We start from the raw sequence: 72,089 nt of genomic DNA on the forward strand, positions 1-72,089 counted from the left end.
TAGACTGACCAGGGGCTGGTATATCTGAATTATGTTCTATGATCTTAAGCACAAGAATTCTGTCTGTAAATTATAGATGACATTCATATTGAAAGCTGCCTCCTTTATTTATGTGAGACGGAGTCATTTATACCTGCTGGCTAGGATATTTTCTTGGATATTAGGCTGACATTATCATTTTCCATGGAAATCTTGTTACTTTAAAAAGTAAAAGGAGTTCTATTAATAATTACGCTAGGACTGTAGGCATAAATACACACACACTATCACAGTCATATCAAGATTTGTCTTTATGGCAGTTATGTTTGCAAAACTTAATTGTAATGAAGCATTTGGTGGCTTTATTGTGGTTTCCTTCACACTTAAAATTATATAGTGTTAAAAATATGACAAATCTCTGAAACACCAGTTTTACATTGTGCTGCTTCTGTTCCCAAATCTTAACTCTACTATTGAACTGGTCACAAGTTATTGCTATTATTGGTTTATAGCTTCATCTCCTGGAACTAACACATTGTTTATGATTTTGAAAGGAATCAACATGTATATTTTCTGAATTGAAGTTATATGAATAAATTGAAAAGAACAAAATATTTTTTAAAATTTTCTTTTTAAGTGTGTTAATAATGTTAGGATTATCTGTGCAAAAGATATGGTGCATTATATATAATGTCCTTATATATTATTAAAATAGCTCTATGAAGGATACTAATACATCACTGTACAATTCATAAGAAAATTGGTATACCTGGATAGAAGGAGCAACATGGTACAAAGGTTAAGAGAATCGACTCTGGAAAGGCTGAATCCAGACTTTGACATTCAGTGGCTATGTGATCTTAGAAAACTAGTTCCCTGTATCTGTTTCTATCTGTAAAATGAGAAGGTAATAGTATTCTTCTCAGGTATTTTTAAAACATGAAGGGTTTTTTTCACATAAAGAGCTTAAAACAGTTCCCAGTTATTATAAACACACAAGAGTCAGCTATAATCTTGCTATAATAATAATTATAATAATAATTGCTATTATTATTAGAGATTAAACCTCACATGCACAGATCAATAGAGATACAACTGAACATGTTATACTCAAAGATTCAGACTACAACTGAGTTCTTTGCTAATTCATGTAATAAAAAAATCTAGGCCTGACCTGTAGTGGCGCAGTGGATAAAGCATCAACTTGGAAATGCTGAGGTCGCCGGTTCAAAACCCTGGGCTTGCCTGGTCAAGGCACATATGGAAGTTGATGCTTCCAGCTCCTCCCCCCTTCTCTCTCTCTATCTCTCTCTCCCTCTCTGTCTCTCTCTCTTCCTCTCTGTCTCTCTCTCTCCCACTCTGTCTCTCTCCCTATCTCTCCTCTCTAAAAATGAATAAATAAAATAAAATAAAAATTAAAAAAAAAAAATCTACATGTTGCACTTAAATTGAATACTAACTTAAGAGTGGAAATAAGATCATGTAGGTAAAAGAATTCACATGGAGGAAGACAACAGCCTTATACTGAAATCTATAGACCTGACCTATATCAAAAATATTAAATTTCAAATATTAAATTTTAAATATTAAAGACTGCAAAATAAGTATGGAGATTATTTATAACTTTTTACTTCTTTTTCCAATCAATTTTCAAAGAGTAGAAATGTATTTAAAATATTTTCACTTACATTTCTGAATGTAAGAATATATATTATCTTTTCTTTAATGCAGAACTGTTTCACTTAAATATGGGAAAGTTTATGTACATAATAAAAAATGACAGTTGCATTTTCCAAAGATTTATGAATTAATTGGGAAGATCACTTAAAGTTTAGAAACAAAATATCCATATCATTTTTAGAGTATATGTATTAAAATGATTTAAATGTGTAATATTTTCATAAATGCTTTATATTAAAAATATTTTATAAACTGAACACTGAAAGCCTCCTGCATAAAATTGTTAAAAGTAGATTATGGGTTATTTAAGTGTTTAAAAAGAGAATTTCTAACCTCTTATATTACTTTCTAAGCACCATCTCTCTGCTGTTTGATATTGTTTTATTGAGTGTGTCTTTAGAAAATTCTAAATGTTTCCACTCAGAGTGAAGTCAACCAATACAAGGTACTGATGAATTCTACAATATAGTGCACATGTATCTGACTTTTATTTAAGTCTTCAGAGACTAATTATTGATGGCTTTAAGTCATTATATGACATGTGACTACATTTCCAGGCCATATACTGCTTTCCTTTAGACTTTGGCTCAAAAATTGGCATATCTTTGCATTATTATTTTTTTTCTTTTTCTTTTTTTTTTTTTTTTTTTTGTATTTTTCTGAAGCTGGAAATGGGGAGAGACAGTCAGACAGACTCCCGCATGCGCCCGACCGGGATCCACCCGGCACGCCCACCAGGGGCGACGCTCTGCCCACCAGGGGGCGATGCTCTGCCCCTCTGGGGCGTCGCTCTGCCACAACCAGAGCCACTCTAGCACCTGGGGCAGAGGCCAAGGAGCCATCCCCAGCGCCCAGGCCATCTTTGCTCCAATGGAGCCTTGGCTGTGGGAGGGGAAGAGAGAGACAGAGAGGAAGGGGGAGGTGGAGAAGCAAATGGGCGCTTCTCCTATGTGCCCTGGCCGGGAATCGAACGCGGGTCCCCCGCGCGCCAGGCCAACGCTCTACCGCTGAGCCAACCCGCCAGGGCCTGCATTATTATTTTAATTTCATTTCTAAATATGATAAAATGAGTTTCTTTAAGAACAGTATAAACCTCTTGCATATTACATTCATCACTACACATTGTGTTAATTGACTATGTTAGCTGTCATACTGCCAGCAGATGTTGCAATATTATGTCTGCATGTATGTACATGTATGTATATGCCTATGTGTGTGTGTGTGTGTGTGTGTGTGTGTTTGTGGATATACGTACTCTCATATGTTAATAAAGCAGATAGTTTATTTTTACCTTTTTGATTTGTTTGTTTTATTTTGTACAAATGTTTTGTTTAAAAAAGCACTGACTATTTTTGTTAGTTGTTCTATTTGCTTACCTTAAAAGTTGACCTGTAGAACAGGTGTGAAATTGAGAGGTCAGCCATTTTCAAAGGGCATGGCAACAGTTGGGAAGATTGAGTTTCTTACACTTTATACCTTGTGATGTTTGTTGGTTTTTAAGCTACTGAGCTATTTTATCTGAAAACATGTCTTGTTTTATTAATTATCACATTAGCCAGTGAATAAAAATATGCATTATTATTTTAATGTATAATTTATATGTTACTTCCTATGAAATCAAATGAGGAAAATGTTTTATGTGCTAGGAAGAATTAATAAATATAGAAAATCAATTTGATTGTTAAGAAGAATGAAAGAAAGAATTGTTTCTCTCTTTTAACATCCCAAATCCACCATATTACTATGTTTTATCTCTATATTCTCTTTACCACTTTCTACCTTACCTTTGGTAGTTTACTAAAACATCCTAGCTTTGTTCTGATTAAATTTATTCATTTTAAAATCAGACCTCAGAGTATCTTGTGCACATTTCAAGAACAGAATAGGAAGGAGATAGTGTTGTGATTCAATTCTAGCCACACGTATCAACTGAGGATTCTTGCCAAACAAACTCAACTTTGTCCCTATCCTAAACACGCAGGCAATCCAGTTAAGATAGTCAAATGCCCAGTGCATGTAAGAAATAGTGTCCTAAGAGATCTGAAAACAGAGTGATCCCACCATCTGGAATGGTGGGAGACTTCAAAAGGATGAGCTATACACAGAAAACGTGCAGAGTAGGATAGGGAGAAACACGTAGACTACTGAAAGTGACTTGTAGACAGAGGGGTGTACATGAGCTGTCGCAGAAAATCCAGCTGAGCTGGACTGACAGAGGACTTGAATTAGAGAATAGTGGAAATAAGGATGCAATGGTGCAGGCATGATTGTGTGAAGGGCAAAGCAGATGCATTAATCTCAACCAAGACAGGTACTTAATTAAACATAGAACTATGTTGCAAAACTAGATCTTGGAGGCATCTCAAACAAATTAAAATAATTTGTCTGGAATCCATTATTGATTTGTCCATGTTCCTCTTTACTTTATTATGACTATAAAGAAACTTATGTGTTTCTTTTGTTTGTATGGACCAATGTCACTCCATTAAATTTAACTTCTAAAAAATGATTAAAAAAAAGATTAATTATATTAGTAAAAGACTTAGGAAATTTGCCTTTAAGTTTCCAGATAATATATGTTTTTATTTCTGAAAAATGAAGGTGATATGTGTGTATTTAAAAAAATACAGAAATGACACAAAATAAAAATGTTGAACTTTTTAAAGAGTTGTTTAATAAGGTTTTACCACACTACAATAATGACATTTCTTGTAAAACATGTGATCATTTAAAGTTAGGCTGAAAGTCTAGTGAAAACTTAATTTGCTGTTTTAAAAAGGTTTGGGTAAAGTTATAAAAACATTGGATTAATGAGAAGATCTATTTTTAAAAGATGAAAACTAAATCATGTTGCCATAAATTATTATAAATCACATCTGAGGAATAAAAAAATAACTGATTTAATCAAATAAATAAAAGGAACTTCAGGTATGGAAGAGTATGGCGTACCGTATTTCTTTCATACTTGGATGCAAAATCAGAGTAGATTCTATTCTTCAGTTCCACAGGAACTGGCTAAGACAGATTCAGATGACAAAAGATGAGTCTTATTTCATAGTTCAATTTCCATATTCATTCAATGAAAGCTTGAAAGGTCAGAGATCCTGATAACAAGTATCAGTAGATGAACTGAGCCTCTCCTGCCTGCATCTGTATTAGTTCTCCTGTTAGTTTTTGTTATGCTTTGCTACCAATTTTATTTATATGCAAAAAGTGAGGCTAACAAAGAAGAGAACAAGTCTGGTGACACAAAATGATATTCATGACTGAAAGAAATTAAGGACTTAATATGAATGCTGTTTGGGAAAAATAAAGTATTTTTTTTATTTCCTTAAATTTGGTATATATGTTTTAAAGCTATCGATTTAACCAGCAAACTGGTTTAAGATGACAAAAAAACCCCCAAAAAAACCCTGTTTCTTTCACAAATTTGTGGCATAATATGTATACTCTTGAAAGAATTCGAGATTAAAATATTGGAGCTGAGCAGGGAAACAGCTACATTAATCCAATGTTCCTGTATGTTGAAGGATGGAAGTTGTTTCAGTGACTCATTTCTTCCTACATTGAAAAATATATTTGACTTATACAGATGTGAATTTTTAAGATAATTTTACTACCTACATTTGTGAGACTTGCCAATTAATGTTTTAAATTTTGTTTCTAATAGTCAGAAGCCCTGCAAGATAAAAGGTGATGGTTAGTGTGTCACATTTCTTACCCCTTATGAGAATCAAGTGTGCAATGCATTTCCCTAGGCATCCTCGTGCCACACCCTCTTTGGCTTTTAAGTATTACTTGGGAGACATGGTGAAGGCAGCTATGCTTGCAGAAGTCATTCTTGCCATAGTGATTCACAATCAAATTTTTATTAACCAGACTTTGCCTATTCTTTCTGGATTTACTTTTCTTGTTTGACATAATAATGTGACAAAAATATGTTCCAAAACTCTACTTCTCCACCCAGTGATGGTTTTTATAAATTCTTATGACTATTTTAAATACTTCACAAGTAATGTTTGGAAAGTCAGTTAAATCACCATTTTTTTCTTCTTGCATGCTGAGAAATACACAATTGGGCATTTATATCCTTTGGTTGTCATATTATAAATATGCATGAGAATGTTTTATAAGTTAATGTTACCAAAAGTCAAATAAAAGAGATAAAAGAAGTTGCATATTTTTATGTAAAAAAGAATAATTACAGTTTGTGCACCTGTGTTCATGAAATTACGTAGTGTTCTTTACATTAATTAGATGTGGTATTTTGACTGAAACTTAAAGGTAGAATGAAAAAACCAAGCTATTAAGAACTAAAGAAGTGCTAACTTTAATGCCATTGTACTTTAGATCTGTCAACAAAGTTATCAGGATAGCAATTTTAGAGATAATATGCTAGGTATGTCCTACAGCAGTGGTCCTCAACCTTTTTTGGGCCACAAACCGGTTTAATGTCAGAAAATATTTTCACAGACTGGCCTTTAGGGTGGGACGGATAAATGTTTCACGTGACCAAGACAAGCGTCAAGAGTAAGTCTTAGATGGATGTAACAGAGGGAATCTGGTCATTTTTTAAAAATAAAACATCGTTCAGACTTAAATATAAATAAAACGAAAATAATGTAAGTTATTTATTCTTTCTCTGCCGACTGGTACCAAATGGCCCACAGACCGGTACCGGTCCGCGGCCCGGGGGTTGGGGACCACTGGCCTATAGTATCCTACTTGTATTTAATAAAATTGTGCTTTTACAATCAAATATTTGCCCTAAGTTCTACTTCAAGATGTTTGTATTTATTCAGCTAAAAAGTTAAAATCAAGCATTCAATTTCAGTGAGATTTGAGACAAGGGGATTTGGAAATAGTTGTGTACCTAATAAAATTTACAGAAATCACATACTACCATATGAAAGTCAGTTAAAACGCTCCACTCCAATTTTTTCTTCCCATAAATGCATGATTCTTAGAAGTGTGGAATGATATATGCAAGTTTTACTTATTGGATTTACCTTTACAGGTAAATAAATTACTGTTTCTCTCTAAAGAGCAATGCTACCCGCTCTTTGAAAGACGTTCTTATGAGAAAGAAATCACCCAAATAGGCCCCCTTGATGTAACTCTTTTACATTTTCCTGGCCAAGTCAAAAGTGCCAGACTACATACTAATGCCTTCTCCCTGAGGACTAGCCACTCAGGGTATCAAAGGGAGTGCTCTGTCATAAAACAGAGCACAGGGTTTTTCTTATAGTAGTCCTTCAGTAAAAGGTAATTTAAATCAATTGTGTAAGAATATTTGCATTACCCACATGTGAGTAAAATGACCAGTTGTTCCATTATTTCACAGACTTAGCCATAGATAATAAAAATAACCAAAGTCGTTGCTATACTGGATATTCATTTCTCCCTCAGTAGATTTCTACATTTACTTATTTGCCCAATTTAAAATTTGAGTTATCATCCAACAATCTGATAATTATATAATAAATATCACCAATGATTGGTTGGTTACCTAAATGCACCTTGAGGAATAATACATTGTCTTATAATGAAAAAATATTAAAACTTTATTTGAGGACAAAAAATACTATCCAGCAGAGTAGTTAGTTTGGAAGTGTTTTTAAAATTACTATTATTATTTGAAACTTTATAGGTACAAGTTCATTCTAAAGCAATGCTTGTAGAACTTTAAAATTTTTTATCTCTGAATGATAGTTGACATTGAAACTCTTCAACTATGTTACACAGTCTCCCTTTCTAAAAGAGAACCTACTTCAAAACAGGTCACCCACAAAATTTTGTAGAATTGAAAGGTCATCTCTTAATTGGTTTAGTCTTTGTCAGATTTGGCTTATATCAATAGATGCCCTAACTTTGTATGTATAAGGAAGGTGATGTTAAGTGTGTGCATAAAGTATTACTCAAGCAAGTAACATGTTTCTTCAATTTAAGTTTACATATTTTAATATACATGTGCATTGTTCTTAAAAATCTTAAATTGAAGTTGAAAGATTTGACCTATCAAACTGTGCTAATAAAAGATATAGTGGTAAGTGCAAATTTCATGGTCACTACTGAAAGACCAATAAAAAGCCTCTGCCATTGTCCATGTTTTATCTATTTTTAAAAACCATAGAGGGGAAAGTACTCTCAGGGAAAAAAAATGAAGCTTTACTGCAAAAGAAATGAATGCAAGAAATAGCACTTTAAGTAGTGAAGAGTTGTGAAGCATTGCAACTTCATCGCCTGCTAAGGAGCAACAGCTGTACCTAATTTCAACTTGACGTGCTTCAGATCTCATATTCATATAGGTATTTAATGATCCAAGCATAATGGTCCTATATAGAATAATTACTTATATGAAGGAGCAAACTTTATACGCATTCCTTTTTCAATGATCCTTTAAGAGGAAAAAATGCACTGGTTCTTTGAACAATGAATAGTCTTATTCACCAATCCAAATATTTGGGGCTAAACAGCTTATCTTTGAAAAGAGAATAGTCATGGTGCTGAGGTTATTTCTTTCTGACAGACTCTTTTTGTCTCCCCCCTTGCCAGGATAGACAGTACAATGAAAAAAGGTAGAATGCCAAGCCAGTCATTAAGTCATACTGGTAGATGGTTATAAGAAATACCAGAAACAAAATGAAGTAGGGTATTTTTGAGTGGGTATATTTCGAAAGTAGAGATTCACTGTTCTGAGCTTGACTTGGCTGGGTAGGAAGATCAGCAGAAGCAGAGCTCTCAGACTCCTCGTCCCCCGAGAAACACAGCGATTGTCCCAAGTTTAATAAGCCTTCATTTTTATGCCTTGCCTCTTCTATGTTTTCAGCAGCTTCAGTGATTAAAATTTGGGGCCCTAAATATTTTTTCACATTGCATTCTCCTTGTTGAAAAATCTGACCTTTAAATTTTTCTCTTCTACTAACTGATGTCACTGTTCCTGAACTTTTGGAAACTCCTTCAGGTGTATCTCCAGGATGTGGGTATTTCTCAATACTCTGGATTTCACATGTTGGATTATGATTATATTCTGATTTAGTAGGAATAGACTGGAGAGTCATGGTAGTAACTGTATTCTCTAACACAATCGCTTGTTTGTAAGATGATACTGAAGTTGCAGCGCAGCTATTGGAAATGTGAGAAGCGTTCTCAGAAGCTCTAATTGTGTCTGAGTTTAAAGCAGAATGAATAACGACATCCACATGCAATTCCTTTGATAATTCTTGGACCTGCCCATAATCTCTATTTTCTGGAAATATTTTTTTGTCTGTTGGTAAGATTCCGAAATTCAAATTCAGTTCTGAGGCTGATGCTGTCTGATCGCCTCTAATGACCTGTGAGGTTTCTTCTATAGATGTTACATTTCCAGTGCCCCGTTTCTCCCTGTCATGTGTCTTTGGAGGATTGTACGTAGACACGGTTTCATCACTCTCCATTTCATCTACATGTACATTACAAATACCTACATCTGATTTTTTTTCAAAATCATTGTCATAGATTACACCCACTGTGTCTCCTTGACAAAAGTTATAATGTGAATCATCATTTTTCCCTTCATGTGGATCAAACGCTGTTTCCTTTACCTCGATGGGCCTGTCACTTCGTGCTGTCTCTAGAGGTAGCTTAGCAATTATTGCTTTTTCTCTAGCAGACACGCTTTCTAGAGTACTTTCTGATGTTGTCTTAATTATATAAGCTGTACCTGCTTCTGCTTTCTCAGTAATATCATGATCAGCTAGAGAAGACAGTTCACAGCTCACTGTTTCTTGGCAGGTAAACAATTTTTCTGTAGGTGTAGCCGTCAAACTCCTTGTATTATCTCTTTTTTCCCACATGTCTTCACAATCCGCTTGTTTTTTGATCTGCTGTGTTGTATTTGTCTTACTCTCTCCCGCTTTTCCCTGACTTTCCAGAAAATTCCACCGTTGTTTATGCCGAGTGTTCTTATTCTGATCTTCAGGATTAATCCGTTCTGAATTTTCTTCTTCAACTTGGAAAAGATAATCATTCTCCAAAACATTTTCATTTCTTGGTGAACACACCTGACCGGGCATCTCTCCTAAAGTAGTGCCTTTATTAGTGAAGAAATCACACTCTGAGGTTGTTAACACACTTTCTTCCCAATTTAGGTTTCTTTTTGGGGATTGAAAGGAATCTGCTCTGATTGCCTGGTGAGGACTCGTGGTGTCTTGACTCTGCAGAGCAGTGAGTTCCCTGCTACCAGCCCCGCTCCCTTTTACACTCTGCTCCGAGCGGCTCGTCTTCTGCTCTTGGTCATGTGAGATTGATTGAAGAGTTTTGCTTTGTTTTTCATTAATGTCTAAATGTATTCTTTGCTTCTCCTTCTCCTTCTTACCATTCCCATAATCTTTCTTGGGAGATCCCTTTTCTACTGATTCTTCCAAATGGAAATCTCTTCTTAAACATTCCCAATCTTTTATTTTAACTTTCATATCTCCTCCTTCATATTTTTTATTAAGGTTGTCTGCCATTAGCTGTTCCGAGGAGGAACAAGGTATTTTCACTCTACCTCTCTTTTGAGCTGGGTTAGCATTATCATCCAATACTTCTTTGTTGCTGATATGTAATTGCATGAATTCATCACTGCCAGTATTTCCCAATGATGGCTTGATTTTTGTCATATCTGGAGTAATTTCTTCTGAAGGTTGATGACTACATTCATTTCCTGAGAAATAGTTTTCATCTCTCTTTAAGGAGCTTCCTGCTGATGAACTTGGAGACAAAGTCATTTTAAGCGAGTCAGTGTATACTTCATCATGAATATGCTTCTCCTCTAACCCTTCAGCTCTATTTGAAAAATTGACTGGAACTGTTGAAAATGTGTTCTTTTCATCTCTGGAAGCAGTGCTTCTTATTAAGCGTTGATTTATCTTAAGGAATAAAAAACAATAAGGAATAATGACTTAATGATTTTAAGTATACAAAATGAACTAGATAGGTTTCATCAACTTGGCTACTAATTATCTGGTAGATTTCCTCATTTCATTTGTGGATTTAGTGCAAATTCTGGAAGCTAGATGTTTGGGGGATCTTTGTAGGCTATGTCTTGGGAATGAGATTAATAAGAAAAGGGACCAAAATTAATCATTCTCCTTCCCAGCTTCCAAATATCACATTGTATTATTCAACTATTCTTGCTTGTCATTGCACTTTCTCCTCACTTGGGATATGCACACTGATAGCTCCATGCTAATCAATTAGAGAGCAGCTTCCTGGGTGCCCCTTGCTGCATTCACACTTGCTGTAGGTGCCCCTATTACAGTTTCTCTTATTAATATGTTTTCTGCAAAGCCCCTGCAAACTATTAATAGCAAAACGTCACTCAAAGAAAAGTGAGGGAGTTAATGTCTCTGCAAATTCTGTTTTAATGACCCTCTGCCAACTGGTACTCAAATGTATTTGAGCTCTTCAGTGATGCCAACTGTCAGGATTTAACAGTGAGATGCCTGTGTGTGTGTGTTTTTTTTTCCTCCTCATAACTGACATTTGCATGATCTCAATAATTATATGCAAATCTTACGTTTTCCCCTTCTTCTCACATAAGGCTCATGTTACTTGTCAACTGCACAGCTGTCTTGTAAGCCAATGCCTGTGGGTTCCACAGATTTGGTTGTATTTCCATCTATTATAGAGCTTCATTGTTTTATGCATTAATGTCAGCGTGGAGCAAATTAGCTTCTAAATTATAGGTCCCTGTTCATTTATTGGACATACAATCTCAGTAACTTCTAAACAAACTTTTATATTTGAGCCTGCTCATTGTAATGAGGTATATTGGTGAAGTATGTGATTTTTTCAGGGCCCTTTCATTATATTCTGTGGTTTGGGGAAAAAAATGGCAATGTTAACTTTCAGCTGCTGAGAATTCTCACAATGGTGACAACTTTGTACTTTCTTAAAGTTAGAGCAAAGTAAATTGCATACTTTAGTGATGCAGCTTCCATATCACCATAGAAAAGGGAGAATGTGTGGGGAAAGAGATGAGCTCTATTTCTTTTCTGTTTCAGTCCTGACACTTGAAGAGGCAAATGTCATTTTAATCTTAGATGATTATGAATCGATGTATTCTAATGAGAAGAGTTCCAACCAAATTCAGTAAAAGGTAAATTATATTATGTGACTCATTTACTCCTATTTCTTCTTTTGTAATAAATATGCTATCTAAACCATCCCTCTCTCCCAAATTCCAACAGATTGAATGTTCACCAAGTGTGAAATTTATAACAAATGTAATACTGTATTGCACAGTACAGCACTTGTTTCCTGTTAAAAAAAAATATGGTACAGGATATTTTCTCCTTATTTTTTAATGTAATACTTTCCAATGCTATAGAACTTAAGAGATTCTTACAAAGATGTAAGTTTAAAAAAAATGCTACCAGATGCAATACTTGTGGTGCTGGACAGAACCCTAACAATCATCTAATCCAGCCCCCTCATTTTACAGGTGACTTTATGCTGAGTGTACACTTGCCACAAATATTAGAAATGCACATCAGAATAGTGCTACCTCTTCTGTAATTCCTACAAACTACTAATCAGAGCTACTGGTAAAGAGATAAAAAAAATTAATGTTATTAATTTACCACTGCAGAGAGCAGAAGCAGCAGACTGAAATCAAAGTGCCTTGTTGATCAAGTTAGAGATGCAAGGGCAGACTAGGCTGTGCTTTCACATTTGCAAAATTACATTAGTTGAAGCTATTGAAAGGCCAGCATTACATCATCTTTGAAGCATAAATGGATTCATCTTCTTTAATACTGTGGCAACCAGAACACTTACCATCAGCTCTAATTCTTTCTCATCATGTTCATCGTGTCCCGTGTTTGCATCTTTTACATTTTGATTACCGGTGTCCAAGTCTTCCTTCTCCTCATGAGAACAAACAATTATTGGGACATAGGTATCTGAAAAATTAATATAATTGTACCTATGTAAGATTGTATAATTGTAGGCTTTAACAAAAAGCAACACATTTTGTTTAAAATTTAAAGAAGATTACCTGTAACCTTGGAATTCTCAAAGTTATTCTCATACGATGTTCCTGAAGATTCTTCTTTACTGCTAAATTTAAAACAAAATGTTACACATTTCTCTGGAACCATATCTTTTATGTATTTTTATACAGGGGGAATTTCAAAACAATAATGAACCAAATGAATATTATATAAACTTTCATATATTCTTGCATTACTTTGTATATTTTTGAATATGCCCGATCTCTTAGAATGATGCAAAGGTATATATTAGTTGTAAGAATTTTAAAAATAATTTACACAATGCCATATTTCTAAAGAAGATTATGTTGCTCACATAAAACTTATATAGCCAAAATACACATACTGTATATGCAAATGTCGATGATTCCATCATTCATGAATTTAATCTTCGCAAGTAGTAACATTCTTTTCTCTTAGTTTAAATGATCAAGTTTTATGAATTGACAGTGCCTCTGTGGCCATGGAAATTGTTTCTAACATCCTAATTATTAGTTTTTTTTGTGTTCCATTTTAACCAAATTTTATTTGGATTGATACATACAACATTAGCTCTCTCTCTCCAGAGAAGGACAGAAAAAAAAAAAAAACTTACAAAAAACTGAAAGGCAGCTAAATTTATACTCAGTTAAAAGACTTTATGTGTGTATTGCCACAGGCCAATTTTACAACCGAGACTTTAGATTGCACATACGAAAGCATAACTTTCCTTCTTTAAAATGATTTAAGTTACACTTTTCTATCATATTCAGCATAGTAGTTGAGAAAGATAAATACCTTTACTTTCAAATGTAATCTGTTTGTAGGTGTGTTTGTGGAATCATTAAATTTAGATTTGTCCATAACTCTTGACAAAATATGTTACTGAAAAAGACCATTCTGTGTATAGTTATGTCACAAGTCAATCTATCAGATTTGCTTGCTCTGTTTCAGCTGAATCTGCAATAAAAAAATATCTAAAAATTTGGCAATGACTGATAAGTTTCTGTAAAAGAGCTGATTTTTCCATAGACAATTTTGATCTAAATCTCAGGGAAGCTAATCTTATCTCAATAAAGCATGAGAAAATTACAAATTTCATATTGACTAAGAAAGCAATTCAGTATTATTTGAATTTATATACTTAATTTTATGTTAACCCAAAATATTTGGTATTTTCCAGGGAGCCATGAATGAAAATAATATTTCTATATAATTTCATCAGAAAATTAGTATTTACAGTGGTGGATTAAGGTTAGCTGAGGCCCAGGGCATAGAGAAAATTTTGGGGCCCTTAAGAAAAAGAGAGAGACAGGGAAAATAAAAATACATGTAAAGTTGAGGTTTTGAGGGGCCTTTCAGAAGCTGGGGCCCAGGGTACATGCCCTGTGTGCCTGCTGTTAAATCCACCTCTGAGTATTTACATAATTGACAATCTATATATCTATAATGTTTAATGACACCAATAGCCATAAAAAGACCCATTTTGTGAAATACTATTGCAAGCTGACACATTTGTCCTTCTCTGTGAATATACTATCTGTGAGCTTAAAAATATACGAATCACTTAACATCACTTATTGTTTCTACTGCCTTCTATTACCATAACAGTGAAGAAAATTCTCACTTGTAGGAGGAAAATAGTTATTTAAAAGCTTTCATTTTTGCCCAACCAAACCACTATCAAAAATTTTAATTCAATTATCTAAAATACCTCAATTTTTAAAATGATTGCATCAAAAAGAAAGGAACATGTTTTTAACTCATTTTGGGGAGAAATAATTAAGCACCAAACTATGTATTATTATATTGATATCTTATAAAAACATATCTTATAAAAACAGAAATATAAGGAGAAATATTAGATTTAGTGAAAAATACAAGAGAAGCCAAAATAGATGAAAATTAAATATATCAAACGATTATTTAAAAAACTAATGGAAGACATGTATGTAGTAAGACTCCTAAGGAATAAAATTGTATCAAGACCTAGAAAAACTAAGAAATATACCATGTTCATAGATGAGAAGAAAGTATTATAAAGATATTCATTCTTTCCCAAGTTGATCTGTTTTCAATTAGATTTTAATCAAAATTACAAGTTTTTCACAAATTTTGAAAATATAAATCTAAAGAAAGTAAGCCTAAGAACTAAAGATAGCTGAAATATTTCTGAGAAATAGCAGAAAGGAGAAAACTGCTATACATAATTTTAAGAGTTCTTGTGAAGATTTAGTTTAAAGCAATAACTTTGGCATGGAGACAGATGAGGCCTGAGGAATTTAGTAACAGATCTACATGAATTGAACTTTAGTAGATGACAAACATAGCACGTCAGACAACAAGGAAGTAAGAAGCTTTTAGTAAATGGAGACAGGGAATATGGCAGCTCTTATGGGAAAAGATGAAATTAGCAAAACATAAATTTAAAAATCAACTCCAAATTGATTGCAATCTTAACTGTCAAAAACCTTGAAAAGGTTAATAGAAAATATATACCTTATTTTATAAAATTTTTTAGATTTATTCATTTTTAGAGAGAAAGAGAAAGAGAGAGAAGGGAGGAAGCCCAGGAAGCATCAACTCCCATACGTGCCTTGACCAAGCAAATCCAGGGTTTCAAACCAGCAACCTCAGCATATCAGGTCCACATTTTATCCACTGTACCAACACAGGTCAGACATAAATATCTTTCAGATCTCAGAATAGAAAATGTTTTCTTAAATAAGGATAAAAAAACAGTAGCTATAAAAAAGATTGTCAGTTTACTTTATCAAAATTTAAGCTATTTATTAAAAGACATTATAATAAAAAATACAAATTATAAACTAAGATAAGATGCTTGCATTACACAAAATCAACACAAATAAGTATTAAAAATATAAAGAACTCCTATAAATCGTTAAGAAAACACAAAAATTTCAATGGAATCAGGGGAGAGAGTCAGACATTTCACAGAAAATAAGATACACTTAGCCAATAAGTACATAAAGGGATGGTTAACATTATTAAAAAACAGAGAGCTCTGGCTGGGTTGCTCAGTTGGTTAAGGTGTCATCCCAATAAACCAAGTTTTTGGGTTCAATTCCAGGTCAGGGCACACATAAGAATTAACCAGTAAAAGTATAAATAGGTGGAACAAAAAAAATTGATGTTTCTTCCTCTATCTATCCTGAAAAAATCATTAATAAAAAGAACATAGAAATATAAATCAAAACCATAAGGAGGGACTCTTTTATACCGCTTAATTGATGAAAGTTGTTATCATCTGCATAAACTTGGACCAACCCAGATGCTTATCAAGTGAGTAGAGGCAAAACTATGCCATATCACACACACATACACACACACACACACACACACACACACACACACACACACAAAACAACTGTATACTACTCAAAGATAATAAAGCACAAAGACAAAACAATATGAATAAATCTTATCAAAATAATATTAAATGAACATTTCCAAAGCATTATATCAGAGGACTTTTTATTAAACTAAAAATAACTAAGACAATTTAAATATATGCTCCAAGGAACACATAGAATATAATAAAAAGTTATATAAACAAGAAAACTTGATTTTTCAAGATATGGTTTCATCAGGTGGGGTAAGTTAAGGGACAGAAATGAGAAAAGAAAATGGTTAGTTATTGTTTTGAGTGGTAGTTTCAAAGGTGCTAATTACATTATTTATAATATCTGAATAATTAAATTCTAGTTTCCCACTCTGAAATTCAAAATACTCATTATATGATTAAGTTATATCTAAAGAGTATAATAAAACAACTTTAGAAAACTTGGAGCAAAAGATAGACTTGCTGGTTGATGATAATAAGGCCCAGACCTACATACAATTGTGATATAAATGAAACATTCTTAAGTGTTTTTAGTCTTCCCTGTATGTTTCGAGTCCTTTTTGAGTTTCTTACTTTTCTGCATTCCCAGAGTCTAACACAGAGACTGACACATCACAATGGTCACAAAGGTGCTGCTGAGTAAATGCCAAGCATCCTCTCTCTTCTCTCCTTCTCTCCACATCTTATCAATATCATCATGCATTGTTCTTCTCTTCCTTCTTCACTAAAAGTTAATTTCATAAAAAGTTCTATCTATTAAATGATGAATATTTTTAGTGTCTTAAAATGCTTTAAATATCATCCCTTTCAAAGTTCAGGACAGTGTTTTTAATTATGGGTTCAAATAATAAAACAAAAATTTAAAAATCTAATATAAATTTAGAAATTAAAAAGTCAAAATGTATGTACTTTGTAAAGCAACAGTTACATTTTAGTGAACCTTATATAATGTAGTCATTTATGCTCTTTAATTGTAAGAGGGGAATTTATTCTTCTAATAGATATTTTGAATATACACTATGGGCCATAAGTTATAAATAAGCACTGGAAAATCACACATAAACAATCTATAGCCTCTTACCTCAAGGAAGCAATAATGTAACAATGGAAAACACATCAATAAGCCCTGGCCAGTGGCTCAGTAGATAGAAAATTGGCCCGTCATATGGATGTTCTGGGTTTGATTCCCAGTCAGGGCACACAAGAGAAGCAACCATCTGCTTCTTCGTTCCTCCTTATCCCCCTTTCTATCCCTTTTCTCTTCCCTCAGTCAGTGGCTCAATTGGTTCAAGCATCAGCCCCAGACACTAAGTATAGCTCGGTTGATTTGAGCATCCACCCACAACGAGGCATTGCCCAGTGGATCCTGTTTGAAGTACATGCAGGAATCTGTCTATCTCCCTTCTTCTAACTTAAAAAAACAACACATCAATAAGCAATTGTTATAACAAATGATAAATATTATAATAAATAATGTGATATGATAAGTATTCTCTTAGGAAAAAAGAGAGGACAGAAATGAGAACATTCCTTTGGGGGAAATTAGAGAATTTTTCAAAGAGAAAGCAACATTCTGAGTTAAATTTTAGGGAAAGTAGAAGTTCTCCAATTAGAAAAGTATGGTAAGGTCATTTCAATCAGAGGAAATAACAACTGGACAAAGATTAAAAGAAAGTTCCAAGAAAAGATAGAAATCATGAAACAATGAGATTTTTAGGGTATTTGGACTGCTGTTTGGGGTAAGAAGGCCAAAGAGCAGAAGTAAAATTCATTTCAGTCAAATTTAAAGATCTTAGCATGCCACACAAAATGGGAATGAATTATTTATGCACTTTTTAATCACTGTAAGGGAGTGAAAGGTGGGACGTTAAATGGGAGGCATGTTCAGATTTACACTTAGGGACAAATCTCTGGAGATACATTTAGAGAGGTTGGATGGAATGAGCCACAATATAGCAGGAAGACTAGTCATGAGGTTGCTGAAATATTTCAGGTGCAAAATGATAAGGATTAAAGGTGACAGCAAAGAGGAAAGAGAATAGGAATTAAATTTGAGTTACAATTTTTGATGTAGCATCACTATGATTTGTTGATTAATTTCCTACAAATAGATTTTAAGAACACCTCTCTTCATCTGAACTTGGTTCCATTTATGAGCTTTAGAAACCTAGTATGCCCCCTTCTACGGAGGAGTTAAGTCTGGTGGTTAACTGCGGTCAGTAACATATTTAATCTGAAGTTTGGTTTCTGATGTATTATAGGCTGTGTGATTTGCTTCTCAGGTAGCCATGAAAAGTACTTTTCTCTCTAGTCTCTGGTACATGTGCCTGAACAGTGGAAGAGCAAGTTATGCCTAGGTGCCTGGCTTTTATTCTAATCCTTCTCTGGTGAAAAATAAAATGCTTTCTCAGCCATATTCTGTTCACCTAGGTTCATACCATTCCAAGTCATTCTTGACCAACCTGTGAGTGGTAACAAACCTGCTTTGCTAGATTTAGATATTCTACCAAGAACAATTTCTAAGAAGTTAGAAATTAGGCTTATAAAGGAACTTCAGACATCTCATTTGTTCAGAAGTTCTGCGCTCTTGACCTTGACCTTCCCTTCCCCCATGAATGCTATAGCTTTTAAATCTAACAATAGTTCCCTAAATTACCTTCATATTAGAAACATCAGGTCCTATCTCTGTAAATTCTAAATTAAAAGACCTGCACATGGAGGTGAAGAGAGGAACTGGAGAATGATTGTAAGGGAATTGCTTAAGATGGTTTAGATATGAAGCCAGATTTGCAAACTCCTGAAGTACACAATAATGTATACCTCAGAGCACAAAGCCCTTTGGACTTAGCTGTTTAGACTGCCCCTTCCCTAGGCAGTTAAGAAAGTTACTCCTCACCTTAAATTGAACCTCCAGGCCCCAAACAGAGTTCTCCTACATTGTACTAGTTTTATATGTGTGTAGCATGATTTACAACTATCCAGATGATATGTATGAGTAGAGAGAAATAAAGGTTGAGGCAGAGTCTTCTAGTTTGAGAATTTAAGGATGGAACTCATGTCACATGAGATGAATTCAGGAAAGTAAACAAGAATAAAGGAGAGGGTGATTTCTATTGAAGGAAATGTGTTCAGCTTAGAAAATCTTTGGGATGTAGGCTTTTAATCAAATGGGAAATAAAAATTAGCCTTTGTTAAATAGAAAATGTCCAGTTTTTGTTATTTTTCCTTTATTTCTCACAATATTTTTGACCAAAGCTTTGTACCATCTATACAATTTGAAGAAAAATTTTCCCCACTTCAAAGAAATGGGACTTACATTGAAATTTATGTAATGGTCTTAAATAGATAATAAATAATATGTGTTGACTATATGAAGAAGTAAACATTTTCAGCCAATAGTGATCCTTATGAAAATGTACTAGTTATTTAAATATATAGCAACTGATATTCATTCATCATTCAATCAACACTTAACAAATATATAACAAGTGCCCACAAATTTTCAGATATTGTACCATAATAAGACTGAGTTTCTTCCCTCAGAGGACTCACAAGCCAGCAGTGAAGTTAGACAATTAAGTAAAACAGTACAGTCATCCCTCATTATCTGAAGTTTTGTTTTCCAGGGTTTCAGTTAGCCATGGTCAACCATGGTCTGAAAATATTAAATTAAAAGTTCCAAAGTAAACAGGTCACAGCTTTAAATAGCACACAGTTTTGAGAATTGTGATGATATTTTGAGTCATCCTGCCCCATCCCTCCTGGGATGTGACTCATCTTTTTGTCTGACACTTCCATACTATCAATGCTCCCCATCCATTACTCAGTTGCTTTCTTGGTTCTCAGATTGATTGTCATGCTATTGTATTGCTGTGTTCAAGTCACCTTTGTTTTACTTAACACAGGCTTCAAAATGGAAGAATAGTGATGCTAGCAATTCAGATATGCCAAAGAAAAGCCAGAAAATACTTTCTTTAAGTGAAAAGGAGAAAGTTATTGACTTAATAATAAATGAAAAAACTCATATGCTGAGGTTTCTAACATCTTAGGTGAGAATGAATCTTCTATGTGGAAAATTGTGAAGAAGAAGAAAAAAATAAATTCAGGCTAATTTTGCCTTTTCACTTCAGACTATAAAGTTTGTAGTCATAGTGCATGGTAGTGCTTAGTTATGATGAAAACAAAACATTAAATTTGTGAGTAGAAGACATTTAACTGAACTGATATAATCTGGTGCTATCTGTGGTTTCAGGTGTTCACTGGGTCTTGGAGCTATCACTTTCGAATAAGGAAAGACTACTGTGACTGAATAATGTAATTTGTATGCTCAGTGAGGTTCAGGGTAGAGCAGGGAAGACTTCCAGGAGGACACGGACTCTAAATTAAAACTTAGACAATAAGTAACATTAGAGAAGCAGAAGCAGAAATTCCAAGAGTAAGACATCATGTGCCTTACTCTTCAGTAAAAAAGGAATTATTTTTAACATGTCAAGTAATTCAAGATACAATTTAGAAATAATGGAAGTTTGAAAGCCAGGTCACCTAGAGCAGAGATGACGTCAGAGTAATGGTAATATGAGAGATTCTCTCAATCTCTTCTTTTGAAATTTTAACAAATTGAATAACTATAATGCAGTGAAGGAATACCAGCTGGGCTCATAAGTGCACCTGGAAGATCCACACACCAAATGAACTAAAGGTGAGACAGGGTGAAAAGGGTGGGCAGAAGATAAAATGCAATCACAGTGGGCTTTGGAGAGGAGACAAACCTGGTGTGACTGGGTTTTTTATTTCTCTGCTGGACTACAGGGAGGAAGGAAGCTCAGGCTTTCTGGATTTTGTCTGAGGGGTACAGAGAGGAAAACTTGGAGTGACTGGGTCTCCTTCTGCAGGGAGGAATATGAGACAGAGGACCAGAGGGGTAGATAAACCAAAGCAGCCAGAGTGTGGGGTCATAGCCAGTGTTCCTGCAGTCTGCCTGCAGCCCACACTCAGCAGAGACAGAGAAAGCTAAAGTGTGGCCCCCAGCCTCCCAGATCCCGCCTCCCTCATCTTGCGGTACTGAGAGTGGCAGAGACAAATCCCACAGCTAGCTCTCCAAAGCCACTCTCTCCTGAAGAACAACTCTGATAGGGGTTAATATCCAAAATATATGAAGAACTCATAAAGCTCAGCAAAAAACAAGAAAACAATCCAATTAAAAAATGGAGAGAGGACATGGACACTTCTTCCGAGAAGAAATACAAATGGACAATAGATATATGAAAAAATGCTCATCTTCACTAGCTATTCAAGAAATGGAAATCAAAACTACAATGAGATATCACTTCATAACTTAGATTGGCTAATATCAACAAGACAGGTAATAAGTGTTGGAGAGGCTATGGAGAGGCAGTGTACCCCTCCTACACTGCTGGGGGTATACAAATTAGTACAACTGTTTTGGAAGAAGGTATGGTGGTTTCTCAGAAAATTAAGTATAGAACTACCATATCACCCAGCAATCCTTTTACTGGGTATCTACCCCCCCAAACTAAAAAACATTGGTGCATAAAGTCACATGGGCATCCATGTTCATTGCAGCCTTATTCACAGTGACCAAGACATGGATACAACCAAAGTGTCCCTTAATAGAGGATTGGATAAAGAAGATGTTGTACATATATATCATACAATGGAATACTACTCAGCCATAAGAAATGATGACATAGTGACATTTACAACAACATGAGTGGACCTTGAAAACATTATATTGAGTGAAATAAATCAATCAGAAAAAGCTAAGAACTGTATGATTTCACACATAGGTGGGATACAAAACTGATACTCATGGACATAGATAAAAGTGAATGGTTACCAAGGGTAGGGGGTGAGGGATGGGAATGGAGATGGGGATGGGGGAGGGAAGTGAAGAGGGACAAATATAAGGTGATGAAAAATGATTTGACTTTGGGTGATTGGCATACAAGATAATCAACAGTTCAAATGTTATAGAAATGTTTACCTGAAACCTATGTACTCATATTGATGAATGTCACCCTATTAAAGTTAATTTTCTAAATAAAATTTAAAATAAAAAGAAATCCAAGGTACCAACTGGTAATCAATTGTGCCAAAAGTCACAAAATTAAATTCTAACAGTGCCTCTTAAAATGTGGTTCTGAGATATCGTCTGTGAAAATCACCGGTATTTGTTACAAATGCTACTTTGGGGCCCTAAAATTAGGTACACTGAATTAGCATCTCTGAACTGGAAAGTGGGAATTTGCATTTTTTTAAATTGGAAACTCAGGAGAATGTAAACACGAGTGGTTGGATACACTAGGCTTTAGCTGCACATATAAAATGACAACAAGCAGACACCCCACCCACGGAAACAAGGCTTGTCACCTGACTCAGGAGCCGGCTTCTCCCCTGGGGGTGGAGCAAAAGCCCAGAACAGGCAGAGTCCTGCAACTGGGCATGGGAACATAGCCCCGCCCAGCCCGTGGGTCCAAGGCTTGTAGCCCAGAAGCGGGCTTCTCCTGCAGTGGAGGGCGAAAGCCTGGAATTAGGCGGAGACCCACAGCTGAGCAAAGGTGCTCACCCCTGCCCTCAGGGAAGAGCATAACCCTACCCGCAGGGGCAGAGCAAAGGCTAAGGCCACCAGGGCTTGTATACCTGAGCACATGACCAACAACCACTCCCGTGAAGGAGAGGCGGAAACCACAGAAACAGCCCAAGTGGGCTGGCACCAGCAATGCTCATACCCAAATGCCCTAGGCAGCAGCAGCAGAGGGGGTGGTGGACCTGCAGACAAACCACACCTAAGAAACACAGAGATCACACACAGTGGACTCCAGTGGCCAAAACTTTCTTTTAAACAGAAAAAATGAGAAGGCGGAGAAATGCAACACAAATGAATCAATAGAAATCCCCAAAAAGGGCCTGAATGAGTCAAATATAACCAAATAACCAGATGCAGAGTTTAAAATAATGATTGTGAGGATGCTCAAAGATCTTAGAACAACAATAGATGGTCATTACAAACACCTAAAGAGATAACAAATATAATAAAGGACATTGAAATAATAAAAAAGAATCAGTCAGAAATGACAAATACAATATCAGAAATGAGGAACACAATGGAAGGAATTAAAAGCAGGATGGATGAAGCTGAGAATTGAATCAGTGAGGTAGAGGACAAGATAAATGAAGACATGGAAGTAGAGCAGAAAAAAGAAAAGAGACTCAAAAAGTCTGAGGAAACTCGAAGAGAACTCTGTGACAACATGAAGAGAAATAACATCTGCATCATAGGGATTCCTGAAGAAGAAGAGAAAGAATAAGGGATAGAGACTTTGTTCAAACATATCATAGCTGAAAACTTCCCTAAATTAAGGCAGGAAAATGTCTCACAAGTTCAAGAAGCACAGAGAACTCCATTAAAGAGAAACAAAAAAATTTACACCAAGACACATCATAATTAAAATACCAAGGCTAAGTGATAAAGAGAAAATATTAAAAGCTGCTAGAGTAAAAAAGGCTATCACCTACAAAGGAGCCCCCATAAGGATGACTTCTGACTTCTCAACAGAAACACTTGAGGTCAGAGGGGAATGGCAAGAAATATTCAAAGTAATGCAGAACAAGAGCCTAAAACCAAGACTACTTTATCCAGGAGGTCTATCATTTAAAATTAAAGGAGAAATAAAAAGCTTTCTAGACAAAAAACAAAAACAAAAACAAAAACAAAAAAACCTCAAGGAATTCACTACAACCAAACCAATGCTACAAGAAATGCTAAGGGGCCTGTTGTAAACAGATCAAAGGTGAAAAAGAATATAGCAAAAGAGGAATGCAGTTTTAAAGAATAAAATGGCAATAAACAAGTACATATCAATAATAATCTGAAATGTAAATTGATTAAATGATCCAATCAAAAACATAGGGTAGTGGTGTGGATAAGAAAACAGGACCCATACACATGCTGTCTACAAAAGACACACTTTAAAACAAAAGATGCACATAAGCTAAAGATAAATGGATGGAAAAAAATATTTCACGCAAATGGAAATAAAAAAAAATCTGGGGTAGCAATACTTACATTAGACAAAATGGACTTTAAAACAAAGGCTATAGTAAGAGATAAGAAGGTCATTATATAATGATAAAGGGAGCAATCCAACAGGAAGATAGAATCGTTATAAATATCTACGTGCCTAATATAGGACCACCTAAATATATAAAACAGACTGATGGATTTAAAGGGCGAGATCAAAAGCAATACTATAATAGTAGGGGATTTCAATACCCCACTAATATTACTAGATAGATCCTCAAGAAAGAAAAATAACAAATAAACAGCAGACATAAAGGACACACTAGATCAACTCCATTTAATAGATATCTTCAGAACCTTTCACCCTAAAGCAGCAGAATATACATCCTTTTCAAGTGCTCATGGTACACTCTCTAGGATAGATCACATGTTAGGGCACAAAAGCAGCCTCAACAAATTTTAAAAAATTGAAATCATATCAAGCACTTTCTCTGATCACAATAGCATGAAACTAGAAATCAACCACAACAGAAAAACTGAAAAATACTCAAACACTTGGAAACTAAATAGCATGTTATTAAATAATGAATGGGTTAACAATGAGATCAAAGAAGAAATAAAAAAAATTCCTAGAAATGAATGATAATGAGCATACATCAATTCAAAATTTATGGGACACAGCAAAAGCAGTCCTGAGAGGGAAGTTCATAGCATTACAGGCATACCTCAAGAAGCTAGAAAAAGCTCAAATAAACAACTTGACCCAAAAAGAACTAGAACTAGAAAAAGATCAGCAAGTAAAGCCCAGAGGTAGTAGAAGGAAGGAAATAATAAAGATCAGAGCAGAAATAAATGACATAGAGGCAAAAGAAACAATACAGAAGATCAATGAAACCAGGAACTGGTTCTTTGAAAAGGTAAACAAGATCAATGAACCTTTAACCAGACTCACCAAGAAAAAAAGAGAGAGGACTCAAATAAATAAAATTAGAAATGAGAATAGAGAAATAACAACTGATACAACAGAAATACAAAATATTATAAGAAAATACTATAAAGAACTGTATACCAAAAAAAACTAGACAATCTAGAGGAAGTGGACAAATTCCTTGAAACATATAATCTTCCAAAAATGAATCTGGAAGAATCAGAAAACCTAAACATACCAATTACAACAAATGAGATAGAAACAGTTATCAAAAAACTCCCAACAAAGAAAAGTCCTGGGCCAGATGGCTTCACAAGTGAATTCTACCAAATATTCAAAGAAGAACTAACTCCTATCCTTCTCAAGCAATTTCAAAAAATTCAAGAGGAAGGAAGACTTCCAAGCTCCTTTTATGAGGCGAGCATAATTCTGATTCCAAAACCAGGCAAAGAAAACACAAAGAAAGAAAATTATAGGCCAATATCCCTGATGAATTTAGATGCTAAAATCCTCAACAAAATATTAGCAAACGGGATCCAGCAATATATGGAAAAAATCATACACCATGATCAAGTAGAATTTATTCTTGGGAGGCAAGGCTGGTACAATAATCAATGTGATTCATCACATAAACAAAAGAAAGGAGAAAAACCACATGATAATTTTAATAGATGCAGAAAAAGCATTTGATAAAATCCAGCACCCATTCATGATCAAAACTCTCAGCAAAGTGGAAATACAGGGAACATACCTCAACATGATAAAGGCCATCTATGACAAACCCACAGCCAACATCATACTCAATGGGAAAAAATTAAAAGCAATCCCCTTAAGATCAGAAACAAGGCAGGGGTGCCCCCTTTCATCATTCTTATTGAACATAGTTCGGAAAGTCCTAGCCACAGCAATCAGACAAGAAGAAGAAATAAAAGGCATCCAAATTGGAAAAGAAGTAAAACTATCATTATTTGCAGATGATATGATATTGTATATAGAAAACCCTAAAGTATCAGTCAAAAAACTACTGGACCTGATAAATGAATTCAGCAAGGTGGCAGGATATAAAATTAATACTCAGAAATCAGAAGCATTTTTATACACTAACAATGAGCTATCAGAAAGAGAAATTAAGGAAGCAATCCCCTTCACCATTGCAACCAAGAAAATAAAGTACCTAGGAATAAAGTTAACCAGGGAGATTAAAGCCTTGTACTCAGAAAATTATAAAACATTGATAAAAGAAATCAGGGAAGATACAAACAAGTGAAAGCATATACTGTGCTCATGGTTAGGAAGAATAAACATCATTAAAATGTCTATATTACCCAAAGGAATTTATAAATTCAATGCAATACCAATTAAAATACCAGTGACTTACTTCAAATATATAGAACACATATTCCAAAAATTTATATGGAACCAAAAGAGAACACAAATAGCCTCAGCAATCTTGAAAAGGAAGAATAAAGTGGGAGGTATCACACTTCCATATATCAAGTTATACTACAAGGCCAAAGTACTCAAAACAGCCTGGTACTGGCATAAGAACAGGCAGATAGATCAATGGAACATGACAGAGAACCCAGAAATAAACCCACAGCTCTATGGACAACTGATATTTGACAAAGGAGATAAGAGCATACAATGGAGTAAAGACAGCCTCTTCAACAAATGGTGTTTGGAAAATTGATTAGCTACCTACAAAAAAATGAAACTAGACTACCAACTTACACCATTCACAAAAACAAATTCAAAATGGATAAAAGACTTATTTGTAAGCCGTAAAACCATAAGCATCTTAAGAAGAAAACATAAGCAGTAAGCTCTCTGATATCTCTTGCAGCAATATATTTATCTCCATGGGCAAGTGAAATAAAAGACAGGATAAACAGATGGGACTATATCAAACTAAAAAGCTTTTGTGCAGCTAAAGACAATAAGAACAGAATAAAAAGACAAACTACACAATGGGAGAACATATTTGACAATACATCTATCTGGTAAGGGGTTAATAACCAAAATTTATAAAGAACTTGTAAAACTCAATACCAGAAAGACAAACAATCCAATCAAAAAATGGGAAAAAGAAATGAATAGACACTTCTCCAAAGAGGACATACAGATGACCAATAGGAATATGAAAAAATGCTCAATATCACAAATCATTAGAGAAATGCAAATTAAAACCACAATGAGATATCACCTCACACCAGTCAGAATGGCGCTCATCAACAAAACAACAAGAATAAGCGCTGGCGAGGATGTGGAGAAAAGGTAACCCTCCTACACTGCTGGTGGGAATGCAGACTGGTGCAGCCACTGTAGAAAAGAGTATAGAGATTCCTCAAAAAATTAAAAATCAAACTGCCTTTTGACCCAGCTATCCCACGTTTAGGAATATACCCAAAGAACACCATAGCACTGTTTCAAAAGAAGAAATGCACCTCCATGTTTATGGCAGCATTGTTAACAATAACAAAGATCTGGGAACAGCCCAAGTGTCCATCAGGGGATGAGTGGATTAAAAAGCTTTGGTATATATATACACTATGGAATACTACTCAGCCATAAGAAATGACGACATCAGATCATTTATAACAACATAGATGGACCTTTATAACATTATATTGAGTAAAATAAGTAAATCAGAAAAAACTAAGAACTGTATGATTCCATACATAGGTGGGACATAAAAATGAGACTCAGAGACATGGACTAGAGTGTGGGGGTTACGGGGGGGGGGAAGAGAGGGAGGGGGTTGGGGGAAGGAAGGGGCACAAAGAAAACCAATTAGAAGGTGACCGAAGACAATTGGACTTTGGGTGATGGGAATGCAACATAATCAAATGTCAGAATAACCTGGAGATGTTTTCTCTGAACATATGTACCCTGATTTATCAATGTCATCCCATTAAAATTAATTAAAAAATAAATAAAATGACAACAAGCAGACACTCTCTGACTACAGGAAAAGTGATTCAGGAAGTGCCTCTTTATGTCTCGGTTGCTTTAGTCAGTCACATCCAACATGTAAGGACTGTTGCAGTTCTGTGCACACACAGAAAAATTGTTTATGTATCTTATATATACCCAGAAATAAATAAATGCATTGAAGACTCAACCAGTCTATGTGCCTTACAGAATAAAATAGTGAAACATTAATGACTTTGAAATTGACAGGTATTTGCAAACTAATGAATTAAGTCATAAGCAAACAATAATTTTTGTTTGAGTCAGCTGTTAATCACTCAAAAATTGAGGCCTAGAGACTATCTCTGAGCCTCATGAAATTTCCAGAAAGTTTAGTTTATTTTTTATGTCAAGTTCCTCCAATTCATAGGATCTCAGATATGTAAAAAACCATATACTTGGGTAGTGTCATCTTATCCCATCATAGAGAAGCTAGAGCCTAAAGAGGATAGCAGAAGTCACACATGTTAACTAGTAGTCAAGCTAGAAGTAGATTCAAGTTTCTTGATCCTCATGTCAGTGTTTTTCAGTAGCGAGTCAATCCACAATGATGCAAATCCCAATCTTTCCTGTTGTTTCCCACTCACAAAGCCACTTAGTATCTATGTGACCACAGACAAAGAAATTAACCTTTCCATATCTCATTATTTTTCAAAATATGGCCTATTCTGTACAGAGGACAATTACTTAGCATAGTTCTCAATATATGGAATGTTTAAGAAATATATCATTATATCACTACTGTTACTTATCATTATTAGTTAGATGTGGTAAATACCACAGTGATTATTAGTTCTATGTTACTGCAGTACCCAATTCCAAAGCTAAACCTTTTACTTGAAATTATCTATATTTTTACTATTTATTCTATTCTTACATATCTTTAATTCACTAGTTACTTTTAAGAGTAAAATTTGCAACCCATAATGCATATTTACTTAGTCTTTTTTTAATATGCCCTCCATATTATTTTATATTTAATCCATATATATATGTGTCCTCCTTCTTTGGACTACCCTCCAAAAAAGTAATTAGATCTTTAGTGAAAGCAATTTTTTATTTAAAGTGTCATTGCCAAATGCAGTTTGCATAGGAACACTAATTCATGTTTTCTCTTACTATACAACTGATTTATTCAGTGTCAAAATTTAGGCAGTATGTTAATATTACTACAGTTTCTGGGTATGTGGTACTTCCACTTTTAAAGTTATGGTTAATTTAAACACTGTCAAAAATTAGTAAATCAAAAAATGCAGTAATGTTAGTATATAAGTAATAATATGACTTTCCTCAAGTTCTGTAATGTCATTGTACTAAAAGCCCATAATCCTCTTAAAATAAGAGTGGAACCTCTTAGACTTAGATCTGTTCCACACAATCTAAGTCTAATGTAATGGAGTGACTCAACCAGTCAGGGTAAATGTCAGGATTAGCTTGTAGACAGAGGAATCAAAAAGTTGGCATAGTTTTTTTTTTTATAATGGGTTTGCTGGCAGAACACAGGTATTGTGAAAACCACCAGTCAATCAAAGCCATAATAAGACAGGAAAAGACTCAACGTCACTGATATTGGACATGTAGACTCCAACATGTCTGATACATCTGATCTACACATTGGCCCTCTGATCTACAACTATGGTGGGAGCAACAAAAAATCCTTCAAAATTTTTGAGAAACAGTCTGCTGAGGTCAGGAAGGGCTCCTTCAAGCATGCCTGGGTCTTGGATAAACTAAGACCTGAACCTGAGTGTGGCTAAAGACCGGTGAAAATTCAAAACCAGCAAGGATTATGTGACTATCATTGATGCTCCAAGACACAGAGACTTTATCAAAATCATGATTATGGGCACATCTTGGGCTGACTGTGCTGTCCCGAGTTTTGTTGCTGGTGTTGGTAAATTTGAAGCAGGTATCTCCAAGAACTGACAGACCATGAGCATGACTTACACTAGAGGTGTGAAAATAACTGATTGTTGGTGTTAACAAAATGAACTCCACTGAGCCACCTTGCCAGAAGAGATACAAGGAAATTGTTAAAGAATTCAGCACCTACATTAAGAAAACTGGCTGCAACCCTGAGACAATATTTGTGCTGATTTCTGGTTGGAATGGTGACAACATGCTGGAGCCAAGTGCTAACATGCCTTGGTTCGAGGAATGGAAGGTCACCACAAAGACGGCAATGCCAGTAGAAACATGCTGCTTGAAGCTCTGAATTGCATCCTGTCACCAACTCATAAAATTGACAAGTCCCTGTGGCTGCCTCTCCAGGATGTCTACAGAACTGATGGTATTGGTACTGTCCCTGTGTCCTGAGTGGAGACTGGTGTTCTCAAACTTGGCATGGTGGTCAGCTTTGTTCTAGTCATCATCACAACTGAAGTAAAGTCTGTTGAAATTCACCATGAAGATTTGAGTGAAGCTCTTCCTGAGGAATGTGGGCTTCAATGTCAGGAACGTGTCTGTCAAAGATGTTCATCTTGGCAATGTGGCTGGTGACAGCAAAAATGACCCAACAATGGAAGCAGCTGACTTCACAGCTCAGGTGATTATTCTAATCCATCCAGGCCAAATCAGTGCTGGTATGCACCTATGCTGGACTGTTACACAACTCACAATGCTAGCAAATTTGCTGAGCTAAAGGAGAAGATTGATTGTTGTTCTGGGAAAAAGCTGGAAGATGGCCCAAAGTTTTTGAAATCTGGTGATGCTGCCATCATGGTTTGTGGCAAGCCCATATGTTTTGGGAGCTTCTCTGACTATTCTCTTCTGGGTTGTTTTGTTGTTCATGACATGAGACAAACAGTTGCTGGGTGTCATCAAAGCAGTGGACAAGAAGTCAATAGGAGCTGGCAAAGTCAACAGGTCTGTCCAGAAAGCTCAGACAACTAAAAAATACTGTCCCAATACCTACCACCCCAGTCTTAATCACTGAAGTAAGAGTGGTCTCACAACTATTTGTCTCAATTGGCCATTCCAGTTTAATAGTAAAATACTGGGTAATGATTACAGTGCATCGTAAAACCTTCAGAAAGGAAGGAGAATGTTTTGTGGACCATTTGACTTTTAGGTGTATATGTGTGTGGCAATTTTTAAGTTATTAGTTTCTAAAACCCAGTACTTTTTAATGGAATTAGCTTGACTAAAAATCTTTCACAGAATTTTGAGACCCATTAAAACAAAATCAAATGAGAAAAAAAAGTTGGCATGAAAATGATCATTTTCAAACTGAGTCATAATGAAGGAGCTTTCAGTCAAGATGGTACAGTAGGTAAGTGCTGTACTAGCTTCCTCTCACAACTACATCAAATTTACAGCTAAACTACTAAACAACCATCAATGAGAACTAACTGAAGCCCAGCTGAACAGAAGTCCTATAACTAAGGATACCCAGAAGAAGCTGTTGAGAATGGTGGTAGGGAAAGAGATGCAAAATGGGCCGATCCCACATCCACTTGTGTCAGATAAAAATTGGGAGGAATCTCTCAGATGCTGAGATCCTCCCTGTGGACAGAAAGTCCCAGACCCACACCAGGTTCCCCAGTCCAGGGTTCCAGGGCCAGGAACCAATGTGCCCATAAGTTCTGACTGTAAAAACCAGTAGAGAGTATGACAGAGTGACAAAGAGGGCTGTTGGAGTTTCAGGACTTCCTCATAAAAAGCTTTCACATGGATTTCTTTATTGATAGACTCACTTGTTAATGGAGTCACTCCTTCTGAGATCCAGTGCTGAGGCAACAAGTTGAAAGGCACCAGGGATATATAGGGAGGAATTGAATTATCTTGTTTCAGAACAGGGGATAGAAGGACAACTTTTTCCCAGACAGAAGTACTGGCAAAAAAGTGAAAGCAAGGGATTGAAACCTTATTTGAAGAAATAATGATGAAAAACTTTCTTGAAGAAGGAAATGGATATACAAGCCCAGAAAATGCAGAGTCCCAAACAAGATAAACCCAAAAAGGTCCACACCAGGACACTTCATAATTAAAATGACAAAGGTTAAAGACAAAGAGAGAATCTTAAAAGCACCAAGAGAAAAGCAGTTAGTTACCTACAAGAGAGCACCCATAAGTCTGTCAGATGATTTCTCAACAGAAACTTTGCTGTCCAGAAAGGACTGGCACAAAATATTCAAAGTGTTGAAAAACAAGGGCCTACGACCAAGATTACTCTACTCAGCAAATTATCATTTAAAATTAAATGTCAGATAAAGGGTTTCCCAGAAAAAAAGAAAAAGCTGAGTTTATCACAACCAAACCAGTAATACAAACAAAGGTAAATTAATTTATTTAAGGAGAAAAAATAAAAAGATAAAAATATGAATATCAAACTGACACTAAATAGATATCAGTCAACAATTACTTTAAATGCAAATGGATTAAATGCTCCAATCAAAAGGTATACATTAGCTGAATAAGACCCTCATATATGCTGTCTATGAGAGACTCACTTCAATTGAAAGACAGCACAAACTAAAAGTAAAGGCATAGAAAAAGATATTTCATGAAAATGGAAACAAGCAAACAGACAAAGCTGAATAACAATACTTACACTAGGAAAAATAGACTTTAAAACAAGGCTATAAGAAGAGATAAAGCAAACAAACAAACAAACAGCAATTCTTCTTCTAGGTATTTATCAAAGAAACTAAATACACGAACTCAAAAAGATATGCATTCATAGGTTAATTACAACATTAAAAAAAATTTTTTCAGTTACTTATTTCTTTTAGAGAGGAAAGAGAGAGAGAGAGAGAGGGAGAGAGAGAAAGAGAGAGAGAAGGGGGAGCAACAGCAAGTATCAACTCCTATCTGTTCCTTGACCAGGCAAGCCCAGGTTTTCTACCAGAGACCTCAGCATTGCAGGTCGACATTTGTCCACTGCGCCACCACAGGTCAGGTGCAACATTGTTTACATTAGCCAAGATATGGAAGCTAGAATGAATAAAGAAGTGGTACATATATACAATGGGATGTGACTCAGCCCTAATAAAAGAATGAAATCTTGCCATAAGCAACATGGAGGGATCTACAGAGTATTCTGCTGAATGAAATAAGAAAGATAGAGAAAGGTAAATACCATACGTTCTCACTTATATGTAAAACCTAAAAAACAAAACCCACAAACAAAACATAAACAGATTCATAGATATAGAGGTTGATGGTTGCCAGATGGCAGAGGGGCATATGTAAAAAGGGGGAAGGGATAAAGAACTACAGATTAGTAGTTTCAAAACAGCGATGGGGATGTAAAGTGCAGCATAGGGAGTATAGTCAATAATATTATAATAACTATGCATGTTGTCAAATAGAAACTAGATTTATCAGGATGATCACTTTGTAAGTTATATAAGTATCTAATCAGTACAATGCTGTATCCCTGAAACTAATATAGTATTTTATGTCAACTATAATTGGAAAAAAAAAATTTAAGGAGTACATTAAGTCATGAATGTTGTATTTGTGTCCAATTAATACCCTACATGAAAATATTCAGCACTGCCTACAGGGAACAAAATTTGTAATTCTTGGGCATCACCTCTCTATGATAAACAGATAAAAAATGAAAATTGAACTCTTCAAGAAATTTGGGCTTGCCATATTTGTTCAAAACTTGTGATCCTATTTAATTTCCTCTACCCTTTCCCCATTAAAGAAAAAAGCAATAAATGAATGTAGAGATTTTAAATGAGAAATAATATGCACCTCATTAGAGATTTCTTTTTTAAAGACCTTTAAAAAGAGTATATTATCATTGGCATTGATAAGTGGATACTATTAGAAGTACTAAAAAGGGGTTTCTTAAAGTAAATAATTATATATTGTGTACTATTTATTTTCATAATTTTATGGTGATATTACTCTAAAAATTGACTTTCTAGTACTCTGACATTTTATATTCACTTATAGACTGGAAGAAGGAAGGAAGCCGACACTTGTACCTAATGAGAAGAAAAATTCATAATACATTAACCAGCTATTAGAACTTAAATATTTATCCCTTTGGTGTTGTAATACCGACAGTCTTCTCTTGACCAAGAATAAAACTGAAAACAGCAGAAGAGAAATATTTGATTAAAAGAAAGACAAAGAAACAAATGTCTAAGTGTGAACAGAAGTGTCTAAGGAAAAAAATGTTAAAGGAATGATGCAGAAGTAATTCAGAGTGAAAAGATGAATTAAATTTAATTCCTTAATGATAATGCTAGGAAGAAAAACAAAATGAGGACTGTCTGTATTATTAGCAGGGATTATAAGACACAAGAAAGTATCTCAAAGAAAAAAATGAAAAATTTTGATGATGACTTTATATTTCTCTTAGATGTTGAATATGCAGGTTAAAACTAACATGGTAAGGAACATAGGTTTTGTGGGCATAACATTCTTTATCTTCAAAGTTAAAGCTCTGGGTTAGATTAAGGATATCAAATACAACACCTTCATGCCTGCCTCTCTCTCTAGCACCCATGGCAAGCACTGATATAGATCAGGGGTGATAGTCAGGCAGCCACTCTGTGTGTATAGTCAGGCAGCCACTACCAATCTACCCTCTTATTCCTCAAAATGAAAGTAATTCTCAATTTTGATATTAAGTAACTTGCCTTCTAATTTTGGAGTTCTATGTTTATATAAATAATAGCATCTAAAAATGAAATTTTGAAATGTTTAATAAAAAATTTCTTAAGCTTTTTTTCAAAAGAAATATAAATGTTAGTAGGATCAATAGAAATAACTGTTAAAATTGCAACAGTCAAAAATAAATTCTCAATTAAACTTTAAGGTCAACATCATTAGTTAAAATTGATAGAAATCTTACCTGCACACTTTGCTAGCTTGTCATTTCTAATACAGGTCATGGAAGGATTTATTCCTATATTAGTTTACTTTTGTCCAGCTAAAACATTTCAAATAGTGGAAGATTGCCAATATCTACAAGTGACTAGAATAAACAAATGTATTGAATAATACATATTTTATAAGCTAATACATTACTTAAATTTTTTTTTCAACTGAGAGAGAAAAGCATTAACTCATCATTCCACCTAGTTGTTCCATGTTTTGTGTACCAATTGATTGCTTCTCCTTCATGCCTTGACCAGGATGAAACCTCAGTGTGCCTGGACAATGCTTTATCCACTGAGCCACCCGGCCAGGGCCTATATTACTTTAATATATAATCATAAACAATGATAAACCACAAACAAGTCCCTTGAGTAAACACTAGTGAACTGATCAAGTATTTAAGTAAGAATATTACCATTATGTTAGTGACTGACCAGATGGTTTTATTGTCACTTTCTTATTGTCTATGAAGTAGAATTACTACATTTCTAAAAATCTTTTTTATTTCTATCTTTAAATTATACCATTGCCCATTACCTTGGTGCTTGATCTTGACAGTGTGCTGGAAACAATGGTACTATGTCTTCTGATGCAGAAAAAAATTTTAATTGAATTTATTGAGGTAACACTGGTTAACTAATGATAACAAAATCTTAGTAGCAGAGAAAGAAACATAACCTTGTTGAAGAATTCTTTGGTAAACTTTTCTTCCCAAACTTTATTTCCTAACTCTTTGTTACCTACTAGGAATTGCTCATTCAAATCTGCTTTGTCATGTCCAAATTTGGGTGTTATATTTTTATGCTTACCCAACAGGAATCAGGGAGAAGATAATTAATTTTGTCATTGAATATGGTACATCATGTAGATGTGTGTATCTTTTCAAGAGGCACTAACCAAATTGTGATATCTAGTGTATAATGAAGTAGAATCTTGAAAGTCAAAGTGTAAACCAAAAACAAACAAAAATCACTGTAGGTTGCTTTGCGATGGAATATCCCAAGCAGAATTCATGAATTTTAAGTAGAAGAAGACTCAAAGGCCATCCTGACCTAAAGGACTCCTTTGTCACAACCTGCCAATTATATTCTATTGAGAGAAAAAGGTAAATGTTTTTAAGTGATTGATACTAAAAAAAATAAAGAGTACACATTAGTGAGAAGAAGGAATTATTAAATTTATTGGCCCAAAGTCCTTATTTTACCCAATTTTTAAAAGAAAATAATTGTCACCTATGGAGCAGGTGGGTGATAATAAATTAGTAATTATCTGAGTTTTTTAATGTTAGAAGTCTAACATTCTTATTTTCTATAATTTCCTTGCAAAATGATTGATAAGAGCTTTAAACTCTATCCATATTTCAAAATTTATCAGAGCATTGTTATCTCTATTTTTTCCTAAAGATATTAAACTTCAGACATTATTTCTTCATAACATAATTGATTTCTTTGTGGTTGTGTAAAAAGTCATTATCACAGTCTCATGACTAGTGAGCCAACTAGGTATCCCTAAAGATCCTGATTAAACATGTTTTCTCTGTGGAATCTATATTAAGCATCACCTAAGTTGTTTGGTTTATTAAATGCTGAGCTTTGACATCCAATCTCTACAGTATTTTTGTTACTTGTTTCAAAAATGGTTTTAAGAAAAAGTAAAACAAAGTAACTACACTACAGTTTGTCCTTATGTACAAAAATTAGCTCAAAATGGATCAAAGACCTAAATATAAGATCTGAAACAATAAATTACATAGAGGAAACATAAGTAATAAACTTATAGACCTTTGTCTTAGAGAAGATTTTATGAATTTGACCCCAAAAACAAGGGAAGTAAAGGCAAAAATAAATTAATAGGATATATCAAACTAAAACATTTTTGCACAGCAAAGGAAACTGTCAATAAAACAAAAAGGCAACCAACCAAAGGGGAGAAAATATTTGCAAACAATAAACAAAAGGTTAATATCCAAAATATATAAAGAATTCACACAGCTTAACACTAATCAAACAAACAGTCCAATCAAAAAGGAACAGAAGAACTGAACAGACACTTTTGACATACAAATGGCCAACAGATATCTGAAAAGATATTCAACTCCCCTAGCTATTAGGGAAATGCAAATCAAATCTACAATGAAATACCACTCCACAACTGTTTGAGTAACTATCATTAACAACAGAACAACAGTGGTCCTCAACTCCCCGGGCCATGGACCGGTACCGGTCCGTGGGCCATTTGGTACTGGTCCACAGAGAAAGAATAAATAACTTACATTATTTCCGTTTTATTTCTATTTAAGTCTGAATGATGTTTTATTTTTAAAAAATGACCAGATTCCCTCTGTTACATCCATCTCAGACTCACTCTTGACGTTTGTCTCGGTCACGTGATACACTTATCTGTCCCACCCTAAAGGCCGGTTAGTGAAAATGTTTTCTGACATTAAAGCAGTCTGTGGCCCAAAAAAGGTTGGGGACCACTGACTAACAGACAAGCAATAACAAATATTGGAGAGGTTGTGGAGAAAAAGGAACCCTCATTCATTCACCACTGGTGGGAATGTAAGCTGGTACAGCCACTATGGAAAACAGTATGGAGCATCTTCGAAAAATTAAGAATAAAGTTTTTATATGACCTGGAAGCTCCTCTTCTGGGTATCTACCTGTAAAATTTAAAAACACCTATTTACAAAGATATATGTACTTTTATGTTCATTGCAGCATTATTTACAGTGACCAAGTCATGGAAAGTGTCATTTGCTAGATGATTGGATAAAAAAGATATGGTCCATATATACAGTGGAATACTACTCAGCTGTAAGAAAAGATGAAATACTGTCATTTGCAACATGGATGGATCTTGAGAATATCATGCTAAAAGAAATGTCAGTGAGAAAAAGCTAAGAACTACTGTATATGATTTCACTAAAATGTGGAATATAAAACTGAAACTCAGACACAGACAACAACAGTATGGTGGTTACCAAAGGAAATGAGGGGGAATAATGCATAATAGGGGACAAATAGATGGTGATAGAAGATGAGTTGACTTCGGCTGATGAGCACACAATGCAACATTTGGGTTATGTAACATAGTAATGTATACTTGAAACCTACATAATCTTATTAACCAATGTTGGCCCAAAAAATTTAATTAAAAAAAGAAAAGGTAATTTAAAATATAAATTGAAGTTCCACTATATGTTTGGAAGGGTTATGTTTAAAAGGTTTAGGAGAGGGAGAAAATACAAAGGGGCATTAGACTTCCATGTTTTCAAATCAAATAATTGAGAAATGACATCCCTCAGAAGGTGAATTTGTTGCCCAACTGAGGATGGCTAGGTGTGAGGCCAGAGCACCAAGTCTCAGTCACTTACCTGCACATCTGTGCCCTCCATTGTTTCTCAACAGAATAAAACTTACATGTAGATGTTCATTTTGTTATTTTATATATATATATAATTATATAATTATATTAATTATATATATAGGTGACAGGGGAGAAGACTGTGAAGCAGACTCCTGCATGCACACCGGGATCCATCCAGCAGCCCATCTTGGGTTGATGCTTGAGCACCAAGCTATTTTTAGCACCTGAGACTAATGCACTCTAACCAACCAAGCTACCCTCAGTGCCCAGGGCCATGTTTGAATTAATCAAGCCACTGGCTATGGGAGGGGATGTGGGAGAGAAGGAAGTGGGGAGAAGCAAATGGTCACTTCTCCTGTGTATCCTATGAATCAAACCTGGCACGTCCATATGCCAGGCTGATGTTCTATCCACTGAGCCATTGGCCAGGGCCCACTTTGTTATTTATTATAGGGAACAAAGTGTCAAATGTCTCCAATGTTTTTCCTAGCTTCTGTTCTATTCCTGTCTCTTGACAAAGAATTTCAAACATATATCAATACTCATTCCTTTAGCTGGAGAGTAAATCAGATGAAATGGTATATAATTCTATACAAAGACTAGAAGAGCAATTCCTCAGTATTGCTTGTATTACTTATAGGAGATCATAGATTTTATGTTTGTAAAAAAATCAGCAGATATCTTTAGTACCATAATTGGGACCAACAAAAGTCAAAGTATGGCAAATCATGTTAGAAATGTTACAATACTCCATGACATTCTATGACTCATTTTAATAATATGTTGGACTTAAAAGTTATGAAGTCATTTTTTTAGATCCTGAACCATTTCTTTATTGCTATAAAATCAATATATATCTAGTATCTCCTCTATATTTTAAATGTATTATACTATCGGTCATTGTCTTTTAGCTCTAATAAGGTTTTAGTAACTTTTATGATATGAAATTTGTTGGAATTCATTTCCATTTTCAAACAATTCAGTTTTACAAATATATTTTCAAACTCACTTTTCTACTTATGCTTATCACAGCATAAATTGATATATCAAAGGAAAGAGAAATGTGGTAAATTGGGTTGGATGGTTTGCATTCAAATTCAAATAAGAACACTATTATCAAACTGGATTTGTATTTAATGGCATTTCAAAGTTTTCTAGGCAAACTCAGTATGTCTTAAAGCATTATTTCTAGATTTAATGCTTTTGTGAATTTACCTCACACATTAAAATCATCTTATTGCAACTTTTTGCCAATTCTTCACAGTAATATTATAAAAGGGAGTAGAGGATACATTTAAAAAGCAAATGAGAAAAAGAACTCAATGAAAGCTTATTAGGCAACCTGTTGATGAGAGGATATAAGAAAGTCATTACTATGCAAATTGTTGACATGATAGGCCTTAATGACTCGTCCAGGGAAGGTTTATGGTCTATTGTGTCAGAGACTAGTTTGGGATTCATTAACGTGAACCAGGACTTCTTAAAACAAAAATTAGTAAGGCAAGGCACTGAGGCATACCTCAAAACTGTCCATATTTTGTTACACATTTTCTTTGCCACCCTGCTCCCACATGTTTTGTGAAATATTTTCTTTCTTCCAATATTTGTTATATATTTCTTCACAAAAAAATCTTTAATTATGAAATTCACCACTTCAAATCAAAGACTCCACCCCTGCAGCCCACATCTCTTTAAGGTAGGTTTACTTATACAAACCACTCCAACATTTTGACTAAATTAGTCAAACTTTAGCACAAGATCTGACATGATATATTTTTCCAGTGTCAAATTGGTTTTTAGCTAAAGGCAGAGCACTGTGAACAAAGTACTCATTATTATTATTTTTATTTTATTTTTTTACAGAGACAGAGAGAGAGTCAGAGAGAAGGATAGATAGGGACAGACAGACAGGAACGGAGAGAGATGAGAAGCAGCAATCATTAGTTTTTCTTTATGACATCTTAGTTGTTCATTGATTGCTTTCTCATATGTGCCTTGATCGTGGGACTACAGCAGACTGAGCAACCCCTTGCTTGAGCCAGTGACCTTGGGTCCAAGCTGGTGAGCTTTTTGCTCAAGCTGGCGACCTTGGGGTCTCAAACCTGGGTCCTCCGCATCCCAGTCCGATGTTCTATCCACTGCGCCACCGCCTGGTCAGGCTCGTTATTATTTTTTTTTTAATGAGACTCTGAAACACGAATAGTATGACTAGCAGCTGAATAATTTGGACTGAAGGTGGGTGAAAAAAGAGTAGGGGAGAAGAGAAAGAAAAAGGGGAGCAAAGTCCCCAGAGAAGTGCAATTACACCAAGTAAAGAGAGTAAATATATCAGTGTAACATTAAATGAGGAAATGGATTCAAAAGACTCAGTGTCTGACATACAGCAAGTAATCAATTAGCTATTTTTATTATGTTGACATTTTGAACTATGGAAGAAGATAAAGTTAATGTGCACATCTTCTATTGAAATAATAAAATAACTGTTATAAAGTTAAAGTAGTTCTGTCTTTAACATAATATGAAGAAGGGAATCAAACTTATAATTCCTTATTCCTGCAGTAGAATTAGCTATAAAATTTATGGAAAGTTACTTACATATCTTTTGAAGCTTACCCACGTACCATGTATGTAAAATATGTTATAATACAACTTTTTATCTGGAACTTCATATGCTAACTATATATATGTATATATATTTGCCACTTCATTACTCTAGCTTCAGCTAAAACACAATACAATCTTTATTATTTTTCTTCTAAATTTCAAGAACAACAGACCCTTATTTCTAAACTTAAAAACACCATAGATCTTAAACTCTGCAGTAGGTCTATAGAAGTCTATCTTTATCATAAAATATTTATTCCTCATACAGCTTTATAGAGGTATAATTTGCATACAACAAATCCATTCATTTTAGTGTTTGATGTTCCAGCACATCAAAAAGAAATCTTTTGCCCACCTGAGTCATTCTTCATTCCCACCTCCAGTCCTAAGCAACCACTAATCTTTTTTTATCTTTATATATTTGCCTATTCTGCATATTACATAAAAAAAGGAATCATGCAATATGTGTTCTTTTATGTCTGATATCTTTTGAGGAGCATAATGTTTTTCAGGTCAATGATGTTCAATGTATCAGTATTTTTTTTATATTGTTGAGTTATATTCTAGACCTCATTGATTCACTCACCAGTTGATGTACTTTTGAGTTGTTTCCACCTTTTGGGTTTTGTGGCTAGTGCTTCTGTGAACATTTGCATGCAAGTGTTTGTGGGACATTTGTTTTAATTTTCCTGAGTTGATACCAGAAGCAAAATTGTTGGGTTTGTGATAATTCTATAATTTTAAATTCTTCACATACTCCCTAATACTTAATATCTGTCTTATTCAGTGTAGTCATTCTACCAGGTGTGAAGTAATACCTTATTGTGGTTTTGATTTGTATTCTTCTAGTTATTAATGATTTTGAATACTTTTAATGGCTTATTAGTCATTAATATTTGTTTTAGAGAAAAGTTTATTAAACTCCATTGGCCATTTTTAAATTGAATGATTTGTCTTTTTATTAGTGAGTTGTGATAGTTCATCTGGTACACATATAAGTGAGATCATATAGTATTTGTCTTTCTTTTCTCTCCATTATAATCTCCAGGTCCATCCATGTTGTCTCAACAGGTAAGATCTCCATTTTTTTTTTTTACGGCCGAGTAATATTACATTGTGTAATGTAGTGTAGATTTTTTTTATCCACTTATCTACTGATGGGCACTTCATCTGTTTCCAGTGCTATGGTAAATAACATTGTATTGAACATAAGTGTGCATATATCCTTTTAAATTAGTGTTTCATAATTCTTAGGATATATTTCTCAGTAGTGCAATCATTGGGTCAAAATGCAGTTGTATTTTTAATTTTTTGATGAAATTTCATATTGTGTTCCATAGTGGCTGCACCGATCTGTATTCCTACCAACAGTGCACAGGGTTCTCTGATATCTCATTATGGCTTGAATTTGCATCTCTCTGATGATTAAAACTTTGAGTATTTATCATATATCTATTGGCCATCTGTATGTTTCTCTTTGAAGAAGTGTCTATTCAAGTCATTTGCCTATTTCTTTACATTTTTTATTGGATTTATTGGGGTGACATTGCTTAATAAAACTATACAGGTTTCGGGGGCACAATTCTACAATGCATCATCCATATATTGTACTGTGTCTTCACCACCTCAAGTCAAGTCTCCTTCCATCACTATTTATTCCCCTTCTGCCTTCCCTATCCCTTTTCCCTTTGGCAATTCTCATGCTACTGTCTGTGTCTATAAATAATTTTTTAACTTTATCCCTTCACTTTTTTTTTACTAATCCACCCCCAACCTTCATGTCCTCTAACAGCTGTCAGTCTGTCCTCTTTCTCTATGAGTGTTTATATTTTTTCAAGTGTTTCTATTTTGTTTGTTTGTTTATCTTGTTCATTATATTCCACATATAAGGTCCATTCATGTTGTTGCAAAAGGTAAAATTCCCTTCTTTTTTTACACCTGAGTAGTATTCCCCTGTGTAAATGTACCACAGCTTTTCTATTCACTCATCTACTGATGGGCACTTAGGCTTTATCCATTTTTTAATCGGATTGTCTTCCTGGTGTTGAGTTGTACAAGTTCTGTATATATTTTGGAAATTAACCCCTTAACATGGACAAATATGTTCTTTCATTTAGTGGGTTCCTGTTTTATTTTGTTGATGTTTATTTTACTATGAAAAAGCTTTTTACTTTAATATAGTTCCATTTATTTATTTTTTCCCTTGTTTTCCTTGCTTATGGAGATACATTGGCAAAAATATTGCTCCTAGAGATGTTTGATATTTTACTGCCTATGTTTTTTTCTAGGATTTTTATGGTTTCATGACTCACATTTAAGTCTTTTATCAATTTTAAGTATTGTTGTATATGGTGTAAATTGGTGTTCAGTCGCATCTTTTTTCTTTATTTGCATGTAACTGTCCAGTTTTCTCACCCCCCCCATTTATTAAAGAAACTGCCTTTGCTAAATTACATGCTCTTGTTTCCTTTGTCTAATATTAATTGACCATAAAGGCATGGATTATTTCTGGGTTCTCTGTTCTATTCCATTGACCATATACCTGTTGTGCCAGTACCAGGTTGTTTCGACAAGTAATACAATTTTTGCATTAGCTTTAAGGTCTTTGCTACCTTGAAAATATATGCATAGAATTATTTGAAAAAAACTATTTAAGTGGGAGGAAATCTTATTTTTAACAAAAATAATCTTTATTATGTAATTATCACAAGCAGTTAATTAGCTTAACATTCTTGCTTGTGTTAGTTTCAATACCAAAGGCTGCAAAACTTCACGAGTCATTGGTCCAAGTTTTAGACTGGATTCAGAGATGATGCAAAAGAACATATATATATTCAAGATAAGCAGTCCAACTGATTTAGGAAGCTTACAGTACAAATACCACCTTATTTTCTCTGGAGCCTACCACTGGAAGAAAAGTAGCAGGCAAGAAGGAGCTCATCAGTACCAAGATGGCTCTTCCAGTTAAAGGCTTAGAGATTAGTATAAGAGCAATATGATGCTTAGGAAGGACAAGTTGAGAACCAGATATGAACCAACAGGCCTAAATCAGGTGACAGAAGAAGTTGGGCCACAAACTGGGATTTCTGAAGGAGTCAAGTTCAAGAGCCAAATTCTGCTGAGATGCAAGTCCATTGTGAGAAAGGTGTCAATCTCTGCCACACTTTTAATGAGGCAGCATAAGACTTGACAGTCAATGCTCTGAAGAACGTGAATATCAATGGGTTTAAAAGAACTTAGGCCTTCTATTAGATTTTTCACTAATTCTGAATAATAGTTGAAAAAAATTTATTGTGTACTCATTTTATAAATATTTAATATGTGTTAAGCATTTTGCTAGTAGTTAAACCATAGCACAAACCAGTATTAAACAAATTGTGCCCTCATAAAGTTTACAATCTAAAGAAAAATAAGATGCTCATCTTCTTTAGTTATTAGAGAAATGCAAATCAAAACTGCAATGAGATACCACCTCACACCTGTTAGATTAGCTATTATTAACAAGACAGGTAATTGCAAATGTTGGAGAGGCTGTGGAGAAAAAGGAACCCTCATCCACTGTTGGTGGGAATGTAAAGTAGTACAACCATTATGGAAGAAAGTATGGTGGTTCCTCAAAAAACTGAAAATAGAACTACCTTATGACCCAGCAATCCCTCTACTGGGTATATACCCCCAAAACTCAAAAACATTGATACGTAAAGACACATGCAGCTCCATGTTTATTGCAGCATTGTTCACAGTGGCCAGGACATGGAAACAACCAAAAAGCCCGTCAATAGATGACTGGATAAAGAAGATGTGGCACATATACACTATGGAATACTACTCAGCCATAAGAAATGATGGCATCGGATCATTTACAGCAAAATGGTGGGATCTTGATAACATTATACGAAGTGAAATAAGTAAATCAGAAAAAAAACAGGAACTGCATTATCCCATATGTAGGCGGGACATAAAAGTGAGACTAAGAGACATTAATAAGAGTGTGGTGGTTACAGGGGGGGAGGGAGAGGGAGAAGGAAAGGGGGAGGGGGAGGGGCACAAAGAAAACTAGATAGAAGGTGACAGAAGACAATCTGACTTTGGGTGATGGGTATGCAACATAATTGAATGACAAGATAACCTGGACATGTTATCTTTGAATATATGTACCTGATTTATTGATGTCGCCCCATTAAAAAAATAAAATTATTAAAAAAATAATAAAAAAAAGAAAAAGAAAAGCAAACCAGCAGTTTAAAATCACAATTGTACCTTTCATGATGGGGGAAACATGGGGTCCTATAAAGGAAAATAAGAGTGCTAACTGCAACTCAGGGAGACAATATCTACTGTGTATACATATAATCTTTTAGAGAACAGGGTGGAGCAGAATCAGATCCTATAGTATGATCACAGATCACATTAAAAGTTTGATTTTCTGGATCATAAAATACACATCTTTTTCAAAAAGAAAAATTAATACTTTCTACAGGCTTTCCTCATTCTAAATAGAAATTAACTTTCCATGTTATTTAATGTGCTTTTTTCCTCTTCTTCAAGTCAGCACAGGGGCAAAAGATTTTCTAATAAGTGCCTTATTTATAAAGCTCACTTTTATATCTCAGTATCCCAGAGTCTTTAATGTTGCTATTATTGCCTAAAAGTTTCTCATGCCATAGTTACAAAAATGTTGTTTTGTATAGATTTACTAATTTTCCTTTATTTAGTATTACTCTTTTGATGGATACTGAGACTAGATGACTTTCAATTGCTAAAAATAATTATAACTCAAAACACTTGTGTTTATGTCTTGTTTCTACCAGGCTTTCTCAACCCTTGTGCAAATTTGAGTCACCTGGGAGACGTTTTAAAAATATCTATTCTTTGGTATCTGTGTGTGTGTGTGTGTGTGTGTGTGCGCGCGCGCGCGCACGCATGCGAGTGCCTATGCCCCTCCCATATCAATTAAGTTAGAGTATTTGTGGTGACATCTGGGCCCACGTAGTTTATTTTCCATTTACTATGTACAGCCAGGTTTGAGAGACCTGGTTACATTAACATTCTATACTGCCTTTTACTATATGATGGCATGTTAGTGTGAAATTAAGTCCTCCAGTAAAAATACTCTGCTATAAGGTATTCCATGGGAAGGAGAGAGTAGAGATTACACAAAATCAAACAGGCCAGAAATAACCTAAATTGTATATGGACTATATTTCTGGTCCTGTTGGGTCTATCTATAAAACAGTTTTCATTCCCCATGGATATTACATGTTAATACTTAAAGAAATTTAATTTTATTATTATTTTTAACTGAAAAGAAACCTAGTACGGTTTAAGGTAGCAGATGTTCATCATTTCTACATTAACAACTCCATTGCTAATTATAAAAATCATGTTTGTGACCTGAGCTAATAAAATGTTTTCCAGGTGTACTATATAGCAAATTGCCCAACAATCATTGTAAATACGAGCAACATAAAGTATGTCCTCAAGGATGCTAGTAGATTAGATCCCATAACAGAAACAATTAGAATTTTGAGGTGAAAATAATAGAGATAAGTTGACAGTTACTGCAGAAAGGTAGACTGCAATTCAATGGTTCAAATCTTAAGTTCTTGAAGAATGCTGATGGTTTGATGTGTTTGAAGTTTATCATATGTAAGAGAATGTTTCATATAAAAATACAGTGACTCTATATACTGTGATCTCTTTTCCTGATTTGGTAATAAGTGAAGGCACTTGCAAGATTATACTTGTTATTTTCAGAATCATCACTTTACAATGGTTTGCTTGATTTATATGTGTATGGTGTTGATTTTATTTAAAAAAAATTTTTTTCTCATAAGAACTAATTTACATAATCTTATCTGACATGTATAATACTAGTTAGTGATGATCTATATTGGAGATCATCAAAACATTTTGAAAATAAAAATAATGATAGATACAATTATTTAGTAGTTTTTAAGATAACTCATGTGGACTTTCTTCTTTGACCAGATGAACACACACCTCTATGTCACTAAAATTGCAAATGAATCTTTCAGTGAAAAAGATGTATTTAAAGGATAAGATATGGGGATATGGGTAGCCAGAAAGCAGCCAGAGAAAGGAGAAAAGTACCCTAAAAGATTCTGGCATGTAAGATAAATGGGTAATTGCACGTTTCATCTATACTTTTTCTACACCATCTCTTTCTCTCAGAAAACCTGTGGGTAGTGACTGCTCCTATGGGAAATAAACCCAAGAGTCAGTAGGAGACCTAAAGAGAGGAAGAACCCAATGCAAACAGAAGGGAAGGTCCATCACTTGAACTTGCAGTGTATTTACACTGGTTGCTTCATTCAGCATGGAACTCTTGTCCTGCAGATTTCTTCATTACTGACTATCTTTGAGTCTCTAATCAACTGTCGCCTTCTCAATGAAGTACAATTCTACTTCTTATTTTTCTTATGTGGCTCTACATTTTATATTATGTTTATTACTTAATAGTTTTCTCCCCATTAGAATATAAGCTACATGAATACAGGAATTGTTGTTATTTTGCTGCTGTATATCAGTGCTTAGAATAATACCTAGAGCACAATATGTGTTAAATAAATATTTGTTGACGGTATAAAGATTCTACGTTAATTTCTTCCAGTAATTGATAATTTTACTCCCTATGAATGCATAAACTAAAGAGCATAGTAAGAGCTTTGCAACTGATATGATTATTTTTATTTCATGTTAACCAAGACCCATACTCTTTTAATCTTGAGGTCAATAGTATTATAGAAGAAAACATACTAGTGTAATTTCCATACATTCAAAAGGACAAAGATTCAAATAGTTGGGCTAACCTTTTTCATTAAGTTAAAGTGTAAACCTTAATTTTTGAAGGAAGAATTGGTATCAAAACTAATTGCGGAAGTAAATTATTTTAAGTGTGACAAAAGTAAAATAAATCACCCATAAAATAGGTATAGATATATGTATAAATCTGTTGCATAATTCACATCTACTTAACATATTTATTATTGAATTTATGTTTTAAACATTCCAACATGTAGAGACAGTAAATTAAAAATGGTTATGAACATAGAAAAGATTATTTAACTCATGACAAAACCAAAATCACAGTCATAAGTATGTTGGTATTTATAAATGTCAAAAGAAATATTCAAGGCAGTGAGAATCTTTAACATAATTAATGAAAAACTCCTAAAGAGAAAAATATTAGGGAATTTATACTCAACATTTCAAATTGCATTTAACCTAATTAATACTTTTTTCTTCACTTTAATTTATCCTGAATACTCTTTCTGGATTAATTATTATTACTCAAATACTACTTTGTCCTTGAGCATAGTCACTAAAATTCAAAACTCTTAGCCTAACAAGATTGTACAATTCTTTTACAACTCTTTTTTTTTCAAAAGAGAGACAGACAGATAGGAAGGGAGAGAAATGAGAAGCATCAATTCATAGCTGTGGCACCTTAGTTGTTTATTGATTGCTTTCTCACATGTGCCTTGACCAGGGCACTCCAGCTAAGACAGTGACCCCTTGCTCAAGATAGTGATGTTGCCTGACCTGTGGTGGTGCAGTGGGATAAAGTATCGACCTGGAACACTGAGGTTGCCGGTTCAAAACCCTGGGCTTGCCCGGTCAAGGCACATATGGGAGTTGATGCTTGCTGCTCCTCCCCCCTTCTCTCTCTCTCTCTTTCTCCCTCTCCCTCTCTCTCCTCTCTGAAAATTGAATAAAGTCTTAAAAAAAAAAAAAAGATAGTGATGTTGAGGTCAAGCCAGCGACCTTGGGCTTCAAGCCAGCAACCTTTGGGCTCAAGCCAGCGACCATAGAGTTATGCCTATAATCCCATGCTCAAGCTGGTGACCCTGTGCTCAAGCTGGGTGAGCCTGCGCTCAAGCCAGCCACTTTGGGATTTCAAACCTGAGTCCTTAGCATCCCAGATCAATGCTCTATCCACTGTGCCACCACCTGGTCAGGCTTCTTATAATTTTAATATATACTGCTACCTATGTTCAACTTGCTAAATAAATGATCAGTTCCCTTTACGTATTCCTTGACTAGAACAAAGAGCTGTTAGTTAAAAATGTACACATATACACATACATGTCAAGAAATTTAACATATATTCAAATTAATTTTGCCTTTAGAAACAGTATTAACCTTTCTAGAAAAGGATGCACTTAGAATAAATTTAAACTTTAGGTGCTCTCTAGTACATTAGACTTTTTCAAATCTATAAAACTTCTTTTAAAAAAAAATTTTTTATTGACTGATTTCAGAGAGAGAGTAAGGAGTAGAGAGAGGGACAGAAACATCAATCTGTTTCTATATGTGCCCTAACTGGGAATTGAACCAACAACCTTTACATATTAGGATGATGCTCCAACCAGCTGAGTTATCTGGCCAGGGTTCAACAAGATTTCTTTTCAATGTCTTACTTATACAATTACATTCCTGAGTAAAATTTTATTTAAAAATTAGATACCTATAAAATAGAATAACTAATATTTTAAATTATTCATTATATGTCCAAGAGAGTTTCAAAAATTCTAACACAGCTATCTTTTACAGTAGGATTGATAAACTGAGTAATCTGAAATACTTTAATTTTGTAAAAAAAAAAAGTCTCCTCCCCTTCTCTGACTCCCACAGGAAGTACAGTAGTAATGTCAATACCTCTATTAATCCTAAAACTAAAGAGGGAGAGCTCTTTAGCTAGTCTGCTATTAACCTATTGGACTGACCCTTGATATGGTGGTAGTGCTGCCAAAGCACAGTCCTTGTAATAGCAGCAGAGTTCATCTGTTAAGAGAATCCAGTTGGTTATGAGCTGTTTCTTCTCTGAATTTTGCATTAAAATACTGCAAACTCTTTTATTAATTTGCTAGTTAAAACCTCAAAGGAAAATCTAAAGTTATTGTGGTTATTTGACATACAAAATAAAAATCAGCAACAGAAACAATATAATCTTGTTAAATTTTAAAGTATGTATATAAGGATAGGGACTTCAACATTTCATTCAAGTGAGCATCAGAGTAAACAAATGACAACATGAAAGACATAGAGTAACATGAGTAGCTACGTAAAATGCATAGAATTTCCTATAGAATGCATTACTGAAGAACACTATCTTCCTAGGAGATAATTAAGAAGAGAATTTATAACCATTTGGTTTGAATAGTTTTCAGAATCATTCTGTCTGAAAACAAAGGATAAAATTAGATGGTATCTTTATAAAAATACAATTCAGTGAAAATTGTTAAGAAATCATTGGAAACAATGATTAAAACTTTATACTAAATACAATTTTATACACCTACTTAAAATTATATGTGTGGATTATATATTTTTTCTGCTACACGTGAATATGATTTTTAAAATTGTTCAAATTTTCTATTGATAAATGTTTAAAAGTTTTAAAATATAATAATATAGTATTATGAAATTATTTATAAACATTAATTCTCAAAACAAAATATTATCAAAATGTGATTTTTTTTTGCCTAGCTGTATTTCACATATAGTTTATGAGGTTAAGATTAGCCTGAGAAATTCTATATAATTTGGAGTTATGTGAAGATAACCACAGTGATTTTTAAGAATGAAAATCAACTAGGAGTTTTCTTACAGATTTTCTTACAGAGTCATTAGGGTAGGTTTGTATCATGCCTTAAATCAGAAGAACATCAGGTTTTAAATGGGTTCTAAAATCTGTTTCACTATTAGGAAAAGCATCTACTATTTGGCATGCTTTACAAATATAAACTGGGTAAATATTTTGATCTTTTTGACTACCACAAATTTCCAAAGGGATAAGCAAAATTCAAATCCACAGTGGCGCATAGAACTTCACTTCTAGTTGGCACTACCGTACAGCACACACAGACCATTTTCACAAGAACTTGATGGGGCAGGGAACAGTAAAATTTTATGACAGTTTTTTCCAGGTACAATTAGTCTCTCTCACTAAACAACACAGTAGAACAAGTTAGCAATTTATTTTCATTTGTCATAAAATCTTTAAAGACCGGGACCGTATGATGTAGGTTCCAGTTATTAACACTACAGGGACAGTTACCAAGAAATGTGAAAAGATTTGAGAGATGTTCTGAGTAGGCTTTTCTTTTTTATATAGTGGTAGGATACAGAGAATGCTTTAAAACAAAGGAATGGCCCAAATGCAATGGTGTATAATATATTTTCTTGGAGGAAAGGAATTATATAAAATTCAATTTTATCTTCTATTCAAAGACATGAAGACACGATAAGGTGAAATTGTGTGCATCTAACTCTGTTATTTTTAGGCCAAAGTACCATTAAGAACTCTAAGAAAAAAAAACACATTGTAGTTCATTTTTTAAAAAGTAGCAAGTGTCCAAATTATGAACAGATGATGTTTCAGAATCTTTTGTAACAAAAAAGTTGCTAGAATTTGGAAATAATTTTTCTCCATAGAAATAATGCCATAAATATTAGTTAGTTTTCCTGGTTAATGACTAAAAACTTATTGGACCTATGGCATAATTAATTTTGAAACTGTATTATCCTGGCTTCTGGCAGTAGAAATGATATTGAGAAAAACAGGCATTTCTTCATTACTCTCAGGAATAGAACTAGCTATATACAAAGTGTGGAATTTATCAGCTATGCCATTTTGAGTATCTACAGAGTATCAGAAATGGGGAGATGTATGTGTTAGCTGATATATTTCTTATAGCAATTCTGGCAAGTATAAATTATTATTTTACTCCTGAATAAAATGGATACAGAATATAATTTTTTCAAGTTTACACAGTAATTAGTAGGAATGAAAGCCCAAATTGTCCCCACATTAAAGCCTGTGCTATTCCCATTATGCCTCATGGTTTCTGAGTCCTCCTTCCCCTCAAATATACAGACACACACACACACATGCACACACACAAGCACACTCACACACTCCACACCCTGAGTCCTCAGGCTTCTACAGAGCCCTTACCATAATTGTGTACTCAAGTCTGTCTGAACCCTCATAGTGCTTTCTGCTCTACAGTTATGGATTTCCATGGTCTCAGTCTAAATTCCAAGCCCATTTGTGCAACTGACCCTTAATTGGGTGTAAGACAGAAACAACCCCTGACGTCCTAGAGGCGTCAGCGTTTAAAGAGAGGAAATTGTGTGTGTGTGTCATATATGTCTGTGTGCATACACACATAAAGGCACACATATATAATACACGCACACATAAATAGATGTATTTTCAAGCACAGTTTTAAAGAGAGTTATCATAGTAGAAAGGATCTTGATTCTGACAAGAGGCTGGGCAATGAGGCCTGCCTCAAATGTGTGCCCGTTAAGTCCCCTTCCCTTACATATTACTCCTGTTGAGGTGCTGGGATGAAAACTTGGAACAGGGCTGAGTTACAGTCAGCAGAATGGGAAGAAAGTGAAAAACTGTCCTAGTTCACAATCTGGTTTTTTTTTTTGTTTGTTTGTTTTTTAGTTCTTAGGCCCTGCTCTATCTTTTACAGGCTGCAGATGGGCTTTGGGTGGGAAATTAGGTACAGAGAGATCCCAGAGGATCATGTGAGGTATGAAATCCACAGGGATTCCCTTCTGCTAGAGCTTGAGAGAAACCCTGAATGATGAGACCCTTTTCTTCTCTCAGAAAAGGTTCAAAGTGGCTCTCGGGAAAGTCTATGTTGAAGAGAATGAATTTTACAAAACCAGAGAACCATGGAGCCCTGGTCGATCTCCAAGGAAACTCTAAGCTGTTTGGCTCCTTGCTGCAAACAGCTGGCAGCTCCCAAAAGTCCTCTTGATGGGTTCTTTGCAGCTGTGTTATGTGTTTCCATATGGCCTTGACAGAGGTCCCTCCACAATTAGTGTGGACTCAGAACAAGTTAGCTATGAAATACATTAAGTTCTAAAGGCCTCATGGGGCAATTTATACCTCTATGGACTATTTCCAGGATCCCAGATTATATTGTAAGTGTAAATTAAAGCGTAAATTAAGGAAGTCTCACAATTCAATGCCACTGGCTGAAACTGGAACACGACCATATCTTATGCCCTATTTTCTAACACTTTTCTTGGTCTCATTTTAATTTCACCTTCCTGACAGATAAACTCTCTGTAATCCTATATTAATGAATTAGAGAGCACTTTGTTCTATCCCATTCTTGAATTTTCCCAGTTCTATACTTCAGGTACAAAAAGTGACCACAGATCAATTTTATTCTTTACATTAAAGTTTTTCAGGAATCTATTTGCATTTACCTAGCCAAATTATAAATACAATTTCTCTATTGAAAGTAATAAATTGGTTTCACTTACTAAAATACAAAACCAGATGGAGTTAGTCTGTACCCAACAGTTGGGAACATACATTTAGCAGCTGGTGAAAGGAAAAAAAAAATGCTGAAAAGGTAATTCCCTTACTCAATACAGATCACACATTCTAGAAAACTCTAAATGCAATGTAAATGTTTCTTATTTTATTTGTGTATCCATGGCTTCCACTGTTTACCCAAAGAACCTGAGTTTGGCTTGGTGTTCTCTCTCTACCTCTCTGCTCTCATCCCCTGTGAGGCCTTTTCCCTGGGGCCTCTCCTTGTCTTCACAGGGTCTGGTTCCTGCCATGGTTCTTGGTTAGATACAGATGTCTAACAGCCCTTAAAGTGCTTTTGAAATGGGTTTTGGAACCTGCACAAGGATGGCCGTGATGTGTCTAGGAAACAATGCAAGTCCAAGAATTAGAAAATTAGCTGAACAAGATTATAGTTGGCTTTTTTTTTTTTAACAGAGACAGAGAGATAGTCAGAGAGAGGGATAGACAAGGACAGACAGACAGGAATGGATAGAGATGAGAAGCATCAATTATCAGTTTTTCGTTGAGAGACCTTAGTTGTTCATTGATTGCTTTCTCAAATGTGCCTTGACCGTGGGCCTTCAGCAGACGGAGTAACCCCTTGCTCGAGCCAGCAACCTTGAGTCCAAGCTGGTGAGCTTTGATCAAAGCAAATGAGCCCGCACTCAAGCTGGCGACCTCAGGGTCTCAAACCTGGGTCCTCCGCATCCCAGTCCTACACTCTATCCACTGTGCCACCGCCTGGTCAGGCATATAGTTGGCTTTTGATGACTATTCAATATATGCCCAACAGGTACTGAAATTTTTAAAAATATAAGCTCATTTTACTTTTAATTTAATCAACACAACATCAGGCATTGTCACTCCCTATATAGGGGAGTTAACTGAGGCTTTGAGAAATTAAGTTACATGTCCTGGCCACATAGCTCCTAAGTATAATTTCTGGAATTAATGTACATTTCAATGGCAAAATTAATGCCTTTTTAAACCTTTACTATCTGATCCTCCATTATTTCAGCTATTAAATATGGAAATATTAAGTCATTAAGATCTCTTCCAACTTTAAGATATTCCAGATAAAAGGTGACACACATTTCAGAAAATTTGCAATTCAGTTAGTTTTGCTTATTTATTAAGTCCTGCAAGAGATAAAGAACTGGCTCTCAAAAGCTAAACATTTGCCTGACCTGTGGTGGAGCAGTGGGATAAAGCATCGACCTGGAAATGCTGAGGTCGCCGGTTTGAAACCCTGGGCTTGCCCGGTCAAGGCACATATGGGAGTTGATGCTTCCTGCTCTTCCCCCCTTCTCTCTCTGTCTCTCTCTCTCTCTCCCCCCCTCTCTCCTTTCTATAAAAAAAAATGAATAAATTTAAAAAAAATTAAAAAAAAAAAGCTGAACCTTTAAGAACACTGAAAGAAAAGAGGAGAGGACTTTTGGGCAGGGTGAGCCTTCCAGGGTTTTTCAAATCCACCTACAGGTGGATTTAGCCTTATCTTTTTAGAGCACTTAATATTTATGAATAACTTACTATGTACCAGACACTGTGTCAAAAGCTTGTATGTATCATCTATGTATCTCAAAAACCCCTATGGGGTATTATTATTATTATTCCTAATTAACAGATGAGGAAACAGAGTTTAAGTTGCTCAAGGTCACCCAGTTAGCATGTGATAAAGCTTGGACTCAAAGCCAGATATGTTTGACTCTGAAGCTCATAATTTTAACTTTGAGCTTATCTGCTTCTTTATGCTATTTTAGGCTACTTATCTATGTACATTTAATGTCAATTATATCAAAGTCATTTATTCCTTTCAAAATAAAGCTCTTGGGTTATAGATCAGCCATCTGCATAGTTTGTCCGCACATACTCCGGTGCCATACCTGTGATAACACTTAGCAAGTATCTCATGATGTGTGCCTTATTGGTGCAATTAAATACTTTTGGGTCCCTCTTAGTGACGTGCCTTTGAGTTACAGACTGCTTTCCTCTCCTTTTAGGCGTTTCTTTTTGTCCAAAATGGATAGATTAACAAGCATCACAGAAAATAAACAACCACATCAATGTGGAGCTTTGTAAACTCTGATTTGAAAAAAAGAAAAAGAAAAAAATCTCTGTAGAAAAGGATATATTGTTTAGGGTATTAACTGAAATCCTACCTTCCTAAATGGGTTCCCACAGTTTATCCTAAACTTATTGACACTCTCAGAAGATATAATCTCCAAGACACTGATAGCAAATTAACTTTGGTATTAAGAGGAATTCAAGTTAGATATTACTCTCTACATGAAGACAACTTGATTTTCTTCCAACTCTGACTTATACACTACTATTAATCTACTTGCATGCATGAAGCTAAAATTCACACACATTTCCTTCTGTATTTATCTTCAGACACGAGTGACCTCCAAATTAAGCTCCACAGGAAGTATGAGAATGGTTTTCAAAAGCCCATTTAGATTCTGTAACTCTTTAGGAAAAAGTGGATATTTTAGAGGCTATCATTTTTTTATATCAAATAAGTATGAGTTTATTTTTATGTTAGCCAAGTACATGTTTTATAAAATAGCACTAATAAGATGTGCCATTTTTACCTAACCAAATTCTTTGCAATAAAATCCAACTGTAATATTCATTTAGAAATTTGATAATGCTCTCTTGTGTGAGTTTTGGAAATATTTGAAACTCCACTGCATATAAATTATATCATGGAAAAGCTGTATAAATATTCTATAGTGGCACATTCTGTTCCAAGGACCTGTCAGGATTTCCTTTATGCACTCCATTTTGAGTGGTATATAAATCAGATGTAAAAATTCCTGTTGGACTGAAAATCAGCACAAAAGGCCTCCTCCAAAGGCAAACACTTTTTTCCAAAATCAGGTTTGAATTATGTTGGTGATTTTTAAGTTATAGAAGTGCAAAAAATATATTTGTGGTTTTGAAGGAGAGAGTATTTTTCCACTTTTATAACTCATTAGGAAACTTTACAGGCTTTTAGACCATTTTGTGGTTTAGTTCTTCTCAGGTTTTTCCCAAAAGCAGTATTAAAACTTGAATGGTGTTTGCTATGACTCTAACGATTCCTGTTCTGAATACAAATATGCACATGGATATATAAACATATATAGTTATGCATATCTTAGATCATAAGTTCTAATAACATAGACACTGGGACAGATTAGGTCTATCATTTGCCTATTTTGTTGTTGATGGCAAATGAAAGTTTGGTTTATCAAAGGAGTCCTCATCTATACTATGGTTCAACATGTATTGCTCGTAATTTTAAAACTGCATTTTTAACTTACAGAAAAGTCCTGAGTCAAACACTGCTTGTTTTATAAGCCCTTTGATAATAAGGCTATGCCTTTTCTAAATTTTGCTTTCCTCTAACATACAGAGCAATTTAGTTTGTTTAGTAGATATGATTATCTCATTTGGGAAGTATTTAATGTATGTTTATGTATAAAAATTAGTTTGTAAATAGTGGTGAACTTAGTTTGTAGGACTAACGTGTTGCTGAGTAATTTCATAAATGTCTGAATTATTATTTTAGCATATTTAGAAATTTTAATTATATATTTTTTCTTAATAACATCAGTTGAAATCTGAAAAAGCTTTCTTTGGACCAAAAAGAAAATGGTATAATTCAAATATTTAAGTAAGCCAATCCTTCAAATTACTTTAAAGGAAAATGAAAATAGAAATATTTTAATGGTTGAATTGCTTCCATCTATATTATATTTACTTCATTAATGCATTAGACTTACATATTTAATGTAGGCATTAAAGCATAAAGAAGTTTAAAATTTCCCAGTATCATTTCTTAAGTTTTTATTTAATTCTGCTTAGAATCTGGGTGTCTTGATCCCTAATACAGTTACCTTTTTAACATATTATACTATTTCTGGTACAGTTACTAAAATCTTTGGGACTTGACAGTTTGGACAACCCAAAGGATAATCAAACATTTGCCTGTAGCTGGTGGAGCACTGTGGACTTTCCTATTGGGACATTGCAGAGAAGAAGGGATCTGTCTCTTCCTGGATGTTTTATCTACCAAACTAGTGTCATGGAAATTGGCCAGCTCTACAATAAAACCAGTTTTCTTCCTTTCTTTCTTTCTTTCTTTCTTTCTTTCTTTCTTTCTTTCTTTCTTTCTTTCTTTCTTTCTTTCTTCCTTCCTTCCTTCCTTCCTTCCTTCCTTCCTTCCTTCCTTCCTTCCTTCCTTCCTTCCTTTCTTTCTTTCTTTCTTTCTTTCTTTCTTTCTTTCTTTCTTTCTTTCTTTCTTTCTTTCTTTCTTTCTTCCTTTCTTTCTTTCTTTCTTTTCTTTCTTTCTTTTTTGTCTTTCTTTCTTCCTTTCCTTCTCTTTCTCTCTCTTTCTCTCTTTCTTTCTTTCTTTCTTTCTTTCTTTTTTCATATTAATAGGAGAGTAAGTTTACTAATGAGGGGTTATATTCCAAATCTTAAATGTATAAGCTGAATATTTTTATTTTAAGTTAGATCTTTTTTATTCTGCTCTATTTCCTTTTAAGAAATTATACTACTTTTTGTTCCATGTTACATTTGGTTATAATCTTATTATAAAGCTTTATGTGTAATTCATACATTACTCATATGTTTATGTCTTTCTCTTAGCTTATTATTAAAGTCACAGCTTTTATGATTTAACTTAACATGTATCACTCCAAACAAAAATCTTTGCAGCTTGTAAGGGAAGTCTAAAAATCTCTGAGCACTAGGCACATTGAAACACAGTTTTATGTTGATTAGAAATGTTTTAAAGTACAGCAAAGACATTTAAAACACGATGGAAATAAATATACTTTAAATGACAAAATAAAGACTTTTACAAATTAAGAATCTAGATCCCATAGTTTGAACTTATACAATTTATCTCATTAGGCAAGCAATATACACATTGCACTCCCTTCTCCATCTATTACATTATACCATAATTTTACTAACATTTGGAGAGGAGAAAATACAGTGCTATTATTTGAATAGCATTGACCTTGTTAAGGCCCAGCAGCATTGTTTTATATAAAACAGGCAGTATATTTTAAAACAGAATAGCTATCTCTTAAAAGCATATATATTAAACAATTACAAACTTTAAGATTATAAAGAGAAAAGAATGTAACACATATTCTCACCTTGACTTTACCTTTAAGCAGCCTTTTATTTGCCTATTAGGAACTTCTTCTGAAGGTTTTACAGGCTTCAGCTCTTGTTCTTTCTTTTGACAAATCAATATATAATTTGTGCCATTATTATTTGACCAAAATGTACCAACAGAAGTTTCATAACGTATACAAAACTCGACTTTACCGCCATCTTTTTGATAAGGAGGAACCAATGAAATTTTAAAAGAGAACTGGTCAGTTTCACCATCACAGGAATTTGGAACATATTCTGCTAAAATGTCAAAATGTGTCTGCCAGTTATCTAAGGACATTCTCACATATACTAATTTCTCAAAAGAAATATTTAAAACTCGAATAATACCCTTCATACTTGTAGACCCAGGGAGATACTCAGCTGATTCCAAAATCGCTTTCTGTACTTGAAGTTGCTGCATAAGATCTTCTGAAGAAGGCAAGTCAAATAGTGGAGATAAAACATATTCTTCTGGGTAGAAAGTGTCCTTTGGTAAGTCGAAATTGGGTAAAACACCTGGTAAATCCCAGCAATCAAATTCTTTGACAGATACAAGATTGAATCCAAAGGTGTCAGCAAATGAAACTCTTCTTGTTCTGGAAGATGGAATGTCTAGATACATATCTTCAGAAGAATCAGAACCTTGTCTACTAGGTTGAGGGGAGAAACCGGGTTTGAACGTAGCTTTAACTTCTTCATCTTCAGAAAGAGGATCAGATAAATTAGGAACTCCTAAAAAGTTATCTTTGTTAATTTGACTAGTTTCTTCAGAAGGCTCCATTGGGCTCTCTGATATCAACTAAGGGAGAACTGTACAACTTAGTACAGGCTGATATTTGAGATAGAGAAGCTAAAATAAGTATAATGTTACAGTTGACATTACAAGAAGAAGTCAGCTCTATAAATAGGTGCTTTGGAGTGTAAACTATGCCAGCTTGCCTCCAAAGGCCTTTAATATGATAACATCCATGTTACTCTCCCGAGTATGTTTCAGATTTAACTTTTAGTTTTTAAAGTTGCATGTGTTTATGAGATGAATTGCAAAGAAACATTTTGCTGTGTTAGAAAATATGACACTTAAGAATAAAAATATTGTTTTATCCAGTTATTAAAAATAAAATCTTGGGCTATTTATTTTAAAAGAAAATAAATGTACTATCATAATACTAAATATGTAGTTTGGGTTAAACCAATCCATTGGAACAGGCAAGCACAATAGAAGAGAATAAGAACATTTATAGAACTGAAAATATCCAGTTCCTAATAATAATAAAAGGTACCATTTACTGGGACTTATAATGTAAAATGTGGACTATAATATACTTAAATAGAAGTGCTGGGACATATGAAGAAGAAAACATGATTTAGATGGAGAAGATATCATTTGAAATAAACCATGAGGGGGCAGGTATGATATCAACATGCAGGGTTGAAGTGAAGTGGATTTTCCAAGTAGAAGAAGTAGTGTGAGTTAAGGTCTCTAGAACAAATAACTAGTTGAATGCATTATTTTAAACATTCATTTGTTTTTTAAAATTAAGCCATGATAAAATACAACACTTAATGTATTATTGACTTGAAAATATAAGTGAGCAATGATAATTCTTTTCCAGGAATAAATTAGTTATGTAGAATAAAATGTTTATTTTTAGCAAAATTTTATTTTATACCCACAAAACACAAGCTACTCACATCTTGGTATCTAAACAGTTGCTCTCATGTGAATTTTAAAGTGTGAGAAACCTGTTTAGATTCTCATAGACTTTTTTTGTGTTAATGTAAAACCAACTTTGGGGATAGTAATTGAGTAAAACCCTATAACTAATTTAAGCATACATATGCTTTTACCCAGAATGCTTCAGCTAGAAATCTGCCCTATCAGTATGGGATAAGTATGCAGAGATAAATATAAATATATGTTCATAACAAAACTATTTTAAAACTCTAGTAATATCCATCAAAGAATGTTTTAGTCATCAAAAGAATTAAAGTAGCACTTTTTGTGTTAAAATGAAAAGATAACCAAGATAAATGGCTAAGTAAAAAAAAAAATGGTGTGCACATATACATGCATAGAAAATTTCAGGAAAGACCAGAAACAATTAGCAGTGATTATCTCTAGCCGCAGAGGTGGAAGATTATAGAAGAAAAGGGACTTATTTATTTCAGTCCAAAATCTACTATACTGTTTGAAATGCTATACATGAACAAGACTTTTTTTCTAATTATCTTCAAACTTAAATAAAACATGTTTGAGAGTCAAAGATGGCTGAAGAGTAGAAGGAAGCTACATTCACCTTGTTCCTGGCCCCAAACAGGATTTATATGTAAATTATAGAGTAATCAACCTGAATAACCAATTGAAGGCTAGCTGAGCTGAAAAATGATAACCAAGGATTTACAGAAGCCTCACAGAGACTGGTAAGAAAGGCAGAGAAGTGGAAAGAGCTGATCCCACACCCATGTGTGGTGGCTGAGATACTGGAGGATACATTGGCTGTAACCAGACCCCGCCCCCCACCAGGAGCATGAAGTCTCAAACCCATGCAGGGACCCTCAATTGAGGAACAGAGATGGGAAGAAGAGCCTACATACCATCTGGTGGTGAAAAAATCAGTGAGGAAATCAGTCTCCTTGGGAGAGAAGGGAGTCTACTAGAGATCCTGATACCAACTTCCCAGGGTCAAAGACTCTGATTGTTACACCATCAGTCTGCTAGTCTAGGAGTGCACTGCTAGAGTGACATTAGTCTTCCATGTTTTGGTTTTAAAGGGGGGGAATGCAGGCTTCTCCCACCAGGAATCTTTGGGGTACTCTTCATCTGGAGAAACTCTTGGCAGAGAATCAGACAGCGATTGAACTATGTAGCTTTAGAATGGAGACCATTATTCCCCACCTTAAGCACATAGCTGGTGCCTTCTGCCTCATGTGTTGGATCACCGGTCTGCTCTGCCACTACTGAGTTCAGTTGCACAGGGGGATCAGAGTGTTTCACAGAGCTGGGACATTGGAGTGCTGTCTCCTGGGGAGGTTTGTGTCTAAGAATCATACAGGCAGGTGCTACCCTTACCAAAGGGGCCACTACTATTTCACCTGTGAGTTCAGCCTGTGCTATCTGGGAAAGGGAAAGATGTACCCATCTCCTTCCTATAGGCTTGCTATCACCACTCCCAAAGGGAAACTCTTTGGATCTGCCCTTCTAATTCCCAGTAGCCCTGCCTTGATGAGTTCAGTTCCATGAGGAGAAGGGTGTGATGCCTGGAGCTGGGACAATCAAAGTGTGTCTCCCTCAGAGGTTATTGTCTGGAACCATACAGAATAAATGATCCCCTGCTGTGGACTCAGTGGGCACCACCCCCAACTAGGGACTATTTGATCTGTCTACCCAAGCCTGAAGACTCTGTCCTGCTGAGCTTGCTCTTAAACAGAGGACAGTTGGTTACACCTAAACTGAACCCAGGGTGTGCTCCACTGGGAGAGCTAGAATTGGAGATTCTGGCACAAATGAAGAAGTTTGGCTCTGGAGTAAGGGACCATTTTCACCTCACTGAGTGTCTTGCCATGTAGCCCCAAAGTAGGGGACCCACTAGTCCGGTCCTCTTGCCCCTGGCTTCCCAGCACGACTGAGCTCATAATCTGAAGCTCATAACCTGTGGAAATGTCTGTGAGGTAAATCTAGCCTGAACAACTCTACAATCTTTCTTTGAAGTACTCTGGAAGGCAGAGGGGAAAGCAGAATGCCTGAGAGGTTGAGCAGACTTCATGGAACCTTGGACGTTTTATAAACCTGCCTCAGTTTTCACTAAAAGGAGCAGACACTTGTATACAGATCAACAGTAAAAAGCATGGCAGCTCCTAACAGGTAGCCCAAAGCAGGTTACACACAACATTACTTATTGACTTGTACATAATTCTTGCCCAAATGGATCCAGATCCAACACAACCAGTGGCAGGTTTCAGACCACACCAGAACTTAATCTAACTAGTCATACAGGCAAGGAATCTGGCAGGCATAAGATCCTACTGGGAATAACACTGCTTCAAGGGTAGCCACTGCACAGCAAATTATATATGGTGATTGAAGTTTATCATTGTAATCAGTCAATCTAAAGGGTTAACTTCCCCCAAGAAAGGGTAAATAGTATTCAAAACTCAAGTACAGCAGGCAGGGATACATAACCCACAAGAAACATTCTTGGTGCACCAAGCTTAGGTGATCTGGAAGATTGTGCCACTGAACCCAACAAGACATGTACATTATAAAGCCATCATAACAATCTCAGGAGTCATGGAGATCTACCTAATACACAGAAACAAAATGAAGAGACAAAGAAATATGTCCCAAATGAAAGAACAGGAGAAGTCCTCAGGGAAAATAATTAAATAAAATGGAAACAACCAAGGTACCAGATGCAGAGTTTAAAATAATGATTATTGGGATGTTCAAAGACCTTAGGGAAAGAATGGATGACCTCAGTGAGAGCTTAAACAAAGAGATAAAAATCCTAATAAAAGACATAGAAAATTTTTTTTAAAAAAGTCATAAATGAAGAATACAATATCTGAAATGAAGAATACACTACACAGAATCAACAGCAGGTCAGAAGAAGCAGAGATTGAGTCATTGATTTAGTAGACAAGATAACAGAAAGCCCTCAAGCAGAGTATCAAATGGAAACAATAAATTTAAAAAATGAGTAAAGTCTAAGAGACCTCTGGGACATCACTAAACATAACAAAATCCACATCATAAGAATACCAAAAGGAAAAGAGAATGATCAAGGAATCTAGACCTGTTTGAAGAAATAATGGCTGAAAACTTTTCTAACCTGGTGAAGGAGAAAGTCACACAAATTCAAGAAGCACAGAGTCCCAATCAAAATTAATTCAAAGAGACCTACACCAAGACACATAATTAAAATAGCAAGAGTTAAAGACAAAGAGAGAATCTTAATAGCAGCAAGAGAAAAAGAGTTAGTTACCCACAAGGGAGCTTTTATAAGGTTATCAGTTGATTTGTAAACAGAAACACCTCAGGCTGGAAGGGATTGGCATGAAATATCAAAAAAAAAAAAAAAAAGGCAATCATAAAACAAACATAGCAAGAGTAATAGTAGTGTGAGAGATACCTCTGATCTCTCTCCTTGAAATTTCAACAAAGTGAGCAGGTATAATGCTGCAAAGCAAAACAAGCTGGGCTTGCAGGCTTGTTTGAAAGATCTACACACTGAATGGACTAAAGGTGGGAAGGGTTGAGAAGGTGGGCAGAAGATAAGATGCACTCATGATGGGCTCCAAAGTGGAAAAAGGCCCTGATTGTCTGGGATTTCATCCACTGTGGCTTAGGAAAGGAGGGAAACCCAAGTGACTGTTTTTTGTTTGTTTGTTCGTTTTTTATCTGCCAGGGCTCCAGAGAGAGGAAAAGCCTTGAGTGACTGGATTGCCTTCTGACAGGAGGAGCTGTGAGATTGAAGGGCAGAGGGGGAAATACTAAACCAAAGTGGTGGCAGAAAGACGAGTCACGTCCAGTGTACCCACAGTCTGCCCACAGCTTTCACTTGACACAGAGACAGAGAAAACCAAAGTATGGCCCCCAGCCTCCCAGATGCCACCTCCCTCACCTCCCATGGTACTGAGAGTGGCAATGACGAACCCAACAGTTAACTCTCCAGAGACACTCTCTCCACTGAAGAACAGAGGTGCTCTACAGCTGGTCGCCTGGTCTGATGAGACACAGGGAAGAGCACCCAGAGTCTTGAAATCATCATTGCTGCTAAAGTTGTAAAGCTGTAAAGTAGTACAGCCCTCACAACATGCCCCACCCACCAATATAACTGTGACTCTGCCTACATCATTGGGACAGCTATATCTCAGGAGAGGTCAGCCCAGGAATTTTAGAGCTAATTCTTGTAACACAGTGACACCTACTGGAAAAAAAACAAAAATACCTCAAAACTGAAACACTATTTTTCTTTTATTCCTCTTTTCCTTTATTCTTTTGAATTTTATTTTATTTATTTTTATATTTCTTACTCTTATTTTTTAGGTGTTTTGTGTGTTTTTTATTTTTATTTTGGTTTTTACTGTTTTTTGTGGTTTTTCTTTTTTGTCAATATTTTAAAACTTTTTATAGTTTTCATTTTGTTATTTAATTTTACTTTTAATATTTTAAATTATTTTTTTAGAGTTTTCAACAATACTATGTTCAAATGCCAACAAGAAAGAAGAAATTGAATATCATAGCTACACAAGAAAGAGACATATAGTTCAGGAAGAAAATAAAAAATCTCCAGAAAGCAGATTAATCACATGAAAACCTTCGAGTTAAATGATAGAGAATTCAAAATTGAAGTTCTGAAAATACTCAACGAGATGCGAGAAAACACTGATAGGCAATTTAACGAGCTCAAAAACAAATTAATGAACAAAATGAGTACTTCATTAAGGAGACTGAAACTTTAAAAACACAGATGAAGAACTTACTACGTGAATTAAAAACTGAGGTAACATTTAACTAATATAACTGGCTAGATAAAGGAGAGAATCAGTGACATTTTAAAGACAGGCAACTAGTGACATTACAGAGAGAAGAGGAGAGAGACTCATGAATTTAAAAAAAATGAGGAAGCTCTACAAGAATTGCCTGACTTTAGCAGAAAAAGCAATATAAGAAGAAGAGGAAGAGAAGGGAATGGAAAGCCTATTCAAACAAATAATTGATGAGAACTTCTCAAGCCTATAGAAAGACTTAGTTCCTCAATCCAAGAAGCAAACAGAACATTGAGTTACTGCAACCTAAACAGACCCAGCGATCCCTTTATGGGGTATCTATAATAAAAAAACTAAAAATTATTGGTACCTAAAGACACATGCACCTCCATGTTCATCATAGCATTATTCACAGTGGCCAAGACATGGAAACAACCAAAGTATTCTTTGAGAGAGGATTGGATAGAAAAGATGTGGTACATCTATACAATATAGTACTACTTAGCCATAAGAAATTATGACATATTGCCATTTATGTCAACATGGATATAGCTTGAAAACATTATACTAGGTGAAATAAGTAAATCAGAAAAAGCTAAGAACTATATGATTTCACACATAGATGGAATATAAAACTGAGACTTATGGAAATAGATAAAAGTGAAGTGGTTACCAGGGACAGACAGTAAAAAGAAGGAACTAAAAGGGACAAATATACAGTGATGGAAAATGATTTGACTTTGGGAGATGGTTATACAAGATAATCAACTGTTCAAATGCTATAGAAGTGTTTACCTGAAACTTAGGTACTCTTATTTATCAATGTTACCTTGTTAAAGTTAATACCTAAATAAAAATTTTAAAAAGGTTATAGAAAAAAAGGAACCCTCATTCACTGCTGGTGGGACTATAACTTGGTACAGCCATTATAGAAAACAATATAGAGGTTCTTCAGAAATTAAGAATAAAGTTACCAAATGCCTATCAACTCCATTTCTGGGTATCTACCCCCTCCCAAATTGAATATACATTTATTCACAAAGATATATGCACTTTTATGTTAATTGCAACATTATTCATGGTGGCCAAGATGTGGAGACAACCAAAATGTCTCTCACTAGATGACTGGATAAAGAAGATGTGGTACATATTTAATAATAGAATACTACTCAGCCATAAGGTGAAATACCACCATTTGTGACAATATGGATAGTTCTTGACAATACCATGCTAAGCATAATAGGTCAGACACAAAATGTCAACTATATGATTTCACTCATATGTGAGATGTAAAACTGAAAACAACAAATGAAACATGACAAACAAAAATTTGTAGATAAAGACAACAGTATGATGGTTACCAGAGCAAAAAGGGAGTGGAGGGGTTAAAAAATAAAGGGGATCATATATATGGTGACAAAAGGAGATTAGACTTTGGGTGGTTAACACATTGTCATGATTTTTACAAATGATTTACTATAGAATTGTACACTTGAAACCTATGTAATTCCATTAAACTATATCGCCCCAATATGTTTAATTAAATAATCTTTTAAAACTAGCAATCATTTTTTATATTTCTGCTTGTCAAAGGTTAATTTCAAAAATGCATCAATAGATAGATCATAAGTAGCTAATAGATGTAGATAGGCATACAAATATATAATAATCCAAATATATAATATTAAATAATGACTTGTAACTTGTTTCATTTTAGTCTTTTCAAAGGCTATAGTTTGTAATAGCCTGACCAGGTGGTAGCACAATGGACAGATCATTGGACTGGGACACTGAGGACCCAAGTTTGAAAACTCATGGTTGCCAGCTTGAGCCAGGGCTCATTCAGCTTGTGCAGGGTCTCACCAGCTTGAGTATGATGTCGCTGGCTTGAGAGTGGGATCATAGACATGACCCCATGGTCGCTGGCTTGAGCCTAAGGTCATTGGCTTGAAGCCCAAGGTCACTGGCTTGAGCCCAAGGTCGCTGGCTTGAGCAAGGGGTCACTCAACTCTGCTGCAGCCCCCAAGTCAAGACACATATGAGAAAGCAATCAATGAACAACTAAGGAGACTAAGGAACCATAAGAAAGAATTGATGCTTCTTATCTCTCTCTCTTCTTGCCTGTCTGTCCCTACCTGTCCTCTCTGTCTCTGTCACAAAATAAAGACTATGATATGTAATGCTTAACTTTACAAGATATAAGATAGCATTACTTTAAAAAATGATCTTATTATTTGAGCTAAACCTTCCCCTTCTTTAAAAAAAATTTTTTTTCAAGTGAGAGGGGGAAGCTAGAGAGACAGACTCGCACATGCTCTCTGACAGACACCCACCCCGCAGCCTCAACTGGAGCCAATGCTAGAATCAACTGAGCCATCCTCAGCGGCTGTCTGGTGCTGCTGCTGCAGCAAATTGAGTCTCTGGCTATGAGAGAGGAAGAGAGAGGGAAGGGGAGACAAAAGGGAAGAGAAGCAGATGGTCGCTTATTACGTGTGCCCTCCCTGAGGATTGAATTTGGGCTGATGACTTATCCACTTATCCAACCAGCCAGGGCCAAACTTTCCCCTCCTTAATTTGTCCTTTACACAGAGTATGACTTCATTTATGTGTAGTAATCACTGCCTATCTTTTGGTGTTTATAACCTTCACATAATTGTATACAGTTGACATATTTCCCCTAAGTCACCACTTGGCTGTGTTGGAATCCATGGGAGTCAGAAAGACCAGAGTAACAGGCTTTATTGAAAGGAAGAAAGGAACCCTACCAGTCACTTCTCCTGGGGGAGAAGAGAGCTGGTTACAGACTAGGGGCGAGTTATATAGTGTTTGGGAGAGCCTGAGGAGATAATGAGGCAAAAGTCCTGGTATGTCTGGAATGCTCCTCCTTGGGGGGCTTCGAGCATGTGGGTGTTGATTCAAAAGTCCTGGTGTGTCTGGAGCCCCTCCTTGGGGCGGCTTGTCAGCTTTTTGGAATTCCTCTGTCTCGGGCCATAGTCCAATAAGGGTGAGGTCTGACAGATAAGCGGAACATCAAGAGGGCAGTTTGGAATACACATATCTATCAGGCAGTAGTAGAGTGATTTCACATTTTTAATCTTTTCTCTCATGTTAATCCTTGTTGCATCGACAATGTCTACTTGGAGACCACATGGCATGCACTGAGGGATCTATGAGAGACCGTCTCACAATCTCCTACACAGGTTTCATGAGTCCTTGCCTGTATTTATTGATTTACACAAAACAGAAGCAGGGGCAAGAATGAGGAATTCAGGAAGCCGAGAAAAGAATTAGAAAGTCAGGAAGGGGAACTTCTTTAGAGCAGATTAAAGGCCAAGTGAATTAGCTCATATGTCCCCACCTATTGATTAATCGGAATTGCTAAATCTATCCCTCTTGTGCTGCATTTAGCACAGTACTGAGTTCAGGATTTTTGCCAGTAAAGCCACTTTGGCTTTTGCCTCAGCACACTGAACTCTGTCCCTGTTCTATGTTCCTATTCAGGGCCTCTTCAGTATGTGTTCATTTTAAGTTTAAAATTATATTGTCCTAGTCATAAAGCTCTTTGAAAGTTAATTTGTCCAACTGTCATCTTTTAAAGATTCCCTTAAAGATTTGTTAACAAAAATCAATTTTATCATTACCTTGCAAAAATCCACTCACTGTTTTGTAAGGAAGCACATTACACTTTTGAAAAAATTAATAAAAATCTCTTATTTTGTGTTATAATCTAATTTATATTAGTTTTTCTACTTTATTTTTATTTTTGTTTAGAATCAACATTTGGTATCCTAAGAACTTACTGTATTAACCAGTTTTCACAAAAAAAATTGTGTCCACTGAAGCTACATTTTTAAGGTATTACATTCCTACCAAAAAGTTCACAAATCATAAGTGTACAACTCACTTAACTATCCTCAAAGTTAACTGGTTCAAAAAATAGACCAGCACCCCAGCCAGAAATTCATCTCAAACCCATTCCTAGCAGCTACCTCTGAAAGGCAGCTACTATCTTGAACCCTACCACCATTATTTAGTTTTTCTGGTATTTAAACTAAATTTAAATGAAACCAAACTATTGGGTATATAGCTTCTTTTGCTTAATATAATGTTTCTGAGGTTTATACATTCTCTTTGCTGTATAATATTTTATTTTATAAATAAATCAAAACATTTATTCTACTGTTAAAAGGAACATTTAGTTTGTTTCTAGACGTGAACCACTAAAGACAGTTTTGCTATTCTTGTATATTTCATTTGGTGCACAGATCTATGCATTTCTGTGCACCTAGCTGCACCTGAGTTTGCTCCTGGGTGTTTGCTGAATCATAAGGTATATGTACATTCAGCTTTAATAGATGCCACCGGTGGTATATCCAAAGTGGCATAACAAATACACAGTCCTGAACAGTAATGTACAAGAGTTTTCTGAGTTGTTTTCCATCCTTGTAAGAACTTATTACTCTCAGTAGTTTTATTTGTCAGTATGGTAGTCATAAAATGATATCTTACTGTGGTTCTCATTTGATTTTTTCTAACATCTAGTAGAGTTAACCTTCTCATTTTAGTGTCATTTGGATATCTGCTTTTGTGAAGTGACTCTTTAAGTCAGATATATGATACCTAGCTAGCTAAATAACAGATATAAAATGAGTCTTTTGTATGTGTCTATATGTGTATTATTTCTCCAATTATGTATCTTGTCTTTTCACTTTCAATGGTGTCTTTTCATAAGTAAAATTTATTTTAGTCGAGTCCATTTGCCAGTCCTTTAAGCAAATCTTTTTTGGTTTTCACATTTAAATCTACAGTTCATCTGGAATAGATTTGTGGATATAATAAAAGGTCGGAGAATCAAGATTTATTTTGTAGCATAAGCATATTCAGTGTGTCCTGCATCACTTACTGAATGGACTTCATTCTCCCTGCACTGTTGTGTCACCTTTGTAAAAAAAATAGTGACCCCAAGTGTGAGGGTGTGTATCTGGACATTGCTTCTGTTTTATTATTTCTGTGCTAATATTGTATTTTAATTATTGTATGTTTATTGTGAGTCTTCATATCATCTAAAGTAAGACCCAGCTTGTTCTTTTTCAAAATTTTCTTGGCCTTATGCAACTCTGTTTAAATTTGAGAATTTGCTTGTTAATTTCCTCAACAAATTCAGCTAGCATTTTACTTGGAATGCATCGAGGCTATAAATTACTTGAAGAGAATTGACATTTTTACAAAATTGAGTTTTCCGCTCTGTAAACATCATATAGCCTACATAGTAAGGTCTTTATAAATTTTCTCAATAATATTTTGGAATTTTCAGTGAGAAGCCCTTTTACATATAACATTAGATTCACTTCTTGATATTTGATTTGTTGTGCTAGTGTAAATAGTGTCATTTTAAACATTCCTTTTCCTATTTGTCTTTCAGTGATGTATAGAAATACAATTGATTCTTGCATACTGACTTTGTATCTAGTAATCTTACTAAATCTGAAACTGGAAAAATGACCCTCAGGTCTGGTTGCCTGCTTCCTTGAAAACCAATTACATGACACAGGTGCTATGAGAAAAAAAGAGGCTTTTCAGGTGCCAACCTCCTGAGAAGATAGAGGGACTCCTGTCCTTAAAACTCATCTCACTCTCTTGGTGCAGGCAGGGGATTTTATAAGGAGGAAGAAGGAGAAATAAGCAAAACTAGAACAAAAGGACCCAAAGAACGAGGTTGAGAGTTCTTTGCGGAGGGTCTCAATATAATTTGCTTGGATAAGTGGATGAAGTTCCCATATCTCCTGGAGCTGGCACATCTAAAGGTTGGAATCTGTATGGTTGTTATGAGAACTGAAGCTACCAAGTAACTTGTAAACTAAGATTTTTGTTTCATGTAATAAGTACTTACAGACCCCAGAGTCAGGCTGGGTTTTTTGGCTTTATCAGCACAGTGGTGGGGTGGTGGGGAGCTGAGTATTCATTTTAATCATTCTGATGATAACTCTTGATATCCATCAGCTGAGAGGAACAGGCCTATTAACTGTAACAAGAACTTGGCCACAAGTGACAGCACTGGGTTGATTATATACTTTTGATTTGTTACAGAATACATAACTGTGATCACTAAACTACTAATATTGAATCATGGTGATAAGAGCAACAAACTGGATTTAACATTTTATAGAAATTCTTTTATAAATTTACTTTGTTAGTACATTCTTTTTTAATTTTTATAAATTTTAATTTATTGTGTTTACATGGAGTACATTCTTATTTATCTCTATTTTATGGCTAGTCAGACTAATATCAGTAAATTAATAATATAGCCATGTTTATTCCAGGTTATAAATTTATTTATTAATTGTAGTTATTTGCAGTTTATTTTGTACTTTATGTGTACAATATGGTGTCATCTGTGAATAATGGCAGTTTATTTCATAATCATGTTTATATCTGTTGTTTTACTTTCTTGTTTCAATTGCACTGGCAAAATAACCCAATACAATGTTCAACAGTATTAGCTGTGAATGACCTCATTGGCTAAATCCTCATCCAAGGAGTAAAAATTTTAACATTTCACCATTATGACATTTAATTTTGATAAAACTGGATATTCACATACAAAATAATTAAGTTGGATACCACCTCCCACTATATATAAAGATTAATTCAAAATGAAATCAAAGACAAATATTAAGAGCTCATGCTTTTAATATTTATTAGCTTGTATTAAGCAATAGTTTCTTAATATGACACCAAAAACAGAAGTGACAAAAATAAATAAATTTGGAAATTTGGCTTCATGGAAACTAAAGACTTTTGTGCCCCAAAGACACTATCAAGAAAGCACAGAGACTAGCTGTAGAATGAGAGAAAATATTCACAAATAATATATGTGATAAAAAACTCAAATGTAGACTATATCAAGTCTTTACATCTCAACAATAAAAGGACAAATAAGCCAATCCAAAGCAGTCAAAAAATTTGCTAAGATATTTCTGTAAAGAAGATTTATGAATAGCCAATTAGCAAATGAAAATATGCTTAACCTTATTAATATTTAAGAAAATATGAATTAAAACCACAATACAATACATACTCATTAAGACGTCTATAATTAAAAAGCTTACAGTAACAGGTGTTGTTGAGACTTTGAAGAAAGAAAATCCTCACACATTGCTAGTAGGAATACAAAATGTCACAGACACTTTGTAAAACAGTTTGGCAGGTCCTCAAATAGTTATATAGGAATTGCCACATGGGCCCTAATTTCAGTCCTAAGAATATGTCCAAGACAAATGAAAATGTATATCAACACCAAAACTAAT

General features: G+C 34.8%; 1 protein-coding gene and 1 pseudogene across 2 annotated transcripts; one reads left to right on the top strand and one right to left on the bottom strand.

The window, feature by feature from the left end:
* Window positions 1-4,338: 4,338 nt before the first annotated feature.
* On the bottom strand, window positions 4,339-59,075 carry PPP1R3A (protein phosphatase 1 regulatory subunit 3A). Of its 2 annotated transcripts, none has more exons than XM_066362521.1 (4): window positions 58,287-59,075; window positions 12,683-12,741; window positions 12,463-12,587; window positions 4,339-10,550 (listed from the first exon to the last, which is right to left on the bottom strand). In XM_066362521.1, exons 1-4 carry the CDS (start codon window positions 59,069-59,071, stop codon window positions 8,172-8,174), a joined length of 3,348 nt encoding a protein of 1,115 aa, XP_066218618.1. In that variant the 5' UTR covers window positions 59,072-59,075; the 3' UTR covers window positions 4,339-8,171. The 2 variants fall into 2 exon arrangements, with proteins under 2 accessions (XP_066218618.1, XP_066218617.1); XM_066362520.1 differs by having other exon boundaries at window positions 12,683-12,744.
* On the top strand, window positions 12,912-30,894 carry LOC136394001 (elongation factor 1-alpha 1 pseudogene; annotated as a pseudogene).
* Window positions 59,076-72,089: the final 13,014 nt, after the last annotated feature.

This window comes from Saccopteryx leptura, chromosome 2 (assembly GCF_036850995.1).
Source record: "Saccopteryx leptura isolate mSacLep1 chromosome 2, mSacLep1_pri_phased_curated, whole genome shotgun sequence".
NCBI lineage: Eukaryota > Metazoa > Chordata > Mammalia > Chiroptera > Emballonuridae > Saccopteryx > Saccopteryx leptura.

What these genes read in the sequence shown, in the direction of transcription:
- PPP1R3A (XM_066362520.1), bottom strand. Translation starts at nt 59,071, where the DNA reads ATGGAGCCTTCTGAAGAAACTAGTCAAATTAACAAAGATAACTTTTTA. An exon ending in TGCTTAAAGGTAAAGTCAAG is followed by an intron (nt 12,745 to 58,286) that starts GTGAGAATATGT and finishes TTTTAAATTTAG; the next exon opens with CAGTAAAGAAGAATCTTCAG. An exon ending in TGAGAATTCCAAGGTTACAG is followed by an intron (nt 12,588 to 12,682) that starts GTAATCTTCTTT and finishes TTAATTTTTCAG; the next exon opens with ATACCTATGTCCCAATAATT.